Raw genomic sequence first — 55949 nt, 5'->3', positions numbered from 1 at the left:
TCAGGAAAATGAATAATGTTTGAAGTTGAAATCCTACAGATTTAAAAAAAAGTTCTTGTACTTCACTTTTGCAAGCACATTAATAAAACACTGATATTTTAATCTCTTGAACTTTCCTACAAGTGTAATCGATGCAAAATGACTTTGCCCAGACAAGGACAGGCCTCACCTGCTAGTATTTTGTATTTCATGTGATGCAGTGGTTCCTGTGGTTAAGAGCTGTTAACTTTGCCTAGTATGCCCACTACATAATTAGATGCATGTGAAAACAATAAAATGTGTGGAAACCAGACAGTGGGTAGCTACTATTTTCTTTTCATCTCTGTAGGAGCTGCAATAAGCATTTAACTGAACTAACTGGGATGATACCAAAACATTTCCATCAACTTGAAAGCAGGTTCAAAGCTTGTCATATAGTAAGGGAGGTTACATGAATGAAATATAAAACCAGTTCTGGCTGTAGAAGCTCATGCTAATGTTAACTTAAGAAAATCCACACAACATATTTTCCTTCTAAGGACCAATCTGAGACAATAGCTGCCTCAAACCACAGTACAAGGTATACTAGAACGCCAGGTGCTGATCATATTCACTGCTGCAATTTATAGTGCTGCATAGGATTTTACAAGAGTTCCAGTTTTTCCTGAATATTCGAAGTTCAAACTTCACAATTCTGCCTCTTTGTTCTTGTCTGTCTCTGCACTCATCAGCCCTTTGCTGCTGCTCTAATCAGTTTCGCAACAAAGTCTCTGATCTTTCCTCCTCTTTCCTCTACTTTGCTCCTTAAGCATGTTGTATCCTCCCTCAACTGGTCTGTGGGCCTGGTCCATTTTCCTCAAGTATTTCTTCAAGACCAATCCTACACTACACTTTTAAGAGCTCAGCCAATTCATGACGACTGGTTGAGTTGAAGTCTTTTTGTTTAGTTAGAGAACTGTGAAGGTCTATAAAACATGTATGTAGTTGGATGCTTCTCAAACTGTTACTTTTTTTAGATTTTTAAGATGGAGCATACAGACTGTATTCCCTCCATACTTGTAGCACAATAGGACCCTTTTTCTGAGCCTGTCAAATAATCCTTCCAAGTATACCCAGGCTATGGTATAAGACTAATGCAAGAACCAAGCACAGAAGAACATGATTTGCAGTGAATAACAGCAGGCTAACTGAAACTTCCATGTAAAGAAACACATCTTTGATTTTCTTTAAAAAAAGTTTATTATGTAAATTATAGGATGTGGGCTAAGTCCCCGTCTCCTACTCTGCTTTACAAATTCCAATGCTCCATACTGCATCCTCAGACCACTCAGGACTGCTCCCAAACAACTGACTCCAGCCCCAGCTAAGGAGCAATCTTTGATTGTGAGCACCATATTAGTTTGTCCAGTATCAGACTTTATCTACTTGAACAGCTGACAAAGCAAGGAAATGTTTGTCCCTCCATTTGGGACAGCTGTATGTGAAGGACTAAAGACACTACTGAAAACAATTTTCTCTGCCCTTCAGTTCCTACCTCCCCAGAACTGAATTATCCCCAGAGAATGTAAGACACACCTAGGAGCGCATTTGATGTTTGCACCACTGGTAGCTACTGCTTTCCAGTGGTTTTGCACCATAATTTCCAGGAGTTGGGTTTATTCAGAAAATAGTGTAGCTGTGACTGTTTTAAAAATATTTCTTTAATCATATGCATCAAACTGTGGGTATTTGAGGGGAGGAAGGGAGTTCTGTCCAAGTTTTCAGCCAGGTATTGTTCTCAAGTTAACAATGCGCTGGGGGCAGCAGTACCCTCAGTCCGTGGATTCCAACACGGATTCGCTCAGAGCCAAGTCCCAGTAATGCTCAGCTCCGTGTTTTTTAAAGTGCTCCCGTGCCATGTTTTCAGTGGGGCACTGCTTAAATTTCATTTCACCAAAGCTGCGATCCTTCGCTGTACCCTGAAACAGACAAAAAGATAACAAGCTTCCTGATGCATCTTGCTAACAAGAAAAAAACCCAAGCAAATGCATCAACAAGCAAATGCAGCCACAACAACAAGAGAAAACAAGAATAAATCTCTTTAGAACGGAAAGAAAGTAATTTCTCAGGTTTCCAGACAAGTGTGCAAAGAGGAACAACAATTTGCATAATTAGTGCTATTTTTATTTGTGCAGAGCTGAAAAGTTGTGTAGAAACACGCACAGAAGGGCAGTTTCCACTGTCACTCAGTTCACGTGAAAGGAAACATCACTATCGGGAACAGCAATGGGCAACCATGAATAGTGGATGCACTGCATTAGTTGCTCTCCTTTACCTCAGTGGACTGCAGCAGCTCGTGGCCCACTGAGGTTCCACCTGCAGCCCCCCCTTCCTCCATGTACTCATGCATTGGGGCACCAGAGCCCCGCACTTGCCTGCTCATCTCCCTCCCAACTCATTTCAAGTGCACAAATCACCTGATCACAAACCACCTGCACTCCTGTCCCTGCTCCTCCCTCTCCCTCCAAGAGCTGGAAGGGCAGGAACAGCTGATTCATGGCATTCCACCTATGAAAGGGAAGGGGGGAGAGGGGACAGAATGTGATTCACAGCTCTTCTGAAAGTGCTGGGAGGCAGGGGGAGGTGTAGGAAGTGCAGGCTTCTGGTGCCCTAGTGTTTGAGGCGCACATGGGGGAGGGGAGTAGCTTGGGAGGGGGTCCGCTGGCCACAGGTTGCCCACTACTGATCTGGAAAATACTTTTCTCTGATACAGTCTTCAACAAACTGAACTTTTTAAGAGAAGTTCTGTGATTGTAATTAATGTTATAACACTATTCCAGTCTGTGTCCATATTGTCTGGAGTAGCCAGTGTCCTTTATTATACTATGCAGGATAATCTCCAGACTTTGCATAAGAACAGCCACACTGGGTCGGGCCAAAGGTCCATCTAGCTCAGTCTCCTGTCTGCTGACAGTGACCAATACCAGATGGCCCAGTGGGAGGGAACAGAACAAATCATCATCATATGATCCCTCTCCTGTCATCCATTTCCAGACAGAGGCTAGGGACATCATTGCTAATAGCCATTGATGGACCTAAGCTCCATGTCTCCATCTAGCTCTTTTTTGAACCCTGCCCTGTTAAAGCCCTAAGTCTTTACAACATCCTTTGGCAAGGAATTCCACAGGTTGACTGCGCTGAGTGAAGAAAAACTTCCTTTTGTTTTAAACCTGTTGCCTATTAATTTCATTTGGTGATCCCTCGTTCTTATATTGTGGGAATAAGTCACTGGTTTATTGTCATTTCCTTATTCACTTTCTCCATACCCGTCATGATTGCATAGACTTCTATCATATTCCCCTCCCCTTAGTCTCCTCTTTTCTAAGATGAAAAGTCCAAGTTTTTCTTTTTCTCTCTCTTCATATGGGACCCATTCCAAACCCCCTACTTCTGAACCTTTTCCAATGCCAATGTATCTTTTGAGAGGAGACGACCACATCTGTATGCAGTATTCAAAATGTGAACATACAAGGTTTTATATAGAGGCAATAAGATATGCTCTGTCTTATTCTCTATCCCTTTTTTAATGATTCCTAACATGCTATTTGCTTTTTTGACTGCTGCTGCACACTGAGTGGATGTTTCCACAGAATGATCCTCAATGACTCAAAGATCTCTCTCTAGTAGTTGTAGCCAAATTAGTCCCCATCATATTGTATGTATAGTTGGGATTATTTTTTCCAATATACATGACTTTACATTTATCAATATTAAATTTCATTTGCCATTTTGTTGCCCAATCACTTAGTTTGGTGAGTCTTTTTGAAGTTCTTCACAGTATGCTTTTGTCTTGACTATCTTGAACAGTTTAGTATTGTCCGCAAACTTCACCGCTTACCCCTTTCTCTAGATCATTTATGAGTAAGTTGAATAGGATTGGTCCCAGGACAGACCCTTGGGGGACCCCACAAGTTGCCTCTCCACTCTGAAAACTGACCATTTATTCCTACCCTTTGTTTCCTGTCTTTTAACCAATTATCAATCCATGAAAGGACCTTCCCTCTTATCCCATGACAACTTACTTTACTTAAGAGCCTTTGGTGAGGGACCTTGTCTGCAAATCTAAGTACACTATATCCACTGGATCCCCCTTGTCCACATGTTTGGCGATCCCCTATGTTCATCTATGTGTCAGACAATTTTATTCTTTACTACAGTTTCAACTAATTTGCCTGGTACTGACATTAGACTTACCAGTCTGTAATTGCCAGCATCACCTCTAAAGCTCTTTTTAAATACTGGCGTCAGGTTAGCTATCTTCCAGTCATTAGGTACAGAAGCTAATTTAAAAGCATAGGTTACAAACCACAGTTAATAGTTCCGCAATTTTACATTTGAGTTCTTTTAGAACTCTTAGGTGAATTCCATCTGGTCCCGGTGACTTGTTACTGTTAAGTTGATCAATTTTTTCCAAAATCTCCTCTAATGACACCTCAATCTGGGACAATTCCTCAGATGTGTCACCTAAAAAAAAATGGCTCAGGTTTGGGAATCTCCTCAATATCCTCAGCCGTGAAGACTGAAGCAAAGAATTCATTTAGCTTCTCCGCAATGACTATCATCTTTGAGTGCTCCATCTCAATCGTCCCAGGGCTCCATGGGTGGTTCAGCAGCTTACTGCTTCTGATGTACGTAAACATTTAACCATTACTGTTTGAATTTTTGGCTAGCTGTTCTTCAAACTCCTTTTTGGCTTTTCTTACTATATTTTTACACTTAAGTTGACGAAGTTTATGCTCCTTTCTATTTTCCTCACCAGAATTTGACTTCCACTTCTTTTAAAAGATGTCTTTATCTGTCACTGCTTCTTGTACTTGGCTGTTAAGCCACAGTGGCACTTTTTTGGTTCTCTTACTGTGTTTTTTAATTTGGGGTATACATTTAAGTCGGGCCTCTATTATGGTGTTTTTGAAAAGTTTCCATGCAGCTTGCAGAGATTTTACTTTTGTCACTGTATCTTTTAATTTTTGTTTAACTAACCATCTCATTTGTGTGTGTTCCCCTTTCTAAAATTAAATGCCACAATGTCGGGCTGCTGAAGTGTTTTGCCAATATTTGTATGTAGCATCTCAAAAGATGTTATCATGAAAATAGACAATTCCAAAATATCCATGAGTAGTAACAAGGGGCTACTGGTGTGGGTCCCAACGTCAGTTACTTGGAACACCAGGCAGTTATATGTCCACATTACTTCTGGCGAGGACTCTTGGAAACTGCCAACTGGTTTATTGTCACTAGTTAGCCATAGAAAACATTGACTGCTTTTTTTCCCTCCACAAGGGCTGAGTATGTTAGCACAGAGTCAGAAAACCAGCTCTTCTGAACTGCAAAATGTGCCAAAAAGTTAGCCCTTGAAGCTTCATTTGAACAACAGGGTATTTGACCAGGATCATGCATCTTCTTCATTTCTCTGCATTCTAGCCTTCCAAAAGCAAAAGTACTCGTGTGAACGAGACACAGAGTCACCACATTCTTTTCTCCATCTATATGAGGTTTAAAAAGATAAATGCCAAATGTTTCATATTAACACCCATGGCTAAGCTAACAAACTCCATCATGTTGGTAATGAAACGCTTTGTGCATAGTGCTTTGCAGAGGCATGAGGCAAGTAACAAGGCGCTAGAGCTTGCATGCGCGTTTTATATTGGCAATGATGAAAAGCCAAATGACCCAAACATTAAGCACTTGAGCCCCAGGCCCAAAATATTCCTTTCAATCAAGGCCATAACTTACCTCCCACACCAGAGAGCATTTGTTTGTCTTTTTAACAGACTCCTCGTCAGATTCATCATCATCTGGAAAAAAGGGAAAAAAAAGAACAAAAAAAAGAAGCAGCAGATTTTAACCCCCCTCCCCCCAAAAAAACTGTAAGCAATGACAGGACTTGACCATGCTTTTATTCTCATTCCACTCAGAGCTCTTCCCCTCTAAATCCCAACTCTATTTCTACTCTTTAGACCAAGACTTTTGTATTTCCCTCATTTTGGGGGTGCTCACAAATGTTCGCTGATTTCCCTTCACTCTTCTCTAATTGTGTTTAGGGGGAATCCCCCATAGTTACCTGAAGTTATGTTGTACCTGATTTCATTAGATGTTTAAGCACCAAATCAAACACTGGAAAAGATCTAACTTACTTGCACAGAAGATTCAGCAGTGACTACATCCCTCTGTCACATTAATTTTTATTCCCATTTCAGGCTCTCTTACATGCCTAGAGCAGTGATACTAAGATCTCTGGTTCAGATGTCAAATTAGTGATCAATGTTACCTAAAAGAGCCACAGGAGCAACTGGCTACAGTGCTATACAGTCATAGTTAAATAGTCTGATGGGGAAATATTTAGCTTTTATATACAATTATTCCCCCACCAAATAAAATAACTTCGTGCATGTTGATAACTGGTTAATTAAACCATAGTTTTAATATTACGTGGTGCAAACAGCCGCAGGGGACGCATTAAAAAGACACTTGCAGCTCCTGAGCTTCCATCTGAGTATCACTGGTCTAGAGTAATCGTTTCAATCATGGACTGCTCTCGTACACCACACAACTCCAAAATATCTATTAGAGTAGTAAATGGGGGTCATCCAATCAGGATCAGCTCCCTGATTGGACTGAGCATGCAGAGAGCTGACCGTTTAAGAAAACTGCTGGCCAATGGCATTACAAAAGCCTCACATTTACAGAGAAGGGGCTGCCAGCACTGCCTGTGTACCAGTATTAGTCAGGCTTGTGAGACTTGTGCTCTGGGCTCCCACTTCCTGTCTCATGGACACACACCTGTACTGAGTTCTAAAGTACCAGCGGTGTCCCTTCTGTGGGGCACACTGGTGTGACGTAGTGGGGGTACTTGCTGGGCTGTGGTGACCCCTGCTGTCTGGAGCAAGACCCAGCAGGGAAAACCTCACTACGCCAAGCTAATGCCAAACTTGTTGAACCAGTGGCCAGACACCCCCCATGGAGAGGAACAAAGGAAGGTGGAAGGCTGCCCTGGCTGGGGGGCAGGGCTGGAAGTTAGTTGGTTGGTTGGTGGCTGTCTGTGAGGATGGATGAGACAGCCTAGGGAGAGGAGCTGGAGTTTAGGGGCCCAGTCTCCCCCCAACTCAAGGGGGCCTGAGGCATCCTAGCCCAGCTCTGTGACCAGACTACATCTGTGCTGTGCTGTATCCTGGAGAGGCAATAAACTTCCTCAATTCTACTGGCTGGTGCAGTCTGTTTGTGCCATTTCGGGGTGCAGGAGACGGGGGACCCCAACGCGCTGTCACAACTGGGTAGTACAGTACTTCCCTGGGAGTATTCACCCCCATTCTGCCAGGACTGGGCTTCATTCAGAAATACACACACTTTTCCATATTGAAATGTGTAGGGTTTTTTAAAACCTTGTATCTTGCAAATGCAAAGCCAACTCAAGCTCTGCTGGGTGTTAGAACACACACAGCTGAATAGGAGAAGGGGCTGGCAGAGCAGAAGGCAGGCTGGTGTGAACAGTAGCAAGGCACACAAGCCAGTAATGTAGTTCTTGGCTTTTTATCATTTAAATCAGGGGGTGAGGAACCTTTTTGGAGTTGGGGGCTGCTGACCCACAGAAAAATCAGTTGGAGGCTGCACACCAATGAGAAGCGCAGAAAAACCCCCACACCCTCACTGATATGGCCCCCCACTGAGAAGGAGAAAGACCCTCCCCACATTCCCCTTATGCACCAGAGCCTGGAGGATGCCCCCAAGCCTTTGGTTTAAAGCAGGACTGGGGAATCTATCAGTCCCAATGGTGGTTACATAGATAATCAGGTCTATTATGGTCTGCAGAGGGATTTTCAGAGTAATGGCTTCTCATCCACGTTGCAACAAAATGATCCTGTTGCCATTTCTGTACAGTCTCACTAGCTATTATTCATACTATTTATATTTTTACACACACACACACACACACACACACACACACACACACACACACACACACACACACAGAGTGTAAGAGACACAATGAAAAATCCCGTTTTATTAGTTAACTTGTTAAACATTAAGTTTAACCGGTTAACCAGTTAACTAGGGGGTAAGCAAAACAGCTGCCTGCCTGCCCCCTCCTCCCCCCCCGGACAGGCTGGAGCAGCTCCCACCAGCTAACCAGTAAGCCATCAGCATCTCTAATACAATACGGGTCTATGCTTACCATCTCCCTTTGTGTTTGATGTCTGTTCATCCCATTTTATTCGATGGAGCATAAGACGTTTAAATTTCTTCTGTGCTTTTGGACCTGGAGAGAGAGAGAGAGGATGACAGTCATTTTCACTCAGTTCTTGCTCATCAAGAGCTTCCATTTAGAAACTCTAATAGGGCTGCATTTTGCCTCCAAAAAGCAGCGACAGTTAGCAACATCTGTAACGATGGACGAAAAACGAAACCCTCAAACACCCATTCGGTTCCAGCTAAAAGCCATGGGCAAAGAGAATACTGCAGATCAATGACACAAGAGTACTTGCCAGAGGAGGCTGTGAAGGCTAGGACTATAACAGAGTTTAAAGAGAAGCTAGATAAATTCATGGAAGTTAGGTCCATAAAAGGCTATTAAGCCAGGGGATAGAAATGGTGTTCCTGACCTCTGTCTGTCAGAGGCTGGAGAAGGATGGCAGGATACAAATCACTTGATCATTTGTCCCCCTCTGGGTCACCTGGTGTTGGTCACTGTCGGCAGACAGGATACTAGGCTAGATGGACCTTTGGTCTGACCCAGTATGGCCATTCTTATGTACAGTCTCTAACCCAGACTGGAACTCGGTGTTAGAGCTTGGATTAGAAACCAGCACTCTTCCGTGGCCTTGGCAAATCACTTCAGTGTTGTGTGTCATCTCTTGCTTAAAATGGGACTAGATCTCACAAAACATGTCATGAGAATGTTTACGAAAGCCCCATATGCATGTTGGAAGCACTGTAGCAGACTCAACCAGGACAGTCCAAGTCTTTCCTGAGAAGATGCCACCGTTAAAATCTAGAAGATTTAACAATGCTGGGTTTCCTTTACCTACAAGCTACAGTTTAGAGGATTTAATACACTTAAATAGCTAACATGCTTGACTTCCAAAGGGCTACCACTGAGTAAGTCTAAGAAGCATCCTGAACATAGCAGTCTAACGTCTTCCTTAACTTCCATAAATCCTAGTAATTAGCAATTTGGGTGTCACGATTAGAAAAAAAATCAACTCCACAGCTTTGAACACCTAACATTCTAACCAGAAAGCCCACCACCATAAGCCTTACCTCCTTCTACCACCACCACGTTGACATCTTTGTGTAAAACCACCACTCCTGTTAAGTACAGCTGCCCAGCATTTGCTTCAATTTTGAATTTTTTTGCTGGGTTGCCTAGATTTCTGACTCTGAAGATAGAAACACAAAGATCGATTTATTTGAAAAAGGAGCCACAGAACTATGAACAATGGATAAGAGACAAAGAGGATTCCCCCCTCTCTCCTCTAAGTCAGTGCAGTGTTATGCTCATTTCAAGCTTTTTAGTATTGTGGGGGGGTTATAACTAAAACCTTACACTCAACAGGGTTTTTGTCAATCGGAGCAAAGACCATCGCCTACCTTTTTACAGCATCTAGCACAACAGGTTCACATCTTTAGTTGGACCAATGTACCTGGCATTGCTTCAGTCTGTAAGAAGTGGTTTCTTTTTTTTTGGGGGGGGGGGGGGAGTGAGGGAGCATATACACGATTCACTGAAATGACTTTCAAAAAGTGTTATTTTTATGAAGTTAGTTTTTATTTTGGATTTCTTAAAGGGATTGTTAACATTTTCCCATTTAACCTTTTAGTAAATTTTTTAAAATGGGAATTCCAGCAACTGTATTTAATATCTTCATCCCTATACATTCTTACTATTCGTTATCTCCTTTCTGAAAGGTTTATTGACACGCCATTCTACTGCGGGTTCGGCCTATTTTTCTGGCTCTTCTTGGTTCAGTCTCTTTCAACATTCACTCAGTGATGTCAATTTTGAAGACTGTGCTTGATTTTGGTGATTGTCTCTTTTCTGTTTGGTTTTATGAAAAGAAATCCTATTCCAGGCACATCCTGTTTTCCTGGCACAACCAAAGCCTTAAGCTGCTTTAAGTTATGATCCGAGGAACCTGCTGTCACGGCGTGTGGGGGAGTCTCTGGGCCCTGCACCTCCATCCGCAGCCAGATGCGACTCTCAGCCAGCAAGTGGAACAGAAGGTTTATTGGTTCACAGGGATACAGCGTAGCATAGGACTGATGTTAACACAGGGACCAAGAGCAGCCAGTATTATTCCTCTTGGGGAGAAGGGGTGCTGGGCCCTTCTCCCATCCTAACCCAGCCAAAACTGACTCATCCCCCAGGCCCTAGTCCCCAGCCTGGTGTCAGCCCCACCTTTCCCTTTGTCTCACTTCCTGGGCAGGAGTTATCTCCTATGTCTGGCCCTGAGGTGTCAGAGGTCAAATACGCTTCTGTAGCGAGTCCTCCCCCAGACAGTGTTGCAGTTGTCACATCTCAGCAATACCATCCCCACTACATCACACCAGCATACCAAATTTTATGGTCTGAGCTCTTCCCATTTAAGAGGAAAGTTTCAGAAGGGTAGCTGAGTTAGTCTGTAACAGGAAAAACTTCAACAAATAATCTAGTACAGTGTTTCCCAATTTTATTTGGCCACGGAATACTTTTAAACTTGAGAATTTTGCGGAACCCTTAACAGCAGTCATATATGGAACTGGAAAAGTAGACCACAAATAAGTAAGGAGAATAATAAACTTTGTCCGACATGGCACTAGTACCGTAATTTAGCGAATATAACCCGGTTATATTCATTTTTACAACTGAATAGTGACGTCATCATCCCCACTCTTTGGCTAAGTTGGCATTACACTGGGACACTTATTGCAGCAAACACAAATTACAATCGTTTTCAATAAAATTCATGAATGCTTACATATTATTTAAATAATAAAATGTTATTGTAATGGAATTTTCTCACAGAACCCTTATTTTCACCATTTGGGAAACACTGGTCTAGTAGCACCTTAAAGACTAACACACTTCAGAAGCGGGTTGTGCCCACGAAAGCTCATGATTCCAGCTACGTGTGTTAGTCTTTACGGTGCTGCTAGACTATTAGTTGTTTAAGTTTTTCCATTAAGGAGGAGTTCTTGATCAAACAGAGACACTTCTAAAATATATAGTAAATAGCAGCTTTCCTTTGACTTTTCAGTGGTGTTTTATCAGGCATCAGGTCTACTGGATCCCATTGTCAGCTTTGCTTGTGACACTGAACATTCAATCTCCCTGCGTCTCAGGCTCACCATCATAAGGATTAAACTCAAAACGCTTTGTGTGATCAGATGGAAAGTGCTAAGTATTATGAGGCTTTCTATAGTCACCTTGAATGCTCAGGTAGGATATGGAGAATGGAGTTATCTTTTCATTCATTTAATTTTGAGAAAATGGATGGGTCTGTTTTTCTTTAAATAACTTGAGCAGTCTTCAGTGTTTCTAGTGGAGTTCAGAGAGCTGGATGACAAGAGCCTGACATTAAAGGAACACTCCATATTAGCACGTGTAGAGACCAGCATGTCTCATTTGTATTTATGAAAAAGTCACAAACAGCTGTTGAGATGAAGCACCTCTTGGTATTGTGGGTGAAGGCACTTACCTGTACACAGCTATATGCACTCCCTGTGAAATATCTTCTTTCAGTTTTTTAACCTTCTTTGCTTTTCTCTGTTCTGCTGTTAGTTTTCGTGCAGCATTTGCCTCTTCATGAGCTCTGGGTAGGAGGAAAGACAACAGGTAAGCAGAAATGCAGCTTGTTGGATGTCTGTTCAGAGAACCGGAAGGAGTGAGCAAGCCTTGGAGGGTGCCTTGTAGACCCAGAGCTCTGTCAATGAACCGAGTCTATCCAGACCAGTCTGGCTTAGAAGTATGAGTGGACCCAATCCACTACATCACAAGAGACTATCCAGAGGGGAACTGGACCAAGTTGTAACAAGTATTAAAATTGGTACAGCAAGCTTCCTGCAACCTGGCCCTCTGATTTGCTTCCAATGCCTCTAGTTAGGAGGAATCAATCTATTTAGCTTCTGCAGAAAGTGAGCAAGTATCATCAGCTGTAAAGGTGGTTTGTGGTGTGAATTGGAGCCAAACCCACCAACTGATCCAAACCAACCGACTAATTGTAAATAGGTTACTACACCACTATCAGATGATACAAACTTTCAGTCAGTGCTGCATTGGATCGAGTGATGACACTTCACAAAGTCCTGAAACGTTACCACAATGTGAAAAAGCCAGACTTTTTCTGGTGACCTCTGGTTTGAGACGACCCACATGAACTTTGAATTCAGGAACTTCGCTGTCGATTACTTTCTTAAAGAGCCTACTCAGTTTACATTTACCACAGTTAAACCTTTGCTTTTCCCAGATGACTTCCCTTAAGGATGAACGTGGACACGCACCACCACACACTACTGCAGAAATGTTGCTAACTGGAGAAGTCAATTGCTTAGTATTACTCGAGGGTATTTTGTGTAAGCGACTCAGTGTGGTGAGCTCAGGAGGGCCATGCCCCGAAGTCATTACTACACAAGCAGTTGTTGGAGAGGTCTAAAGTGAGAGTCAGGAGCTCAGTCCAGTTCCTAGCAGGTAGCTACCTCAAAAGCCACCCCTGCAAGGGGGCCTCCCGCTGGCAATTTCAGGACAAGGGATCAAGAACACGTGGGTCACACTCAACTCCCTTCTAGTTCTGAGAAGGGAGCCTTTCAAAACAAATACGATGTGGGGACATCATAGGAGTAAAACGAGTCTTTTCTTCTCCCTTTGCTGCACCTGTTCTGTGCTTTGGTAGTGGACTTTAGTCTCTATGGTTGTCAGGACACCTCCATCCCTAAATCCACTGAAGTAAAGAAGCAAACTGTGCCCCACGCCACTTACTTCTGTCTCTTTGCCATCTGCGCTCTAACGTGAGCTTCCACTTTTGTGGGGTCCTGAACAGCTTCTGTCCCCAGTACTCGCATCAGGTTAGAAATTCTTACTGCAAGGAAGGACGAGAGGGGAACATTTTAAAGAGATCTATTAAGTACCAATTTGTCATAATGTGTCAAAAAGCAAAAAGGCATTTGTTATTTCCTATAAGTATAAGAGCGGGGAGGTGCAGCAGAACTTAAAAATGAAAATATCTTGATGTTTTGCTTTAGATTGTAAGAGTAAAAAACATTAGGGGAAAAGCCTGAAAGAAAGGTACAAGTTACATTTCTAGCTCATCTCCTCTGTAAGACTTGTTCCTACTTCAAAAGGTTCCCCGACATTATTTTAAAACAGCGTTCAGCAGCATTTCTTGCCAGGCTCAAAATGCTCTTCAGAATTACTAGCTACAGAGACATCATTGCCTCAAATGCAGGTCTCTCCAGATGCAGCATGGCAATTGACCCACAGGACACAGCAACAATACGTGACATTTGGTAGAACAAGTGAATGCCCAGCTGGGAGGAACCATGTAGCATGTATGTTCACTGTACCACATCCTGCCTCTGTGCAACCTTCATGAAGTCACTGTGGTTAGATGGGGTGTAAGTCACCCCAGAATGCTGCCCTACACACATGGGGCTGGAAGCAGGAATTACTGAGTGAAATTCTATGGCCTGCAGGATGCATGTCACACCAGATATAACAGCCCCTTCTAATTAATTCTATGAATATACATACAGGGATAGAAATTCCTGAAGAGACTAGCGCTATAGGGTCTCTCACACAAAGGACTTTTGTCAGCTGCAATTTACCAAGTGTTTTATTATCAAGCCAGTGAGCCACTATTTGGAAACAGCAAGAGTTTTCCACATAGCCTCTTCTCGGCAAGGTACCACCCACCTTTTGGTTCTGGAGGCGGCATTAGGCCCAGTCGGACTTTCTCTTGCAGTTCCTTCTGTGCTTCTCTCCGAGTCTGACGCCGTAACTTCTTCTGCTCTTTTTTAGTTAAGTAAACGCCCAGAGTCACTGGTGTGTCACTGTCCACTAGGAAGGCAAACCAATGAACAGTCACTTCAGATGTGCCAGTTTCACAAGGGCAGGACTAACTATCATCTACAGTCATAACTGGGAAATGGGAAGGGAAACAGCTGAAGAGCAGGACTTATAACCAATTCCTCATGCTTAAGGCTAAGGCAGCCCAACACCACCATTCGTGTCCCCCGCTCAGAGCATACAGAACCACCTCTGTTTGAGCCTCTCAGTTATCCCCTATTAGACCCACAGTTTCTCTCTGTTACACGTGTGATCCTGGTGTTACTCCAGATTGTTTACATCAATGCTGAATCTGAACACAGAGGTTACAATGCTATTTATGTTAAACAGATCATCCACTGTCTAAACTTTTCTTTACTATCTCATCTAAAAGGTACAAGAAGGAGGGAGAAGAATTATTCTCCTCAACTTCTGAGGACAGGACAAGAAGCCATGGGCTTAAATTGCAGCAAGGGAGGTATAGGTTGGACATTAAGAAAAACTTCCTATCAGGATGGTTAAGCACTGGAATAAATTGCCTAGGGAGGTTGTGGAATCTCCATCACTAGAGATATTTAAGAGCAGATTAGACAAACTTCTATTAGGGATGGTCTAGATGAGTGTTTCTCAACCTTTTTTCGCTCATGGCCCCCTTCTGAGCCTCATTAACCTCTGTGGCCCCCCCTCATAGCCGCTGTTAGTTGGAAAAAAAAAGGTACATAATTTACCTAATGTTCCGTTTTTTCCATGTGGCCCCCTAGAGGTAGGGCGTGGCCCCTGAAGAGCCATATGGCCCATGGTTGAGAACCACTGGTCTAGATAATGCTTGGTCCTGTCATTAGTGCAGGGGACTGGACTTGAGGACCTCTCGAGGTCCCTTCCAGTTGTAGTGTTCTATGATTCTATGTCCCTGGTCTCAGTCTGCATTACCATGTGGATCTTATGAGGCATCAGGGGTATGTCTACACCACAACTCAACACCTGCAGCCGGTCCATGTCAGCTGACTTAGGCTTATTGACTGTTTGTGACAGACACCAGAGCTTGAACATCTATACAGCAATTAGACAGCCCTGCAGCCCAAGCCCGACTCAGCTAACATGTTTAGTTGACATATGCCTATAAGTTCCAAGTAGCAGTAGCCGCTTATTCTAAAGCGTGGGAGTCTATCAATTTCCAATATCGAGTTGGTCACTAGACTTTTAAATGCGATTTTCTCCATTCTTTTTGCAGATTCACCTTTAAGTCCTAGGTGTCTCATCGCCCTAGCAGAGACCTATATTCTACCTTAAAATGACTTCTTTCATAGTGATAAATGAAGCCAGTTGTACTACAAATGAGGAGGGACTCAGTCTAGCTCAGGTCTCATGTTGCCAGCAGTTTGATGCACTGGAAGGGTCTTGCTACAACCCTCTTGTGAACCTTTAACTGATCAAGACTACAAAGGAGGCCTTGAGCTAGACTGCGACATAATAGTACCTGGTGGGTTTAGCTGTGCTGGGTGTTCCACAAGATTTGTGATCCCAAAGTAGTCATCTCGTTTAGAGGAGATTCCAGATGTTCTAAAGAGGAGAGAGTGTGTGCATCAGTAATAAATCATCTAAGGGACAGCTCCTCCCAACTCCTTCAATGTTCCACAAGCTACAGTGTTCGGTGAACAAAGCAACTTGAAACCCACCCCCGCACCCCACCCCACCCCCACAGTGCTATTAAACATATGTAAGCTGCTGACAGTTACTCTTAAAGTTTAAGGAAAGCAGGGAGCTGCATGGCTCCTACACAAAGCATCAATGGGCAGGTGTACTTCCCACTGCCCCGAACAGTCTCAATATTGATCTTGCATTTAGACAGAGGCAGAACTTTTAAAAATGCTTCATTGACAGAATCAACGGGGCTTGTGCTCCAAAGTCATTTTGCTGCTTTTGAAAATACAACATTGGCTTTTAGCCAAAGTCACTAAAACTGCTCTCCTGACTACTGCACACAGGAATAAGCCACCTCTGGATTAGGATATGGCAGCTGTTTGGCACCACACCACACACTGGAGCAGGGAGCGAACACAATATACAGCTGAAGCTCTAGCAGGGAATTCCAGGGGCAGAATGCAATTACTCAAGCAGATGCACTTGTTTCTGTAAAAGCTATAGTAAAGACGTGGGCCTGATCTTCAGAAGTGCTGAGCACTTCAGCAACCTACAGCACCCAACAAATTTCCATGGACTGTAGGGTTGGTCAGCTACTCAAAAGCAAGGCCATTACTCTCTCTTCTACAATCACATGATCAATGCCCAGCAGGTAGAGCTTACGGATCAAAGCCATTCGGGATGATATACGAATCCCACCACTCTATCTCAGGGATCTCCCCTTCTTTCAGCTCCTTTTTGGGAGTGATAAGAGCTAATTTGGTAGAGGTGTGGATCCCGGTCTTTCTGGCAGCCTGGGAGATCTCAGCCTGCAGCTTTTCTAGTTGAGCCTGCGAACAAGAGGAGAGAAATGGCACAAGCAGGTCACTTACATAGACACCTGCAGAGCAGCCTTTAAAAGGCAAAGCATGCTGGATAAATCCTTTACAAGCCAATCAGAACACGCCACAGATGAAGCACAGAATGGGGCCTGGGACTAAGGAGCGGTTTTGTGGCTTGCATGGGGTTCCATCTACCCCTGCTTAGATTACTGCACAACCCAAACACACTGTTGTTCTAGATATTTCCCAGTGTATTGCCCAGCCCAGTTTTAAAATGTATTAAGGATCATACCACCCAGTTCTTACAAAGCACTTTGCATCAGTAGATCTCAAATCACTTCACTATTTCTTTAGGGAATCTCTTCCATGGTGTAAGATCATTATCACAAAGGGTTTCCCCAACACCCATCTTCTTCATTTCAGGAGTCCTTATGCCTTCCAACTACACCAAATCGTTACTGGTACTGACACCCATGGTTTTTGCACATAGTTAACATTTAGTCAAGTTCTCTCACTGTAAATCTTCCAGCCCCTAAATCATGTTTCTACTGGAAGTAGCCAAAAAGTGTGTTTTTCATGGAAAAATTCAGCTTCACAAAAAAACAAACCCCTTAGTTCTTTGTGTTTTCAACAAAAAGCCAAAAGCATATGCAGAAAGACACATTCCACAAAGTTTAACTGAAACCCAATTTTCCACTGAAAAAGAGTTTTGATGGAAAATGTTCAACCATCCATAGCGGAAACCTTTCTTGTCCTGAGATACCCCAACTGAATGCAGCCTCCATCATTCTTGAACAGGACATAAAAGTTCCACCCTCTAAGCCAGCCCCTTTTAGTACTGTTCATTAACATCTGCATTCAGAAAGCTAGAGGGTACCTTTGTTCGTAACCTCTGTGCAATTTTTTCAAATTTGCCTTTTTCATGGAATTTAAAGGTGCGTTTCTGACGTTGGGATGAGGCTATGGAGACCCGGGGATCAAAGTAAGTGTTGGATTCCATATCTTCAGAAGGCTTTTCTTTAAGCTGCTGTTTAAACTGCTCCCTCTTCACAGCCCGGATGTTCGCTTTTAGGGTCGGCATACGGTGAGTCAACTCAATCTCTTTACCAGTTGCATCAACAGTTCGGCCTTGTTCATCCAGGATCAACGGGGTAGGCTTTGTCTGGTCCTTGAGCTCTACTTTCCTGGTGCAAGAAACATTGTTAAAATGCAGTCATGTAGCATTAACTCAAAGGGAATACAGTGAGTATTATTTCCACACCCCCACCCCCCATCTGCTGGTGGATAAGACTATGGCCTGCTCCTCGGTGGTTTCCTCTAAGCTTTTTTAGTTAGTAATCAAAAGGTAGATACCTATATTATAGTCCACAGAGCCTAGAACAACTGTCAGACTCCTGTAACTCTGTGCTGATGCTTCAGTCAGATACTTCCACATTTTGATCACTCACAGAACTAATAACTAAATGCTTCCCTCTTCTTGATACTTCAAGGAACAGGAGTAAATTTCAGAGACCATGAATGATACAGGTGCGCTCACACAGGCTATGTCTACACTGCAATGCTATTTCAGGATACTGGAGTATCCTGAAATAGCTATCCCGCCTCTTCACAGCAAGCCCGTTATTTCGGGCTCACTATTCCAACATCCCTGTAAACTTCATTCTACGAGGAGTAAGGGACACTTCCGAATAGTGCTTTATTTAAAATTCAGTGCGGAAATAAGCTATTTTGAAATACACAAATTACATATCTTATTTCGATGCTAAGTCATATTGTGCATCTTATTTCATTTTACGGTGCAGTGTAGACGCACCCACAAGCGGTCTTATTCTCATTTAAACCAAGGACTCCTTACATGTCTTTGGCAGTGCAAAGGGACCCTAAAGCAGATGTAAATGTTATACAATTAAAATGTTATGTTGCCAGAGTGGCATAAAGGAACCGCAATGTGACAATGTCAACTGTGAGGCATTGCTGGCCCTTCCCCTCAAGATCTCCGGCTGTTTCTTAGCTCCAATGATGGCTATAGTGATGCAAACACCAGTACACAGTATAGTTAAGCTGATGGAGCGCGGTCTTGCATTCTAACCACTGTGCAATCTAGACTGAGTAGGTCTTGATCACTTGGTGGTTAGACGACTAGCAGCTTATCTACCCTAAACTTCCCACCGCTGAACCCATATTGGCAGTGCAGAAAACCCTTAGCACAGACAAGGCCATAAGGATTTGGTGTACTTTGGACTACTCTTAGCTGGTCTTGAAATGGGCTGAACATTTGAAGGGCAACTGCAAGTGTTACAGTGGAGGTGAACAGCAGCAGAGAGACAACGTTTGTCCTAATGTCATTCTCTGGTGCTTCCATCACTGACAGAGCCACCAATGATCCAGTTTATGAATCCAAGTCAATACACATGAATGTTGGTGGAAAAGCAATGATGAAGGCTGCCATTGTGCACTCTAACACGTGCCTTGTTCCTCTAGGAAGTTGCCAGGGCTACAGCGCATGGGTAAGTTGGTTGTACTCACGGAGGTGCAATTCCCATTGCATGCAGATTTGCCAACCCCACCATGTTGGCATTGCCAATGAGCCCTGGTTTCAAAGCCAGCTGAGCCTGGATTCGGGCCTGTAGCTCAGCCGCCTTCCTGGCTTTTTCAATCGCATCATTCATGAACGTGGCTGCCTGAGAGGGCTGAATGGTATTGCCGATGGGGAGACGCTCTGGCTGGGACGAAGAGGGAGTTTTGGGCTGCAGGAAAGAAACGCCATTAGATACATGTCAGAACCATTATTCAAGTCACTGTGAGGAGAAAGGCAACGCATTCACTCTTAGGGTAAAGGACCCGGGCCTTTCTTTCCAGGCTGTACCTGGGGTGCAGGAGGACTGATGAAACTCAGTTGCTTTTTCCTCTCCTCAATCTGACGTGTTGCTGCTTCCATCATCTGTTTGATCTGCAGAAATAAAGTTGGACAGTTAGGTTTCTTCCTCCTCCAAGGGTTAATGCACTGGTCAGAAGCACGCTCCAGAGGCTCCTCACAGAGTGGGAAATGAGTGCAAACCCAGCTCCACTCAGCTACCAGCTGGGATGACCTCCAATTCAGCAGCAGCAACTCCAGGTAGCCAGGACTCACTGCCATGACCTGTTCCTTCAGCTCACTCACTCTATGGAAAAGGAACCTTGTTTGCTTGTTTCATTTGTGAAGAGCATCTCCCCTCTCTCTCACTAACAGTTTTCTCGGGTGTTCTGCATGTTCCAAAAGAAAAGCAAAAGGACCCGATTTCCTGGCCTGCTCTTAATCAATTCAATCTGCTCACTGACACTGCAGACTGCCTTTTCCCAGTGGAAATCACTGTTTCAAGATTATATACACAGGAGAATCTCTCATTCTACAACACCTCTTCCACTGAACTCAGTGCCATTAATCCACTGATTAAAAATCTGCAGTGCCTCGTGATTAAGCCATTTACTGGCAAGCTACTTCATATGTCTGAACTGTTCCGTCAGTCTAGACTAAGAGCATTAGTCCAAGCCCATTTTCTGAATCTGCCAAACTCCACGTACATTCATGGTACTGTATAATTAAGAACATTAATGAAATGTGCCAGAGCATACAGACGGCATTCAGCTAATGAATAGTTTATACTACGGGACTGTAAGTCAACACTTTTCAGAACAAGTCAGCACTTCTTCAAATAAATGAAGACCGCATAACAAATGTATTTTTTCCATTTATTCACAGTGCAGTTCAGCTGTACAGACTCTACATCTGCTAAAGTATTCTGAAATGTACAAGTAGCAAGTTTTAGCAACATAATGCGTCAACATAGGACTTTCTGCCCTTCTATTTTTGAGATATGGCAAAGAGGACTATGAGGCTTGCCAATTAGGGAAATTCTATTAAAACTGGCCTATAGTAGCAGCAAGCTCTACAAAAGAGACAGTGGAAAGCAGCTTCCAATTAGTTTTCAAAAGAATGCTAGGGCCTTGCATTCAAAATTTTTGATTATGATATGAAGTATAAGATACCTGAAACACACGCAGTTCCCCTCACATGGAAACTAAATATTAAAACGTTAAGATCCCAGATCTGTTTCTGGAAAGGTGGCAGAGGACAGCAGCCCCTTAAGACTAACCTGTAGCTTGGTCAGCATTCCAGGACTCTCTGAAGGTGGGCCTGGAATCACCTCCGGCTCCTCCTCTACTTCCTCAAAGCGTGGAATACGCCGCTTCTTCACGCCGGAAGACTCCTTGGAGATCTCAGAGTCATCACCAAACACATCCTAACAGAACAGGAACAGAATGAGATTGATCATAAGCTATGATACAACCAGGCTACAAGAGGCGACTGACGACAACTAGAAACCATCACCTGAGTGCAACAATTTAGAAAATACTTTGGTCAGGCAGTCACAAGCGGCTACAATACAGAATTCCTAGGTTGTATTCTCAGCCCTGCTGTTTACCCACTGTGGGATCATGCACAAATTAAATCTGTCTCTCAGTCTCTTACCTGTACAATGATAAGTAATGGTCCATCTATATGGGCAGTGAAGGCGAGGGTAACTAATGTTTGCAAATCACTCAGATCCTTATGTGAAAGGCACTATCATTCTTTTGCATGGGTTAAGGAGTTCCTAGGTCCACAATTCTTCCCAGTAAGCCTGTGTTCTCTCACATACCTATCCACAGACAAACAGCTGATTTACCTGCACACTAAACTGTTTAACTAAATCGGTTTCCAAATCTCAAACTGATCAAAGAGTGTCTCTATATCTGTGCTGTTCAACCCGCTAGCCACTAACGGCTATTTGGCTGGTTGAGTGTGGCTAATTTGCAGAATTGGTTGGACACTATGGCTCTACATGGAGACTGCACTGATTTAACTAAACTGATTCAGTTAAATGGGTGCCATTTGTGAGTGTAAACAAGCCCTTAATCTACCATACAGTAGATATACTGTCTTACAAGTGAATGTTATTTGAAAAGAAGATATACAAACCGGTTGTAAGCGTTAGTTGAAATCCCCTCTTCACTATTATGGTTCATATTCTACAAGGACACTTCCTCAGCCAGACAGGTACTTCTTGGAATACCTACAAGTTCAAGAGAAAGGACTTGCCCATAGTATAAAGTGTGTAGACCATTACGCTTTAGTTCCTGAAAATTCCCAAGCAGTGATCTACCCCATGAAATGGTACAAGGGAGAGAGGAGAAAGAAGGCCAGACAGAATGCTAAGAGACAGCTAACATGGAGTATTACCTAATGGTTTTGTCATTCCTCTGTCCACCACTACAATTCTGTATCCACGAGCATATGTAAAAGCAGGGCTAATATTTTCAAGGGAAAAGCCAGGAAGGAAAAGTTATCCTTGTTATATCACCTTGGGTAGCACTTCCAGCAAATCTCATGCTACAGCAGAGTTAGGACAGACCAGGGTCTGGATGCAGCACTTCCAAGAAAGTTAACTCCAGGAAGTGGAGCTGGTGATTCAAAAGATACACGCCCCTCCTTCACCAGTGCCCCACCACAGTGGTTTGGATATGCTGTGCAATGGGAAGGGATGAATTTCTGATTCAATACAAAGTCGAGGACCTAGAACACTCGGGATCATTCAAAATTCCAGAATACTTTTCACTAGGGATGGGGCATTAGCCCTAGTGCCCAGTCCAAACCCTGGCTTGGTTATCCTAACCTACCTCTATAGAACTCCCCAAAGAATGCTAACAGAGTTGAACTCTCTTCCCTTGCCCTGCCCTATAACACTGTATGGCGTTGCTGTTAGATTCTAAGTAGCTTGCACATGATGTGAGAATGCACTCTCAGGGTGGGCAAAGCACTGTCTTAGAAACGGTTTGTAACTCTGACTGCAAGGAGCTTTGGGATCCATTTGCATCAGACGGTTAAGGTCATCATAACTCAAAGTGTAGACTACAATCCATCCGCAGAACCATCTGATTTACGAGATGCCAAGTAGCTGCTATGCCTAGTTCAGCTATTCCAGTTTCTTCTGTCTCCCCAATACACCAGAGGTGAGAGACTTGAGGTCTGGCTAGGACAAAGTATGACGGCCGACTGGTTTTCAATCAGAACCAACTTGAGGTCTGGCTAGGACAAAGTATGACGGCCGACTGGTTTTCAATCAGAACCAATCTGAGGACAGTTTGGTTAAAATGACTGTGTGAATATCAGTCTAATTCCTAATTAAAATGTGCCCAGAGCACAAAAAAAAGCCACCGTGTAACAATAGTTGGTTCCATTGCCGATAGTTTCGGCAGAGCTGTCAATGTCTGAGGTCAAGTTGATACTGCATCACTTTATTGAAGATGCTCAACGCCGACACGAACGAGTCCTCCCATTGGTGTACTCAGTCTGCCTCCCTGAGAAGATGTAGCTACATCGGTGAGAGAAGCTCTCCAGCCAATTCATGCAGGATGTTAAGTTGCTACAACTACATCACTCAGCGGCATGTATTTTTCACACCCCAGAACAACAAAATACCAATAGAAGTCTGTCATGTAGACCAGGCACGTGCTATGGAAAACTGAAGTCCGTGGGAGGGGGAGGTCACTCCAGGCCAGGTTAAGACACATTGACAGGGAAGCTTACACTACTGCCACACAGGCTGTATCTGTTCTGGGGATAAACACCTGTTTTTATGCATGACTGTTTGACCAGCGAATGTAACTGGAACCTGGAAGAAGAAAGGTGAGTAGACCCTTCTCTACCATATGACAAAGCCTCAGCCACATAGAGGAGACAAGTAACAGTTTTCAGACAGAAAACATTGAGAAGCGTAGGCAGTTCCCTCTCCTACTACAAAGCATGTTTCCACAGAAAAATGGAAAGGCACAGCTAAAAGCCCCATAAAGGAATACACTAGGTAACTGATGTAATCAGGAACTGATGAATGCAAAGCTTCAAAAGAAATAAAATGCCATAAAATAGGAACCTCAGAAAAAGTGAGAACACTTACTTTAGGACCAGGGAACAGCATGTAGAGTAGCTATTTTTAAACTCTGTATGCAAGTGATGAAAAAATTGTAATTCCAGGGTCAAAAGCAAGATCTTCAAGAAAGCAGGAAGAAGTAGAAGACAGCTGTGGATGCATCAGACTTTCAACCATCCCAGTCAAATGGCAGATGGGAAAACCAGAAAATCCTTGCTGTGTTTCAGGACCTTGAATTTAGTTGGGGGAAAAGAAGTTGCATATTGTGGATTTCGGATGCGCTTCAATGCATGGACAGAAAGTGAAAATCCACAAAGTACCCTACCAACATTCATTCACTGACAGTTACGAAATCATCAGTTGAGATTTTTACGATGACATGTCTGAGCAGTGGAGTTACTATAAGCTGTGACCAGCTAATCCTAACCTGTTGTTAATGAAGACTCAACAATATGGCACAAAAGCAGCTAGGTATAAAGGAATATGAAAGCCAGCAGAGAACCACAAATCCTGCCATTTTGCTGTTCTCTTCTATTAACCCTACAAAAACTATTAAAGAAACAGGATGCTCAGGCTTCCATGTCAGGACATGGCCGGGGTAAGTGTTTTGGTACCTCATGGCACCTCAGAAGAGAATAAGAACTGAAATGTAAAGGCTCACACACTTCATTGGAGAGAAGGGTCTTTTCTCTTGAACTTGAAGCATTACAAGACATGCCTTTCTGGAAGAGGAGAATGTGGTAAAGTAACAGTACTACATTCATGGCCCTGAACGAACAATAAAACAAATCAGTCCTCAGCTTACCTTCAATTCTCTTTTTCGGTTTCGGTCACTGTTGGATTTTGAGTGCCTGGAGCTTCGTCCTTCCTCTACAGCTTCAAAGAGCTTGTCAACAAACCGTAGAGTGGAATCATCAAGAAAAGGCTTTAGATGGTCTGGCAAGGAAGAGAAATTTATGTTACTAGACAATGACCATTTTTGGAGACAGGAATAAGTGAACAAAAATTATATTTTGACCTCTCAGTTCACGATGGCCACTCCCCTGACATCTAAAATACATGACTGATGGGCCGTGTGATTTCATGAAAGTCTCTTTTTAACGTAGTCTCTAACAAACTGCAGAAATTTGCGGCAATTCAACAATGGAGCTTTTTATCTGCATTTCCTGTAAGGACAGTTTCTATAACCCGCTTTAAGTGTTTTGAAAGCATCCTAGACAATGCCACTTTCTGCCATGAGAGTACAAGAAAATCCACCCAAACTAAAGCTTCTATGACTACATGTTCACAGCATGTGAAGTAAGTCTATAAATGTTAAGTACATTCAAAATGATTAAGTAAAAGTGAGCAGAGAATCTCAGCACAAAGTGGATGTCACATCCATGAAAAGGAGGTTCCATCTAATGGAACTGCTATCACAACCTCAACTAGTGATGAAGAAACAATTTGCCACATACAGCACCAATAAAGTCAGGCCGAGAAGTACCGAAGAATAAGAAAAATTCAAATCTGAGAAAAGACCATTTCAAATGCCGTCAAGCTCTTCTAGTTCCATTTGTCAAGATCACATCTCCTCACAGCAACAAATACGCCCATTTACAGTAAAACTCCAGTGGTCCGACATCCAACGGTCCGGCACTCCTGATGGTCCAGCACCACCTGGAACCCGGAAGTGCTCCGGGCAGCCAGATGATTGGAGCTGCTCTGCCCCCGGCTTCCCCAATCAGCCGCTGCTGAAACTGACCAGCGGCTGACTCGGGGAAGCCGGGGGCAGAACAGCTGGGGTGCTGTCGGGTTGGTCCCGCAGCACCAAGAGGCAGCGCTACAGAACCAACCCAGCAGCACCCCAGCTGCTTTGCCCCAGGCGTCCCCAAGTCAGCTGCTGCTGAAACTGACCAGCGGCTGACTCCGGGAAGCCCGGAGCAGAGCATGCTGTTCCTGGGCTTCCTGGAGTCAGCCGCTGGTCAGTTTCAGCAGCGGCTGACTTGGGAAAATGTAAGGCAGAGCAGCTGGGGTGCTGCCAGGTTGGTTCTGTAGCGCTGAGAGGCACATCCTCCCCACTCCACCCTAGACCCCTCAGAGCCCCTCCTTCCTATAGTCCGGCATATCTGATAATCCGGCACCCCCGGGTCCTAAAGGTGCCGGATTATTGGAAGTTTACTGTATTTCAAATACAAATTTGAAAGCATCAATTGGATGCTTTCTAGACCAAAACTACCTGTCTATATGGTAAGTTTCATTTTCCTGAGACACGCTTCTATTTCTTTCCCAGGTTTGTTATTTAGCTCTAAAGGATGGTAGGATACAGCTGATATGAAATACTTTGCAGAAAAACTGACTGTATTGCTAAACAGAAATCGTGAGAGATTTAATAACATGCTAAAAGTGACATTTTTTACACCTCCCTCTCCTTTTCTCAAGGAGCTTTAATACACCTAACACACAGCAATGGACATGGGTACTGTGAGGGTCATAATGAACAGCTGAGGACGTACCAGCTGCTTTCTTTTTGTCCATTCCCTTCCCAACGCAGTTCAAGGCTGCAGTGACCACAGTGGGTTCTGAGAAACCCAGGACTCGCTTCACTGTCTTCTCGATCCATGGCTTCAGCTCATCCAATTCCCGTTTAGAGAGCGACATCTTCACTGGCAGCCTGACTTCAGTTATTTAAAATTGTATCTGTAAGAGAAATGAAGAATGGAAAAGCATCAATTAAAGGAGAACTGAGTAGCCAAATCACTAATTGTATTTGTGAGCATTATATTTTTTAGTAAAAGTTTACAGCTGGTGGATGGTGCAAAGGATTTTTTTAAATATATTTCTTCTTAAAGACTCCAAGCAAGATTGGGGTGCCATTGTTCTAAGTGCTGAATAGAACAAGGAACAGCCCCTGCCCTTGAGACCCAACAATCTAATAAGACAAAACAAAGAAAATATTAGACTCTTAGTAGAAATAATCTCTGTATTAGTTTGCTAATTGGCTTTCTGTCATTGATTTCTTGTGTAACTTTGAGACAGGAACTGAACTGAGATCTCCTGAATCCTAGTCCAGTGCCATGCCTACATGGCCAACCCTCCTCTTGTGCAAAGCATCAAACTGATGCTCTTGGACATACTGCAGGACTGCCAGTCATGTTGGTACCAAGAGACTAGAGAAACAAGGTAAATGAGGCACATTCTGCTTAGTCACAGGATAGTAGCAAGTACTAGCCATACATTTTACAACTCCTCTAGACTTACTCCTACATAAATGCCCCTAGGATGGGGGGAGGAGTTCCATCTTCATGGTGCATTCGATCTTCGGCTTGTGCCAATAAGTCAGCCAATCGGCGACAACCTGATGTGAACTCTTGTCCATCAGTAACTTGAGACCTACCCGAGTTTATTTCACATACACCACTGCAACCTATAAATCAGAACTGTTTACACAATAGTGTCAGAGGATCAAGTCCATCTTCAGCAATGTGGATGAAATATATTTCTGATAAACACTGAACATCCTAATACGCACTCCTCAGTGCTTAGTATCTTGCATCTGAAGTTCTCAAATTAGGTTACAGACACTCACTCTCACAACATCTACACAAGGTAACCACATGAAGCCTTCTATAACAGAGGAAATTAAGGCTGACTTGTCTCCTTGCTATGTGACCGTAGCCATCTTCCAGATCTCCTGACTCTCAGCTTCACCAGACTTCAGACTTTAAGGCCCAAAGTAATCAACATCTAGTGTGACCACCTGCACATGCTGGTCACAAAACCTCATCTACTCACTCCTGCAAAAGGCACACAACCAAGTCCTCAACTCTTGATAAATCAAGACTTCAAGCTAGAAAAAATCCTTCATGTACTTTAGTTCAAAGAGGCGAGTGACATGGTGCAGAGAGAATAGTGATAGAGATGCAGCCGTGTTAGTCTGGTCTAGCTGAAACGAAAGACAGGACTATGCAGCACTTTAAAGAAGATGGTTTATTAGGTGACCAAATTGTATCACTTTGGTATATATGGTCATGCAAATTTTCTTCCACATATTGATCTGAGGAAGTGGGTCTGGCCCACGAAAGCTCATCACCTAATAAACCATCTTGTTAGTCATTAAAGTGCTGCATAGTCCTGTCTTTTGTATGGTGCAGAGAAACACTGAAAAACCCCCCAGGATCTCCACCCATCTAAGCAAGAGGAAAATTCCTTCCCAAACAGGATTATTTCAGACTTAAAAAAAAAATTATCCTGCCTCACCAGGCATAAGCATGTATACATGCATCACTGTACACGCTATGGCCCACCTCCTAGAAGAATTCATATGCTGAAAGCTAAGAACCTGATGCAAGTCCATGTATCTACTTGTGCTTAGAAAGAGTGTGCGTGTACACACACACATATTCTGGGCCTCAATTAGCATTAGCCTTCTGCAAACTACAAACAAAATATTCCCCACACATACCATTCTGAATCTAGTTGTGAGCTACACATTTCAGGGACAAGATCTCTCACTATTAATTGTTTGAAACAGAAGTTACTATGGTAGAGGGTTATACTCCACTAATGAAATGTTTCATTATGCATCCAGACCCTAATTTGACTTGGAAACCAAGCCTTCCCTCCCCCATCCCCTCTAGAAAGAAGTAGTCTTCTAAAGGAAATACACTCAACCTAAAACATCTTCTCTACAAGAAAGAATCTGTAGGTAGTTATGTATTGTATAATTACAAAGTGTTACTATTGGCCCATAAAAATCAGAAAGTGAACATAATTGTTTTAAAATCAAGTTATATTCCATAAAATGACTATGAAAATAAGAGTCAAGGTTTTCTATTTGTAAAGTCTAGAAATTTTCTACATATTTAAATTTCAAACAACAAGGAAACAAAGCAACAGTAGATGTAATCCAAGGCTTCCAGTAGCAACATTACAGTTACAGCTACTTGTTGAGAAAGACCAACATGTCAGATGATGATTGTTGAATGTTAGCATTTGATTCTCTTGATAATTTGTTCAGTTAGGTAATTAGTTCAGGGCCATTGTTACATTTCATAAACATCATGTTGCTATATCAATTTTCTTGTTTATATATTGTAAAAACAGGCTAATATTGCTATAAGAGTGAGTTATGCCTTCAGACAGAATTTACCTTCATTTACATAATTCATTAAGACCTAATAGATAGAGTCCTAAGCAGACACAAAATTTGTATCTGCATCCACACCCATATCTGTAAAAATGAGCCACGGATATGCAGGGCTCTATCAATAGAGTACTCAGCCTCAGGCAGATTAACATGTTATTTCAATATCAGAAGAGCAAATATAATATACAATGGAGAATGCTAGTGTAATACCTATAGATAAAAGCTTTTTTCAGCCATATAAGTATACTATATACAGTTAAACCTCAAGTATAAGGCCAAATGTGTGTATTAAAATGTCTAAAAGTTGACAGCCAAAATACAATAGAAGATTTCTATTAGGCAAGTTCAACAGTGAAACTGCACAATACAAGCATCTCTCATTAAGGTTTACACCCACTAACCTTCTTCGCTCTATGTTAATCCTCAGTAAATGGATAATCTGAAACTGATGTTTTCACAAAGCTGTTGTCAAAGCAACTATGGCTCCTTCACATAAGCGATATAATTAGCTTCATCCTGTAAAACATGTATGCCTAAAATGAAGTAAAAATTCCGTGAGATGTGCAATGCCTCCTTTGACTAGAAACTCTTTTGCTCAGAGAATCAGCCTAATAAGACAAATAGTTTAAAGGTCTGAACATTTGCTATGTTAAGGCTAGAAAGCTCAATGTCCTGAATTAGGCAAATTTAAGTGTAATAAGTCGGGCTGTCAATCACACAACTCACACAATTAACTCAAAAAATTAACCACAGTTAAACAATAAAATTCCAGTTGAAATTAAATATTTTGGATGTTTCTCTACATTTTCAAATATATTCATTTCTATTATATCAAAGAATAGAAAACACACAGTGCTTACGCAATATTTTGATTACAAATATTTGCACTGTAAAAAGACCAAAATAGTATGAGAACTGAAAGATACAAATACTATAGTGCAAACTCTTTGTGGAAATGCAACTTAAAAATGTTGACATTGTGTGTTATATAACCGCACTTAAAAACAAAAGAATGTAAAATCTTAAAAGCTTATAAGTCCACTTGGTCCTCCTCCTTGTTCAGCCAATCGCTCAAACAAGTTTGTTTGTATTTATGGGAAATAATGCTATTTGCTTCTTATTTATAATGTTTCCTGAATGCAAAAACAAGTATGCACATTAGGGATATAGAAAGTAATTTAAAAATCCTAGCAGTTATATGCGCTGTGGGTTCTGCAATATAAAGCTTATTTAAGCTTTATAGTGCAGAGTCCTCAGTGAAGTCTCCCTGGAAGTGGGACTGGCAGTCTCTGACAAACCTGCTCCTAGGGAGGCTTCGCTGCTAGCCCTGAGGCCGGCCCTGATCTGCAGTGAGTCACCTGAGATGGGCCCATCATGGACAGGGGCTGATCAGGCCAGCCGGAGCAGCCCCTGTCTCTAATGGGCCCCACAGGGCTGGAGCAGCCTACTGCCCACAGGCAGAGAGCTGCTTCAGCCCCTACCAGTTAATCGGAACCATTAAGCCTCACCCATTGAAGGTGAGGCTTACTGGTTAACTAGTTAATCATTTACATCCCTAGTTCCCATGGCACTTATGTATCTTGCTTGTAAATACCTTGCAATGCCAGCTATGTAAAACATTCATGTGTTCCTTCGTGCTTTGAACACCATTCTAGAGGATATTCTTCAGTGCTGATGATGCTCATTAAAAAAATACAGTTAATTAAATTTGTGACTGAACACTTTGGGTGAGAATTCTGCCATATATTTCATGTGTTAGTTTCAGATGATTACCTAATACATGTTCATTTCAAGAACACTTTCACAGCAGATTTGATAAAACATAAAGAAGGTACCAATGTGAGATTTCTAAAGATACCTCCAGCACTTGACCCAGGGTTTAAGAGTCTGAAACACCATCCAAAATCTGAGAAGGATGAGGTGTAGCTCATGCTTTCAGAAGTCTTAAAAGAGCACACTCCCATACAGACACTACAGAATGGAAGTACCAAAAAAGAAAGTCAACCTTATAAATTCATCTCTCTCTGTGTAAAAGTTTTACAAGGGGAAAGTTCACTAGGATGTTCATCCTTTTTATCAATGATATAGATATGCATAATGGTCCTCCCCTCCCCAGGTAACAATTTTTTACACTAGGGATATGAAAGTGTCAACAGTTCCACCAAAAAATCTCAGCCGTTACACGTTTACCTAAACAAACACATTTTAAGATCCCAACTGTAGAATGGGCCTGGATTTAAGAGGCTGCAAGTGAAAACAGACATTAAAGTTAGTTACTAAATTAAAATGAATAGAAAAATGCATAGCAAGTTCTAAAGAGGCAGCCATGTTAATCTGTTTCAGCAAAAAACAAGGAGTTGGCTGGCACTTTAAAGATTAACAAATTTATGAGTGTATTAAAGCATAAGCTTTCATGAGCTACAACTCACTTCCTCAGGGCACATCTTCACTCGCTGTGTTGGAGATCAACATTCTGGCATTTGATTTAGCTGCTCTAGCATACATCTGTAAATTGAATGCAGAGGGCAGCTTGAGCTGACGCCTGTAGTCTTTAAAACTGTGAGGAGTAAGGGAAGCTAACAGGGTCTCCTGCTGTTGGAATACGGCCAAACTTAGCTTAAGGTAAATCAACTCCAGCTACATATTCTACATAGCTGGAGTTGTGTACTTTCCAGGTCTAGTATAGACCTAGCCTCAGGTGCTGAAGAAAGAGATAAAGACAGACAAAGGGGGAAAATAGAATACAGAGATCAGAGCATGACTATAGTGCTAATTAAATCATTATGATGTGGCTAATCAACAGTGGTGAGACAAGAGTGCCTGAATGGAAAATTACCTATTATAATGGGAGAACCACTCCATGTATATATTTAGACCTTGGTTCAGGGTGTCAAATTTGCATATGAATTCCAGCTCAGTTTGTTTCTGAAGTTTTCTATCTGAGAATGGCAACTAGCAAGTCTGAAACTGTATGACCTAGCAGGCTAAAGTGCTCCCTGATTGGCTTTTTATGTTGCCTTTCATAATTTCTGATTTCTGCCCATTTATTCTTTTGCAAAAAGAAAGTCTGGTTTGCCCAATCTACATGGCAAGGAGGCATTGTTGGCACATATTACATCAGTGGATGTGCACATGAATGTGCCTTTGATGGCTTAGTTGATATGGTTAGGACCTGTGACCATGTCACTTGGGTAGCTAGTTCTAATTCACTGAAAAACGTATTGCATACAAATTCTTACCCTAAAGCAGGCATGTCCAAAGTCCGGCCCGCGGGCCAATTGCGGCCCGTGTTCCGGTTTAATACGGCCCCCGCTTCCTCCCCCTCTCCTGGCTCCCCGGCGCTTTTTTGAACTGGCGCGCCCAGCGCGCCACTTCCGGCCGCGCCGCTGCTGCCGCCCATGGCCTCCGCGGTCCTAGAGCCTGCCCTGTAGGGTACGTCCTCAGCCCCACTCCCCCGCTCGGCTGCGGGTTCGCCCTGCCCCCCCGGGCCGCCGTGAGGCCGGCGTGCCCTGCGCTCTCCGCCCGCCTCCGACCCTGCGGGCCCTCCGCCTTGGGGCTGAGAGTGCGGGGACGGCCCTCACGCATGTTCACTTCTTCAAATCTGGCCCTCTTTGAAAAAAGTTTGGACACCCCTGCCCTAAAGAGATGTTCTTGTTTCAGATGCAATCTTCAAGTTAGAGACAAACTCTTTGACTTGGGACTCCAGACTTCTTTGTATCCTTGTGTGCCAGGCCAGCCAAAGACAAAGGGCTGGTAGCTTCTCATTGCTTAAATAGACTCGCCCCCAAGGTGGAAATCTTTTGTTTTACATCCACCTCTTCCATAGAAAAATACCAGGATCAAAATGTAATCCTAGTACTAGGTGATATAGTCACATGTTTTCCTAGAACCTTTCCTACTTATTATAGAACACTAGAACTGGAGGAGTCCAGTTCCCTGCCCTCACAGCACGACCCAATACCATCTAGACCATCCCAGATAGATGTTTATCTAACTTGCTCTTAAATATCTCCAGAGATGGAGATTCCACTACCTCTCTAGGCAACTTATTCCAGTGCTTAACCACCCTGACAGTTAAGAAGTTTTTCCTAATGTCCAACCTAAGCCTCCCTTGCTGCAGTTTAAGCCCATTGCTTCTTGTCCTTGACCTCTGAGGCTTGGACAACAATTTTTTTCCCTCCTCCTTGTGACACCCTTTTAGATATCAGAAAAGCACTATCATGTCCCCCCTCAGTCTTCTCCCTTCCAAACTAAACAAGCCTAATTGTTTCAGTCTTCCTTCACAGCTGATGTTCTCTAGACCTTTATTTATTTTTGTTGCTCTCCTCTGGACCTTCTCCAAATCTTTCTTGAAATGTGCTGCCTAGAACTGGACATAATACTCCAACTGAGACTAAATCAGTGCAGAGTAGAGCAGAAAAATGACTTCTCATGTCTTGCTCACAACATTCCTGTTAATGAATCCCAGAATCACGTTTGCTATTTTTGCAAGAGTGTCACACTTTTGACTCATATTTAGCTTATGGTCCACTATGATCCCTAGATCCCTTTCTGCAATACTACTTCCTAGACAGTCAATTCCCATTCTGTACGGGAAACAGATTTTTTCCTTCCTAAGTGGAGTACTTTGTATTTGTTCTTATTAAACTTCATCCTATTTACCTCAGACCATTTCTCCAATTTGTCCAGATCATTCTGAATTATAATCCTATCCTCCAAAGCAGCTGCAACCCCTCCCAGATTGCAACTTAATAAGCGTACTCTCTATTCCAATATCTAAATCGTTGATGAAGATATTGATCAGAACCGGTCCCAAAACAGAGCCATGTGGAACCCCACTTCTTATGCCCTTCCAGCAGGAACTGTTAATAACTACTCTGAGAATGGTTTTCCAGCCAGTTATGCACCCATCTTATAGTAGCCCCATCTAAATTGTATTTGCCTAGTTTATCGATACAATAAAGATCATGCAAGACAGTATCAAATGCCTTGCTAAAATCTAGGTATACTGTGTCCACCGCTTCACCCTTATCCACAAGACTCATTAACCCATCAAAGAAAGCTATCAGATTGGTCTGACATGATTTGTTCTTTACAAATCCATGCTGGCTGTTACTTATCACCTTATTATCTTCCAGGTGTTTGCAGGGAATTCCTTAATTACTTGCTCCATTATCTTCTCTGGCACAGAAGTTAAACAGACTGGTGTGTAGTTTCCTGGGTTATTCTTAGTTCCCTTTTTATAGATGGGAACTATATTTGCCCTTTTCCAGTCTTCTGGAATCTCTCCCATTCTCCATGATTTTTCAAAGATGATAGCTCAGATACCTCTTCTATCAGCTCCTGGAGTATTCTAGGATGCATTTCATCTTGCAGAAACTTTTCTAAGTGATTTTTAACTTTTTTTTTTATTTTATCTTCTAAAGCTACCCCATTCCCACTACTATTCACTGTGTTAGACATTCCTTCATCATCAAACTTCTTGGTGAAGACCAAAACAAAGAAGTCATTTGTTTTGACAAAGAAGTCATTTAAGCACCTCTGCCATTTCCAAGTTTCCTGTTACTGTTTCTCACTCCTCACTGAGCAATGGGCCTACATTGTCCTCAGTCTTCTGCTTGCTTCTAATATATTTATAGAAAGTCTTCTTGTTTCCCTTTATGTCTGTAGCTAGTTTGAGCTCGTTTTGTGCCCTTGCCTTTCTAATCTTGCCCCTGCATACCTGTATTGTTTGCTTATATTCCTCCTTTGTGGAAAATTAGTAGTTTCCACTTTTTATGTAACTCCTTTTTGATTTTGAGATCACGCAAGATCTCCTGGTTAAGCAAAGGTGGTCTTTTGCCACACTTTCTATCCTTTCTACGCAGAGGAATAGCTTGCTTTTGGGCCCATAGTAATGTCCCTTTGAAAAACTGCCAACTCTCTTCAGTGGTTTTTCCCCTTAGTCTTGCTTCCCATGGGACCTTACCTATCAGCTCTCTGAGCTTACAAAAATCTGCCTTCCTAAAATCTATTGTCTCTATTTTGTTGTTACCCCTTCTACCATTCCTTAGAATCATAAACTGATTTCATAATCACTTTCACCTAAGCTGCCTTCCACTTTCAAATTCTCAAACAATTCTTCCCTATTTGTTAAAATCAAATCTAGAACAGCTTTACCCCAGTAGCTTTTTCAATCTTCTGAAATAAAAAATGGTGTTCGATGAAGTCCAAGAACTTATTGACTAGTCTGTGCGCTGCTGTGTTCGTTTCCCAACAGATATCTGGATAGTTGAAGTCCCCCGTCACCACCAAATACAAACAAATTGGATGATTTTATTGTCTAAAAAAAGCCTCATCCATGTCTTCTACCTGGGTTGGTGGTCTGTAGTAGACCCCTAGCATGACTCATTCTTGTTTTTACCCCTTTTAACCTAACACAGAAACTCTCAACAAGTCTGTCTCATATGTCCATTTCCACCTCAGTCCAAGTGTATACATTTTTAATATATAAGGCAACACCTCCTCCTTTTTTCTCCTACCTGTCCTTCCTGAATAATACCAATATTCCAATCGTGTGTATTATCCTACCAAGTCTCTGTGATACTTCAACAATGTCACAGTTGTGTTTATTTACTAGCACTTCAAGTTCTTCTTGCTTATTACCCATAGTTCTTACATTTGTATATAGGCATCTAAGATACTGATTTGATCTTGCCTCCCAGTTCTGCCGTGTCCCTCCTTTTTCTCTGCTATTATATAGCCCACTTTCCCTCCCATTTCCGACCCATCTCCCAGGTCTCCATGTTCTTTACTTACCTGTGGGTTTTGGTCACCTGCCCCCGTCAAACCTAGTTTAAAACCCTCCTCACTAGGTTAGCCAGTCTGCATCCAATTATGGTCTTCCCCTTCCTCAACAGGTGAACCCCATCTCTGCTTAGCAGTCCTTTCTGGAACAGCATCCCATGGTCAAGGAAGCCAAAGCCCTCCTGGCAACACCATCTTTGCAGCCAGGCATTCACCTCCAGGATGCACCTCTCTCTTCCTGGGCCCCTACCTTTGACAGGAAGGACTGAAGAGAATATCACCTGTGCTCCAAATACCTTCATCCATACTCCCAAAACCTTGTAGTCACTCTTGATCTGCTCAGTGTCACACCTTACAGTAACATTAGTGCCCACATGGATGAGCAGCATGGGGTAGTAGTCAGAGGGCCAATAATTCTCGACAATGCCTCTGTAATGTCTCAGATATGGGCCCCTGGCAGGCAGCATACCTCCTGAGATGAGATGTCAGAGTGACAGATGGTCAACTTCATCCCGCTCAGAAGCAAGTCTTCAACCACCACTACCCTACGATGGTCTCATACAAGAATGATGCATTCACCAAAATACAACATACAGATCCAGAAGATGGCAAAATTAAAACTGATAAGCTACATGAAGCATTTTGTTCAAAGCATCCCCAAGTTATGCACATTTATATTCATAAGCCAATGTTCATAAAATGGACAGGGAAAGACCCATCACAGGGCTGTTCTCACTTTCAGGTAACATTATAAACAAGAAGTGGGCAGCATTATCTCCTGCAAATTGTAAACAAATTTATTTGTCTAAGTGATTGGCTGAACAAGAAGTAGGACTGAGTGGACTTTTAGGCTCTAAAGTTTCACACTGTTTTATTTTTGAATACAGTTTTTTTTTGGGGGGGGGGAGTACATAATTCTAACATTTGTAAGTTCCACTTTCTGGATAAAGTGACTGCATTACAGAATATGCTTTAGGGATAATTGAAAAATACTGTCTCAGTTTAATATAAATATTTGCACTGTAAAAAATTACAGCCCTAGAAATAAGTTAAGCGCTCTCATACATGAGTGGAAAATTATACCAAGTTCTGCAACTGAAAATTGTGCACATAAGACAAGCGTGCCCCTCGCCCCTCCGCACAACCACCCCAACTACTTCTTTCTGAGAAGCAACCTAGTACACATGTAACATTTTGGGCGGACAATTCTTACCTTAGTTATAAAACTCATTTGCACACTGGCAAAGGTTAAAACCCACACAGACACCTTTTTCTGTTGGTGGATAAAAAAATGTACCCAGAATGAAAATAAATGTGAGACATGCCACTCCACCATTGTGTGTGTACCTTTGTCAGGTCAGCAAGGGAAGCAGCACAATCTAATGGTTAGATGGAAAATGGGAGGCACGAGTCCTGATTATGATGCATGATTGACTGAGCATTGTGTGAAGAACTTATGGTTTACACCTGCTGCTCAGTTTTTGTTGGTAACCCTTCCGTCTTGTGTACTCACCATACTATTATCCTCCCTAAAAAGGCACTGGTGTTACATGAAGTATCCAGAAGATAATCAAACCTAATACAACCTCTTTTAATAGTGTGTATTTGCCTATGATGCATAGAGAAGCGACATTATAAATGGCAACAATCCCTCTTGAGGAAACCATCACTGACAGATTGATGGGACTGCCATCCAAGTCGAATTTATTTTGAAAAAAGAGCCACTCCAGGTCTTATTTCTAGGCTAGATGCTGGAGAAAAACAACTCTTTATATAGCACTTTCTCTCCAAAGCACCGCACTGTTTTTTTTTTCTTTAATCACCATACTTGCGTGAAACAAGTCAGCAGTATCTAATTTTTTAAATGAGGAATCTTGAGACAAGTCAACTTCACTTGTGTGAGTCAGTCTAACAGCATGGGCAGCAAAGCTGAGATCAGAAACCAGGAGCCTTAACTCCCAGTTGCCTGCCCTCTAAAGAATGGGTACGCACAACAGAAATAAAGCGTGCACATCTGAATGCTCCCTGATCTGAGCTAAAATAATACTGGCATTCTAGAAGAGCTGGAGATTGTTTATTTTGAGGTAGATGCACAAAAACTGAGTCTGCTCAAAGACTTTGGAGATTCCCTGAACCATTCATTGAGATGTTTTAACTTAAAACATAGGGCTAATTCACTTGCTATCAGTCACCAACAGGAGCACAGAGGCGGGGAAAGGAACACAGTGATGAGACTGGATTACCAGCGATGCTCCAAGCCAGAGCACACAGCACAGTGCCACACATACAGGGCACTAGAGTGTGTGGAGCTCTCCCGCCTTGGGGCGAAGGGGAAGATGGTTGGGAAGGATGCAACCTTCCCACATGATGACAAAGAAGAGGGCGAGGAAAGCCACATGAGGAAGGTTCCCTGCACTGCCCAGAAGATCGTTTACCAACGTAGCCGGACAGGCAGAGCGGAGAACCCCCTGGCCAGCGGGGGGAGGGGCCGTTCCCTGGTCCCCATTAAAAGGGGGCTGCTGTCCTCGCCACAGGACATGGGGGAGCAGGCTGGGAGTGCCCACGTCCCAGGCCATGGGGGCCCGTGGCTGCCACAGGAATGGGGGGGGCCGGGAGCTCCCCCCTTTCCCCGCGCAGGAGGGCCCGTCAGTTCCACAGGAATATGGGGGGGCGCAGAGACGGGGAGCTCCCCCTCCCCCAGTGCGCGGGGCTCGCTATCACGGCCACAGGAGCACGGGGGGGCCCGTGCGGGTCCTTCCCCGGGGCACGCGGGCCTCCGCGCGCGCACACGAGGCCTACTCAGCCCTCGAGCCCCGGAGCACGCGCCCGCGCCCCGCCGCCAGCCCCGCGGCCTGCCCGCGCCCCGCCGCCCGCGCGGCCTCACCTCAGCGCCGCCCGGCCCCGGCCCCGGCCCGAAACTTCCGCGCCCCGCCGCGGCGGCCTGGCTGCGTCGACTGACGGAGACGGAACGTTGGGGCGGAAGCGGAAACGGCCCCGAGCGAGGCGGCCGCGCGGGGAATCGGGCACCCGCACGTGACGCGGGAGCCTCAATCCCGGTGGGGGAGGGAGTCACGTGACGGAGAAGACGCGCCTCCCCCGTGCTCCTGAGCCCCGCGGCTCACGTATCACGTGACAGGGGTGAGGAGAGGGGGAAGCAACGGAAGTTGTGTTACGTCACATGCCGTTCGTGCTCTAGTGCCTGGGCAGTAGCGTGGGTGCGCGGAGGTAGAGGTGGGCGGGGCCAGGACAGCTGGGGTCCTGCCCCGCCCCCCCGGGGGGCAGAAGATCCAGGGGGGCTGGGATCCTGCCCCCCCAAGGGCCCGTTCCAGGCGCTGGAGGGAGGAGGAGATGGGGGGGGGACAGGCCCCAAAACCAGGGGGGCAGAAGATCCAGGGGGGCTGGGTTCATGGCACAAGCTAGCTCCCTCCGCCCCCCTGCCCCGCCCAGCCAGGAGCCGGAGGTTGGGGGATTCAAAGGGGCTGGGGTCCTGGCCCCATTGCCCTCCAAGAGCCAAATTCAAGAGGTAAAGGGCAAAGGATTGGATGCTGGCACCCAGCTTTTGCCAGGGCTAAGTAGGGAGGGGAAGAGAGTGAGGCAGGGCTGAGCTGAATTCGTGATCTCTAGCTTCCCCCTGAGGCAGACACATATAGGAGAAGACGGGGGGTTTGGTAGAAGCCTGCCCTCATGGCACCAGTCAGATATGGATTGGGTGAAATCAGCACTTTGCTGTGTTGTGCTATCAATCAAATCACCTTCTTATTTCTTCTGTGGTCTTCTTGGCCATGTCTCTTCCCCAAGCAGCAGGAGATGAGAATGTCATTGCACCATGCCAAAATGTCAGTGCAGTGCGCTCTGTACACCTGACACCTGCAGTTACCACATCACAGAATGTGCCAGAACTCCATCGTGGTGGAGTCCCCCCCAGCACACCAGGGAGACCCGGAGCAGCTTTTCTCGCCCCGGAGGACGCGGTGGCGGGACCGCTGCGCTCTGGGCGGTCCCACCGCCCGCGAGCTCCGGGGTGAGAAAAGCCGCGTTCGTAAGTGCGGATCCGACATAAGTCGGATCCGCGTAAGTCGGGGACTGCCTGTATACTGCTATCCAAACATAGCCTCTGTAAAAGGGATCTCTGACTGTACTCCACAAAGGACTTAAGTCGCATAGGATTGGCTTATTTCTAGCTGCCAAATCACATTAAAGGATATTTAAACAGAACTTAAATACTTTCCACACTGAAAGTTTGAGGGCCTCAGATGGGTTCTTGGAGACAAGCCTTTTATTTTTCCATGGGAGACAACTAATATTAGGTGGATCAACTACTGTGTATTTTTATACAACAGGGAATTGTGGAAAATGGCGCACAATGAACAGTAAAGGGTGTTATAAGATACTACACATGCGTAAAACTGTCAGAAAAAGCATGGCTATGTGAGAAACAAGATTGCACTGAGGAAAGCATTTCCAGACACAGGGACAGGAGGGTGTGAAAATTGTATCTGCAGTGGTAACGTCAATATTTCCCCACATGATTAAGAGGAACTTTAATAAAAATTGGAGATTATTAAGTGGAAACTCCACTAAAAAAAACTAAGGTAAAACACAACAGAAGCAGAATTATTCACCCAGGAATCTAAGGACTTATTTTAGTTTTTTACTTTCAATTTGGCAATGTAAAAGGACCTCGAAGTGGACATAGATATGTTTGCATTCACTTTAAGGCTTCTTAACGCTACAGAGCTGAATAATGGGACTGCAGTATAAATAAAATTAAGGCTGTGAGCCCCTACAGTCTTAAAAATAATTTGCAAATGATGTATATGAATTCCAGAATCCACATTATTTGCTGCCAATCAAGCGTAAAATAAAGGGAAGGTGAATGAAAATATTTGTGAGCATCTTTATTCTGGAATAAATCAAACCTAACTCAGGTTTTTTCCACTTTTTTCACAAACTATGCCAAGTAAGAGATTATAATTAGAGCCCTGCAGGGATACAACATTTGGATCTGTATCCATTCACAATCCAAAAAAACAGGCCACAAATATCTGTGGATTTGCAGAGGTCTAATTATAATGAGCAGCAAGCACTATTTAAAGGAATCATTCATAAAAGGAAATATATTAAAACCTGAATTAATATAGTTTGCTTATGTCTGTCACCCAAGAACAGCAGGACAACATGCTAAAATGCATACTTTTATTAACAGATAGGCACAACATAGTAATTGTTCAGAAGCTGAGAGATTTGATGGTATGATGGTCTTCAATCCTGCCCTGGTGGAGAAGAGAATTCAGTCTCCATGGCCCATTCGCTCATTGGCCTCTCAGTTGACACTAGCAACGAAGAGATCAGCTATGACAGTGGTGTGGGTTTTGTTTTATGTTTGCTTGTTTGTTTTAAAAAGAAGTTACAGTTTTCCCAGCTATTGTAATTCTTGGGATCTAAGAACCTAGCCAGGGGTCCGGTCGATTCTTCCTCATTAGAAAGCCAATCTTCCTGGCCATTTCTGCATTATAAATCCGCCGGCATGTCTCATAGGTCTCCCGCTGCCTCTTGCGACATGGTTTCTCATAGTACCGGCGCCGTCTGGCATCTTCAATGATCCCATCCATCGTTAGAATTCTGAGGAGATTAATCAATGTCATTTTGAATTCCTCTACGGCCTTACATTTGAGCACAACAAAGATTTTAACAAATATTCATTTGTTAAGTCTACATACCGTGAAGTCAATTGTCCACACAGGACAGCGGGAATAGAATCTAGAAGTCCCATCTTTCCGCCCTCTGCTCCAAACATTTATCCACACTCCCTCCCAACGAATGGCACCAATAGAGGATTTCAGCACAGTAGGCATAATTTATTAAACAGCGACAAAAGTAACCCTTCCCAACTGCCTCTCATTACAGATGATGCTCCTTTTCCAGATTCAGATTTGTCTGCAACCCTGATGTGTTCTAAACTGTTTATTTCTATAAATCATTAATGTCAGAAACATCAAGTGAGAAAACAAAGGGAGACTTCAGCTAGAGAAATCCCGCCCCCCATAATTTTCACGTTCCCGATATAAAACGTTATTCCCTGGGCCTCATTTTGGGGTTTGTCTTCTATGTTGCTGCGCTTGGCACATTGAGAAATAGATGGAGGAAAATCAAATCCCTTTAAAACGTTGCTATTAAACTATCTGGTAGCTGTGAGAAAAATGGATTAGTAGGACTGTGGCAGCTTCCTCCACGCTCTCCTCTCTATAGGCTGCAGGCTCAGACGTGCTATTCAGAAGAGGACAGTGGTGCAGAGATTAGGGAAGGTACATGGAAGTCTGATCTAGACATTACTGCAGGCAATAGACTCCTATTGCATCACCATAGAGTTGAGGAACCTTTTACCCACAACATGACGCATTTTATAAGTAAACAGACTCAGCTACATGAAGACCTCAATAAGGCTGCTTTCCATACATGTCACTGAATGCAAGCAATCTGTTTCAGCTGCATTCCTCTGCAAAGTTATTCATGGAAACGGTCTGAACGACATAACTGTGGCCAAGCTGTCCGTTATAAACAAGCAGGACTCTGTCTTTCCCCATACTGAGCAGTGCCCTTCAGTAGCGTTACTTGCCATGTCAACTTTCATTCCCCTTCTCTTACAATGGGACTACTACCAAAGTTCAGGTAGTGGCTTTCAATCGTTTCCCACATCTTTTAACAGAATAAGAGTTAAGAACTGGGAACTACGTTTCCTGACTGCCAGAAGTGGAGACAAGTTGCTAAGAAGGAGTACAAAAGAATAGCACAGGCATGTAGGAACAAAATCAGGACCAGCCTACACTAAAAACTTATATTGATATAAGTCCATTGCTCAGGGGTATGAAAAATCCACAATGTCAGAACAATATAAGTAATATCAATCTAACCTCGCCTCCCTGTATAGACTGTGTTTAGTCAATGGGAGAGCATCTCCTGCTGATCTAGCTACCGCTTCTCACAGAGGTGGATTAACTCTGCTAACTAGAGAAGCTTTTCCATCAGCATAGTAGCATCTTCACTAAAGCACTACAGCTGCACTGAGGTACCTGTGCCATTGCAGCGCTGTATTCGAAGTAGGGATGTAAGTGACTACTTGGGTAGTCGAGTCACTACTTGCCTACTCGCTCCACCTCTCCCGCCTCTATCCCAGCCTGCTGCGGCTCTGCTTTTTAAGGGTATTGAGAGCTGCCTGGCTCTTACTACACTTAAAAGACAGAGCCACAGTGGGGGACCTACCCTGGACCTACCCCCAGTGCAGCTCTGCAGTTTTAATGTGGCAGGAGCCAGGCTGCCTGTGCGCCTGGCTCTTAGTACATTTAAACTGCACAGCTATAGCTCATTGACATGGGCTGCCATGCACACAGGCTGCTCCTTGGCAGCCTCCCCGCAGCAGCCTCTGTCCATAGGGAGCTCAGACCCGAGGACAGGGGTTGCTGCCACCCCGCACTGCTGCGTCTGTATCAGACAGCAGTGTGGGGCAGCAGGCAGGCAGTCTGCATGGGGAGCTGGTTTTTTTAATTGTTCTATAGGAGCATAGAGACTCCTTCAGGCACTAGAGGAATGTATCTGTCATCACAGTGAGTCAAAGACAGGCATCAATCTCAATAGAAGGCTTAGATCTCAATAGCAATAAGAGAAGGTCCATCTTTAGGCTGAGGCCAGTCACTCAGCCTAGCAGTTTGGAAGTCCAATTTTACAACATGCTAAGCAAGGAGACTTCTACCATGTTCACAACATGTTCTCATCTATATCATGTTCTCACACTGTTTGATTACAACCATGCTTAGACATGGCTATTCTGAAAACACAGACAGGGCCTTAATCTTCCTCTTAAGTTGATCTTCCCAGCTGTCTTTTTTTTCCTCTTTACTCTTCAGGATTAAAGAAAATCAGAAGGCAAAATAGGGGAGTTTCACTGCTACATGGACAAAACTGCTATTTAGCTGCCCGATCATATAAAATACTTCATTTGTCTACTTAGGAATTTCTTATCACTCCATAGAATGACAAACAGAAAAGAACATCGAGGGCTAATACAGAGCTTATACAGATTTAGCAATTTGCTGTCGTGATGACTGACCTGCCAGTAATACAGTTAGGGATGTTAAATTTAGATTAATTAACTAATCGAGTAATTGATGGGATTTCCATCAACTATTCAATTAGTCTATAAGGGCGCCGCCTCCTTTCAACTGTAGCAAGAGTCCTGCCGGGCTCTTGTTACAGTTCAAAAGCAGGGATGGTGCTTGGTCCTGCCGTGAGGGCAGGGGACTGGACTCGATAACCTCCCAAGGTCCCTTCCAGTTCTATGAGATAGGCATATCTCCATATAATACATATTTTATTTTATTAGAAGCCTCACAGGGAGCATGGGGGCTTCTCCCTGTGGGGCTTCTGCTTTTCAAAAGAGAGACACTGTCAATTATGGTAGTTTAGGCCTGCAATTTAGGGAGTGTAAAGAAAGAGTTTTACAAACCTGATTATTAACAGAGTTTTAATTACATTATTAAAAAAATCAATTAAAACTGTTTTTTATTGAGATTAAACATTTCCTGTCAGCATTGGGAACTCAAACACTACAGCCTCTCTGACAAGGCATGAGAATCAGAAAATAAAACTATCCAGAAAAATGTGAAATTAATTGTCATTTTCTTACCCAAACAAAATGAAGTGTCCAAAAAAACAAAAACAAAAACCAAACACCCCGCCTCATCACAGTAAAAAACAATGAGAGGTAAGTTAGATTTTTAAAACATAATTATTTTTGAGGTAACCGAGTCTAAAGTACTGCTGGCATCGCAAATCCAGAAATCTGTTTTTTAAAGAATACTTAATAATATGACAGTGGTAGAAATGTAGCCGTGTTAGTCTGGTGCAGCTAAAACAAAAAACTTACTGTGCTACACAGTCCTGTTTAATAATATGACAGTTTCTCTTTAACAAAGTTCAGATTTGAATAGAAGCCTTAATAGAGTAGCATTCACATGGCAATGCACGCAGCCTGCATGTCAGCAGATAACGTGTGTAAGATAAATAGTCGTGAATGGACTGAAAAACCCACCCACAAGTGTTCAGCATCCAATGAGATACCGCTCAGTTGTTTCTAGCTCTCCTCCTCGTCACAAAAGAACAGCAAATCTGAAGGCAGCAAGTTTTTCTGCATCACGCACTTGTTATGCAACCACATGCGTTCAATTACAGTCCCACGGGCAAGGGCTAGGAGATGCACATGTTCGGCTCACCAGCTGCACAAGCATTTTAAAAACGTGTTGCCCTTTGTACGGTTCTGAACAGACACTTATGGTGTAACTGCAGTCCAATCTATATTTAAACCAACAACTATGATCTGCAAAACTGCTGGTCACAGTAATGGGAGAAGAAATACAAAGCCACGCACTGTGGATAGTGCTGTTAAAAAGGGACGCAGTTAAAAATCTGAGGGCCCGATGATGACCTGCAAATATGTTTTTTAAATGAGCCAATTAGTGCTGAATGCTTCTAACTACAACTGGTAATGAGGTCCCCTCTAGCCATGGTCAGCCAGCTCCAACCTAGTTATGCCTGACATCCACCATGTGGCACTGGCTCAGCAGTCCAAGGACAGTGCAGCACGGAGCACCTATATGGCACCATGTATACATTGGTTTGAAGAGCACAGCTTTGCAAAGATTGTTCTATAAGGGATAAAGAAGTGATTGTGCAGAGCCATACCATGGTTTTAAACACCACTTCCGTGACTCTAGTGCAAGATCCGGTCCCCAGGACCTTCAAGCAAGCTCCCTGCCTGCCACAGCTCCAGACCTTTCAAAGTGGCCAGCTGCTGGGGCCATGTACCTCTAGGTGCCTCATGTTCCTTGGAAGGGTGAAGGGGGGAGAGAAGACTTTGCGTGCTGCCCCCGTCCCAGGCACAATAGGAGCTGTAATGATTGTGCTGGGGCAGGGACAGTGCACGAAGTCTCCCACAGCGCACGGCACAGAGAGACACGTGGCAGCTGAGCTGTGAAAGGAAGGGAACCTGCCTGAGGTGCCTGCCAAGCTGGTGTCTGGGAGACATCTAAGCTGAGCATCTCCCAGCCAAAGCCTGCCTCTGGTACCCCATTCCCTCCTGCACGCCAACTCCCTGCCCCAGGTTCCCTCCTCCCACCCGCTCCAGGTCACCATCCAAACCCACTGTACTAGGGATGTGAACAGTTAACCAGTTATCTGGTAAGCATCATCCTTACCGGGTGACGCTTACTGAGTAACGGTTACCTGGAAGAAGCCCCCCGTCAGCAGACTGCTGCTCCAGCCCCATCAAGTTCCTGCATAGGGTCACCAACCCATCCTGCACAGCTGTGGCCAGGGCCGGCAGCCAGCCCCACACAGAGCTAGGACTGGGAGCTGGTAGCCAGGCCCCCACAGGACTTGGAGTGGGATCCCCACAGACTGAGGGCTGCTCCAGTGTCAGGCTGAAGAGGTACCCTGCCCAGGATCCCACTTAGTCGGTTAACCAGTTAAATATTAGTTTATCCTAACATTTAACCCCTTCACTGATTAATCAGGATTTTACATCCCTACTCTGAACCCCAGGTCACAACTCCCTCCCAGACCCTGCATTCCATCCTAGACCTGTCCCCCAGGCCAGAATCCTCTCTTGCACTCATACCCCCTCCCAGATCCTGCACCCTAGCCTCCTGCCCAAGTCATAACCCTCTGCATCCCCTTTGGCACCCCTCCCCCAGGTCAAAATCCTCTCATTCACCCATATCCCCTCTTGGACCTTGCACCCCAATTTCCTGCCCCAGATCACAACCTCCTCCTTCACCCAAACTTCCTCTCAGACCCTACACTCTCTTCTACACCCCCAATTCTCTATCCTGAGTTTCCTTCTGCATCCCTCCTCCATCCCAAGTCCCACACCCCCTCCATACACACTTACCAAGATCTTCGAGTGGCTCCCATAAAAAAAATGATTGCCCACCCCTGACCTAGTGTAATCAAGCTCCACACTTCAGCAAAGTTATCAGTTTCACATCACCTGGGAATGGGAGTTAGTTAGAAAATCAAGACTAAGGGGGAGACAAACAAAATACTTTAATATTTAGGAACATGCCCCTGAAAAGCAGCCAGCTCTGAGGTGAAGAGGGCCAATCATGAATACACAGTATACTGCAGAACAGGGTATAGCCAGGAGAAATGAAGGTTATAACGTGCCTTGAAATAAAAGCAGCTATCATTTCTAAATTTCTTTATGATGATGCAAAACTGATCTCAAAGCCACCTCCAAGTAAATGAAGTACTTTTCCAAAGATAGTGTTGTTATCAGCTGGAAGGGGAACACCACAGAGGACCTAATCCCCCTCCAAACACACACAGAGACATAACAATGTGCAAGAAATCACAATTTTAGTTGTAACTCCTGCCTTCCAGCACTAGGAGATCAAAGTACTTAATAGAAGCTGAGGCCTGTTGCCAGTGTTTGAATCAATGTCACAATGAGAGACATGAGCTAACAGAAAACATACTGCTCTTGTAGATTTTTAGCACCCACACCAGCAGAGGTCAGTATGATCACAAGACTGAAGAAGAATCACTGTAACGTTGAAGCAAAATGCACTACAATGTAGCACTTTAAAGACTAACAAGATGGTTTATTAGATGATGAGCTTTCGTGGGCCAGACCCACTTCCTCAGATCAAATAGTGGAAGAAAATAGTCACAACCATATATACCAAAGGAGTCCCCAGCTGATCCCGGGTTCCGTGGAAATGCCGTGCTGCCGCTTTGAAGTACCCCTTCTTCCCCCTCCTTGCTGCCTCTATCTGATAGAGGAAGCAAGGGTGGGGGAATCGGAGAGTCGACTAGTCCTTTACATCCCTAATTATTATTATGCAGCATTTACATTTGCAGACATTACAGATGTTAAAACGGCTAACCGGTTAAACAATCGCACTTAACTGGTTATATCCTAGGCTGCCATGGCAATGGCATCCCACTGCTCGCCCCGCCACAGCTGGGAGGTCCCGCCGCCTGGCCCACCAGCCCTGCTGTAGCCAGACTTACTCCAGCCTGGCACAGCTGGCCACTGCTAGAGTTAACTGGCAAGGGCCGGTTAACCAGTAAGCCTGATAAGTCTCATGCTTACCGGTTAACCATTAACATGCCTAGGCTCATTGATCTACAGAAGGGAATTACAGTATTTACATTTTGCAGATGGAGAAACACAGATCTTGACTCTCAACCAGTGAGGGAATCCTCGTCAAAGCCAGAAATCAGTCCCTGACTCCTATGCTCAGGACTGTTATTTATTGAGCTCAGACAATATATTTGGCAGTGCACACACAGAAAACTTCCCTAGAAGCTTACACTGTAAATCACATAGACCAGGCTGTCTCCTCTCTGATGGATGGAAATCTACGTACCCACACTATAGAACACTGCCCAATGAACTCACATTAACCTGAAAGAATCAAACGGTGGCCACAAAAGAATAAGAGAAAGGAAGTGAAAAAGACACATTCTAAACATGGCCCAGCTACAAGGCTTGACAATTTATCTTGAAATGAAAAGGCCTGGTATAAATGAATATTTTTTCCTTAAGACAGAAGAAGATGAATGCTAACATGCCACTGAACTAAGACCTCATCCGGTTCTGATGAGTATTATCCTTAACACCTTCCTGTGTTTCAAAAAAGGCATCCTAGCACATGCTAGACCTATAGTAAGACAAATGCTGCTTCACAGTAACGATTGTACCTCCCTTAACCAGGACTCCCTGGTCTGGCAACCAGACCACAGATGCTCCTAGACCACAGAGCCCAGGAACAGTATTCGTAAATACTTCTTATTATTCAGCCCATGTTCCCTTAACTTGTCATCCTAATTTTCTAGCTATAACCCTTTTTGTGCTGCTATAAACTAGACCGTCCTCTCATTGGCATCTACACCCTTTAAATACATGTACGTGTTTTTTATGTCTCCCTTCAGATGATTAAGGAGAAACATTCATCCTTTCACAGGCTGACTAGCTTTATTCTATGCTAAATTTTACCTTTCCCCCCTTGAAATGTAAAGTAATACAGATTAAATGTAGTGATTTTAATTAACACAGGGTGCGGACATTCATTTTCCTGTGATACAATGAAAATGTTAGTAAAGCTGTGAGACTGTGGTTGCTTTGTGCATTTCCCATCCATCACGAACCCAGATTTGCTGAACTCGGTTTCACTGAATGTGTCATTTCTTTCCAGGATTAATGAGTTCTTCCCTATGCTTGGGGTTGCTCATGCCCAACCCCAGCCAGCTTGTTTCAGAGGCTGCTCTCACAGTGCAACAAAGACAAGATAGTCTAGATAGAGGGGCTGTTCTAGCTGGATCATAGCTCTTTAAAGCCACCTAGTAGTCCCTCTGCTGCAGTTTAAAGTCAGTGAACAGAAAATTCACATTTACCAGAGCTTGTCAAATGGCCCCTCTAATTTTTCTGTGTTCTCATGTGTCCCCAACCCCTTTGATCACAGTCACTCAATGACAGAAGCAAGAACAGAATCCAGATTCCTGACCCCCCTCCTCAGGCCGCTGCTCTAACCCCTAGGCCACACACAATTAAAACTATTACTATTGGTTAGAAATCTCTCTTTCCCCAAGCAGTGATTGAGAATGTGATTTGCTCAAGTGTTTCTTTGCTTTGACAATATGCCAAAAAAAACAAATCACAATGTATCTGAATGAAAATAACTAGAAGCAAGACGAACAGTATTTGCCACAAACAAAAAGCATGGATCCACAGGGGACTCGCTTTGCTGATCAATAAAATGCAGCCACTTCTGAAGTGGAGTCTGACAGCTGTTAACATTTACCTGTTTAGTGTCCTGTAAGCAGCATCCACATTCCCATTCTGGACCATCACTGTTCTGGCAATAAATTTCAGGTGATGTGTCATTTTGGGTGTAGCTATCCCTGAAGAAGCTTCAATCACAGAGCTAGGGGGCTTTCAAGATGTTTTTGGCTCATACACAGATAACCTGATCTTCAGGGGGAAATCACTGAAGTAGAACCTGACACCTAAGGCAGGAAAGAAGCCAGAAAACTTAAGCCTAAGTAAACAGACATCACACATTTCATGTGCTTTTTCCAACTGATGTGTACAGTGCGCAGCAATTGATAGGTTTCTATCCTAAGGTACTTTCTACAGTACATTTTTAACCAGAAAGCTTTAAACCCTACACAAGCAGCATTCTTGAAAATGGGATGTTATTAGATGTGTACAGGTTTACTGTGGTCAGGCTTGCTTGTGCTTTCCAGCTCTGATCACACTTTTAATTACTATTCCTTTGAAGACACGCTTAAAATAATCACAGAATCGTAGGACTGGAAGGGACTAGGGATGTTTCGGTATAGCTGTTTAAAAGATTAACCAATAAACCTAGGCTTATCGGTTAATCCAAAAGACTACACACAACCTCTCTACCCCTTGCTGCTTCTGTATGAGAGGCAGTGAGAGAAGGGGAGGCTAGAGATGGTGCCCATGGGGAGCTGGCTTATAAATGCCAATTCCCATGGAGGCACCTGCCCCCCCCCACAGGGTCAGCATCACGGGAAGCAGGTGGAAGCCGGTGCTTCTAGTCTAGGCTCCTGCACTCATGGCAGGACTAAGTATTTTCTAGACCTGTCCAACCAGTTCCGAAGCAGTAGTCACTATAGTGGCTACTGCTATAGCAAGCTAGCCACACTCAACCAGCCATATAGCCAATTGTTCAAGCCAAATAGCCAGATGTGGCTAGCGGCTAATGTGTTGGACACCCCAGTTCTAGACTATTCCTAACAATGTTTGTCTAATCTGCTCTTAAAAATCTCCAATGATGGAGATTCCACGACCTCCTAGGCAATTTATTCCAATGCTTGACCGACCTGACAGATACGAGGTTTTTCCTAATGTCCAAACCACACCTACCTTGCTGCAATTTAAGCCATTGCTTCTTGTCCTAGGTATACTCCAAGGGTGCGTCTAGACTGGCAAGATTTTGTGCAAAAGCGGCTACTTTTGCACAAAAACTTGCCAGCTGTCTACACTGGCCGCTTGAATTTGTGCAAGAGCACTGACATTCTAATGTAAGAATTCAGTGCTTCTTGCGCAAAAACTTTGACGCTCCTGCTCAGGGATAAGCCCTCTTGTGCAAGAATACTTGCGCAAGAGGGCCAGTGTAGACAGGCACCTTAATTTTTTGCGCAAGAAAGCCCGATGGCTAAAATGGCCATCGGAGCATTCCTGCGCAAAAGCACGTCTACACTGGGCACGGATGCTTTTGCGCAAAAGCATCCGTGCCAATCTAGACACTCTTTTGCGGCAATACTTTTAACAGAAAAACTTTTCCATTAAAAGTATTTCCACGAAATCATGCCAGTCTAGACGCAGCCAGAGATTCAAGAGACTATTTTCTCCCTCCTCCTCCTTAACAATCTTTTATGTTCTTGAACACAGTTATGGCCCCTCTCAGTCGTCTCAGATTAAACAACCCCTCCTTTTTTTTTTAATTTTCAAATCTTGCCTCACAGGCCATGTTTTTCTAAGGCCTTTTAATCATTTGGGGGGCTCTTCTCTGGACTTTCTCCAGTTTGTCCACAACTTTTCTGAAACAGAGCGAGCCCACGCGCCACCTGAGGCTGAGGAAGAGACTCTCCACCTATTGACACTTGACTCGTCCAGCAGAGGGAGGGCTGGGTGGTGGTTGAGCATCTCCCCTGGGGGGATATCGGGGTCCAGGGCAGGTGCAGGGGGAATGGGGGGTCCAGGGCAGGAGGATGGGGAAGTGGGGGGGGGGGTTCAAGGCAGGGGGATGTTGTGGCCAAGGAAGGATTGGTGACCCCCCCCCTCAGTTCTGTGTCTGGCACCCCCCCCCGCCATAGGGGCGGCACCCCCCCACCCCTCTCCCGCCACCCCGCCCCTATGGCGGGGGGGGTGCCAGGCCCCCAGCCCCCCCTCTAACCGGGCGGGGCCCCCCTTCACCGCACCCGTGGGCGGGGCACAGGCCGCTTGCAGCGCGCCCCGGAGGAGCCCGGGGACCCCGAGCGGCCTGTGGCGGCCTCGCCTCGAAACACTCACCCGCCCGCCCGAGCGGCCCGGCCCGCCACACACACCGGAAGCGGAAGCGGAGCGCCGCCTGCGAAACCATGGCAACCGGGCCCGCCTACTGGGGGAGGTGAGAGGGGGCAGAACGGGAAGGGGGGGGGTCTAGGGCAGGGGGAGGGGCAAGGAAAGTGTGTGGGGGGGGTTCGAGGCAGAGGGATATTGGGGTCCAGGGCAGGGGGAATGGGGGGTCTAAGGCAGGGGGAGGGGGAAGTGGGGGGATTCAAGGCAGGGGGATATTGGGGCACAGGGCAGGGGGAAGTGGGGGGTTGGGGGAGGGGGAAGTGGGGGTTCAAGACAGGGGGATATTGGGGTCCATGGCAGGAGGCTGGGAAGTGGGGGGGGTTCAAGGCAGGGGGATGTTGGGGCACAGAGCAGGGGCAGGTGTGGGGGGTGCAGGGCAGGGGGAGGTGTGGGGTAACACAGGATGGGGAGATATCTGGTGGCCAAGGCAGAGGGTAGGACAGGGCAGAGGTATATTGGGGGGGGGCTGGGCCAGGTATTGCAGGCTCAGGACAGGGAGAGGTGTTAGAGGGGTTGTGGGACCTCACGTTTCAGCGAGGAGTTGGAGGGTGCTAGGGCAGTGGGACATTGAGGGGACAGGGCAGGGATGCAACTTGCTGCCCAGGACCCCATGCCCAACATCACTACAGCCTCCTTGCCATTTTAGGAACTGAGACATTAACTGCAGATCCCATACTTTTTGGTTTTGGAGGAGAGAGGTAGCGTTATTGTCGCCTCCCCTGGCTGTGGGGGGAGCATTGCTAGCGATAGGCACTCAGAAACCATGAAACAGGCCCCCAACAGCATAAAACTGGCTAAAAAATCATGAGGGTGTTTTTTGTTTAAATAATAATCGTGGGGGTCTTTTTATTTGCCTTCTGGAAGATGAGCCTTTGCAGCTTTTCTATTCAGTCATGAGGCTTAGAAAGAAATGTACTTTTATTGAACTGAAATGTGAAATTTTCACGTCATCACGCTGGGCCTTTAAGAAAAATGGCAAATATTGTCCGACTTGCAAGGAAATCACACAAGTTGGAAACATTGCCTGTAGTAACGATCCCAGTACCTACTCCAGACTCCTAAAAGGGGTACCGTAGTGTAGAAGAATTGAGAGCCACTGATACAGGGCACAATGTTCCCATCCCTGTCTATCCTGTGATTTTCCAGAATAGCTACTTTACTGTGTTTCTAGGACTTACTTTTTTCAGTAGGCTAAATTAGTCTATTGCTCAACCTCCCAACCTGGAAGACTTTTCATCTGGTCCATACCCTTTGGCTTGTCTGACTTGAGTGGCCCTACAAAGATATAAAACTCCCTGGAGTAGCTCTCAGGGTCACTGGACTGCTCAGCCCTTTCCAGCATGTCAAGGAGCAGTCCCTAGGGAAGGATAAAGCAGAGTTTAAGAAAATGAAAGTATGTGAAGTATGGAACAAAGCTTATTTCTATGCAACAAGCTTTTTCCTCCCAGATGTTTAAGTTGTGGTACAAAATCAAACTGCATCGCACTCTAATTTAATGTATGATTCTTTGCTGGCATTGAAATGTGTTTATTGATAAGGGATGCTGTACATTAGCACTGAATGAATGCATACTTTGAGACGCAGGAGAGGTGACATTGTTTCCCTGTAAGCCGAGAGCTTGTGAGGCCCTCAGGAGAGATTCAAATGCCGCCCAGAAGATTAGCAGAGTGCTCACAGCTAGGTTTTGTTTCTCCTGGTGGAAGAAGGCATTCACACATGCCTCCATGGAAATTTTCTTTAAATTATTCTGCTCATGGAAGGGAAAAAATCCGAACATGGATAGAAAAGAGAGAGGGAACATTTGTGAGCACCCTATTAGAAATTGTTTGTGATTAGGACAAAGGATTGGAACCAGGATTTCTGAGCTCTTAGGGGTGGGTTTATACTGCACTCGTACCTCGAAATAAGCTACACAATTTGCACTATGCAAATTTATTATTTATTTATTTAAAATATTTGTATTCCACCTCTCTATTTAAAATATTCGAGGTGGCTTACAAATTTTTTTAAAACACAATACAAATATATATAAAAAATTAAATTGCGGAGCTTAATTGCAGAGCTTATTTTGAGGCAATTGTGAAATAGTGCAAATTTCTAAGTAAAGTGCTATTCCAAAATGTCCCTCGTGGATCAAGGTTTACAGGGACATTGGAATACCAAGCCGCTTATATTTCAAAATAACAGACATGCTCAAAAGACATGGAATAGCTATTTCAGGATACTTCTGGTATCCCGAAATAGCACCGCAATGTAGATGTAGCCTAACAGTTCGTGGCAACTGCACCTCTAGTCTCCCTCTGTGACCCAGAAAAGGCATCTGCTCCTGGCTTCTGAGCTGTCATTTCTTTTGAGTAAAGACCCACATTTCTCTCCCTTCTGACCAGTGTTTTACAATCCTCAGAAGCTATCAACAGCATAATTTCTCACAGATATAAGCTATAACTACACAGCCCTTTTTAAGCAAGTACATTTATTCTTACAGGTGAAAGTGTTATATAGTAAATATTAAAACAAAGTAACCTACACAGGCTAATGCGCTTTTCAGAGATCACGTCTTACCCCAGTAAGGGCTATGGCCAGAGATCCGTCTAATAATCCCATCAAGGAGTTTGTCTGTGGTTACAAACAATGTTCTTTGTAATTTTTCATGTGGGGAATAAATTTTGTTATGTGCGCCACCTGTAGAAACACAGGCTATCAGCTGTGGGCAGTCTACTAATCAGCTTGGTGACATTTGAATCTCTCTTGGTTGGTTCCCAAGCTCTCAGCTTGCAGGGAACACTGGTTACAAGTTCATAACAGTTGTTAGCGCTGAACAAACACACATATGAATGGGTAATTCATTTCTGTTTTTCAGTTTGGGCCATTGCACATGTCCTTATGTAATAGCTAATCAACAGACAAAGGTCCCTCCCTTCAGAAGTCTGAGTTCTTGCATAGTTGTATACACCTTCCTCTAAATATTTCCTGGCAAACCCTCTTACTCCTGTCATCTGAAGAAGTAGGCTGTGCCCACAAAAGCTCATGATGCCATCTACATGTTTTGTTAGTCTATAAAAGTGCTACCAGACCATTTGTTGTTTTTTAAGTTTATCCTCTTACCTTTGTTTGCTCCAAAATGCTCATCCTTCTCTGGCACAGTATTTCAAATCATCCTTTAAAATGCACAAGAGTGCCCAGGGTTTATAGTGGCTACATTTCCACCTGAGAAAAGTTACAATCCACAAAATGACACAAACTTTGCATTTATAACACAAGGGACTCCAAAACTCTAATAACAGAACATAAGACTGGCCAACTGGGTCATACCAAAGGTCCACCTAGCCTAGTGTCCTGTCCTCCAACACTGGCCAGTGCTGGGTGCTGCAGAAGGAATGACCAGAAAAGGGAATCATCAGGTGATCCATTCCCTGTCACCCATTACCAGTTTCTGACAAACAGGATAGGAAAACCGTTCCTATTCATTTAGACTAATGACCTATCCTTCATGAATTTATCCATCTCTTTTTTGAACCCTGTAATAGTCTTGGCCTTCACAACATCCTCTGGCAAGGAGTTCCACAGGTTGACTGTGCATTGTGTAAAGAAATACTTCCTTTTGTTTGTTTTAAACCTGCTACCTGTTAATTTCATGTGATGTCCTCTAGTTCTTGTGTTATGGGAAGGAGTACATAACTCTTCTTTATTCACTTTCTCTACACCAGTTATGATTTTATAGACCTCTATCATATTCCTCCCCCCCCTTTAATCCTCCGTTTAAATTTTATTCAATAAGATTTACTACAGATATTGCAGGAAATTGCCTCTTTCTTACAAGTTCCATTCCCAGCTCTGGAACAGAGCAGCTGTGTGACCCTGGAGCAAGTCACTTCCTAGCTCTGTGCCTCAGTAGTCCCACTAATAAATTCAGACTGGAAACAAGGTATACAGTTTTAACATTGAGGACAATGAATCACTGGAACAATGGACTGAGGGGGAGGATGGATTCTCTATCACGGCCAATGTTTAAATCAAGATTTTTTTTCTAAAATACCCACTCTCGGTCAAATAGGCATTATTTTGGGGAAGTTCTATGGCCTCTGTTATACAGGAATGGTCACCCAGAATGATCGTAGTGGTCCCGTTTGACCTTATTATCCATGAAAGTGTGATTAAAATAAGGCAGACGGGACCTCTGTGATCACTCTTGGGGCCCAGGCACTGACCCCATTACAGTGCATAAAATGCTTTGAGATCCTCCCATAAGAGAAATTTCTGGCGAGCAGCAAGTTCTGAAAGGTCACATTATCTGCCACCGTCTGTTCATCAGACTCAGTCCACCAAACCGTTACTTATGAAGGAGCACGCTCGCCACTCGACAACTGGTGTTTCATGAGTGTGGGGAGAGCTAACAGCAGGACTAGGTCACGACTGAGGCTAACCTTTGTCACACATACTCTCT

At 44.1% G+C, this 55949-nt stretch overlaps 2 protein-coding genes across 5 annotated transcripts; both read right to left on the bottom strand.

Annotated features, from left to right (window-relative positions):
• Positions 1 to 1661: 1661 nt before the first annotated feature.
• PRPF3 (pre-mRNA processing factor 3) lies at positions 1662 to 38396 on the bottom strand. Of its 4 annotated transcripts, none has more exons than XM_075907412.1 (17): positions 38240 to 38396; positions 28971 to 29102; positions 25937 to 26120; positions 24247 to 24377; positions 20628 to 20774; positions 19361 to 19444; positions 19021 to 19241; positions 17372 to 17678; positions 16337 to 16503; positions 15510 to 15592; positions 13901 to 14044; positions 12968 to 13067; positions 11691 to 11804; positions 9274 to 9392; positions 8189 to 8272; positions 5752 to 5813; positions 1662 to 1937 (listed from the first exon to the last, which is right to left on the bottom strand). In XM_075907412.1, the coding sequence occupies exons 3-17, from the start codon at positions 26079 to 26081 to the stop codon at positions 1791 to 1793; spliced, it is 2055 nt and encodes a 684-aa protein (XP_075763527.1). In that variant the 5' UTR covers positions 26082 to 26120; positions 28971 to 29102; positions 38240 to 38396; the 3' UTR covers positions 1662 to 1790. The 4 variants fall into 4 exon arrangements, with proteins under 4 accessions (XP_075763527.1, XP_075763530.1, XP_075763528.1 ...); XM_075907415.1 differs by having other exon boundaries at positions 5752 to 5815; positions 8194 to 8272; XM_075907413.1 differs by having other exon boundaries at positions 28971 to 29085; positions 38240 to 38394.
• A 2141-nt stretch (positions 38397 to 40537) lies between these two features.
• On the bottom strand, positions 40538 to 51565 carry MRPS21 (mitochondrial ribosomal protein S21). The gene is made up of 3 exons (XM_075907422.1): positions 51458 to 51565; positions 49215 to 49419; positions 40538 to 40977 (listed from the first exon to the last, which is right to left on the bottom strand). Exons 2-3 carry the CDS (start codon positions 49295 to 49297, stop codon positions 40797 to 40799), a joined length of 264 nt encoding a protein of 87 aa, XP_075763537.1. The 5' UTR covers positions 49298 to 49419; positions 51458 to 51565; the 3' UTR covers positions 40538 to 40796.
• Positions 51566 to 55949: the final 4384 nt, after the last annotated feature.

This window comes from Pelodiscus sinensis, chromosome 24, assembly GCF_049634645.1.
Source record: "Pelodiscus sinensis isolate JC-2024 chromosome 24, ASM4963464v1, whole genome shotgun sequence".
NCBI classification, from domain to species: Eukaryota; Metazoa; Chordata; order Testudines; family Trionychidae; genus Pelodiscus; species Pelodiscus sinensis.
This window is presented reverse-complemented; position numbering and strand designations above follow the sequence as displayed.

Excerpts from the sequence above, each read along its gene's own strand:
- MRPS21 (XM_075907422.1), bottom strand. The coding sequence starts at position 49,297 with ATGACACATCACCTGAAATTTATTGCCAGAACAGTGATGGTCCAGAAT. Across the intron at positions 40,978-49,214 it reads GCTTACAGGACACTAAACAG|AATTCTAACGATGGATGGGA; the intron begins GTAAATGTTAAC and ends TAATCTCCTCAG.
- PRPF3 (XM_075907412.1), bottom strand. The coding sequence starts at position 26,081 with ATGTCGCTCTCTAAACGGGAATTGGATGAGCTGAAGCCATGGATCGAG. Across the intron at positions 14,045-15,509 it reads AGCACAGCTAAACCCACCAG|TGGACAGTGACACACCAGTG; the intron begins GTACTATTATGT and ends TTGCCTTCCTAG. Across the intron at positions 1,938-5,751 it reads AATGCTCTCTGGTGTGGGAG|GGTACAGCGAAGGATCGCAG; the intron begins GTAAGTTATGGC and ends TGTCTGTTTCAG.